At 37.2% G+C, this 52207-nt stretch overlaps 2 protein-coding genes and 1 long non-coding RNA gene across 3 annotated transcripts in view; all 3 read right to left on the reverse strand.

The window, feature by feature from the left end:
- Positions 1–13928: 13928 nt before the first annotated feature.
- LOC119767300 lies at positions 13929–14734 on the reverse strand. The gene is made up of 2 exons (XR_005277440.1): positions 14329–14734; positions 13929–14261 (listed from the first exon to the last, which is right to left on the reverse strand). It is a non-coding gene; the product is annotated as an uncharacterized LOC119767300 (long non-coding RNA).
- A 27943-nt stretch (positions 14735–42677) lies between these two features.
- LOC6040012 (glia maturation factor gamma) lies at positions 42678–49545 on the reverse strand. The gene is made up of 3 exons (XM_001849435.2): positions 49312–49545; positions 49071–49164; positions 42678–43974 (listed from the first exon to the last, which is right to left on the reverse strand). The coding sequence occupies exons 1-3, from the start codon at positions 49312–49314 to the stop codon at positions 43655–43657; spliced, it is 417 nt and encodes a 138-aa protein (XP_001849487.1). The 5' UTR covers positions 49315–49545; the 3' UTR covers positions 42678–43654.
- A 531-nt stretch (positions 49546–50076) lies between these two features.
- Positions 50077–52207, reverse strand: part of LOC6040013 (exocyst complex component 3) — a 2379-nt gene continuing 248 nt past the window's right edge. Inside the window, exons 1-2 of the mRNA XM_038256462.1 lie at positions 51389–52207; positions 50077–51331 (exon numbers count right to left, since the gene is read on the reverse strand). The exon at positions 51389–52207 is cut by the window's right edge and continues 248 nt beyond it. Of these exons, the coding sequence (XP_038112390.1) occupies positions 50078–51331; positions 51389–52207 (2073 nt within the window). The 3' untranslated portion in view covers position 50077. The remainder of the gene's footprint in view (positions 51332–51388) is intronic.

Here is a 52207-nt window from a genome sequence, read left to right on the forward strand (position 1 = left end):
AAAGCAAGAAAATAAATTAAACCACGTTGCGTAACATGTCCGCGCTTTGGCCACAAGACATGTTCCATCGGCTCCAGAAATGGTTTCTGTCACGCAAAGTTCGTCAACGTCTCGCAGAAGACATGAATGGACTTATAAAGAAAGAAAGACGCTAAACTTATGCTTATACAAACCTCTGGAGGTAAGGGTATCCTAAACCCAGCGGAAGACAACACGTGACAAACCAACAATCTCTATAAGAAGGTGGCCATTAGACAAGACGTTAATGAGACGTTTGTTGGCACTGGGTGAAAATGTGAAACATTAAGAGGGTGGTGGGGCAGGTCTCTGCGTTGACGGTGATCATTATGATGAGCCATTATTGTTTGTTGGGAAGTTGGTTCTCCGTGTGTTGGGAGGGTTTCGAGGTACGTAGTGTAGAAAACGACAAAAGAGCAGGTGGACCTGATTTGAATTGAAAATTACGATTTTTATTTATGTATTAAATTTAACACGCAAATCTTTAAATGATTCTTTAAAATGACAATGAGTATGTTTAAAAATAAATTTAAATACAGATTACAAGCTACAGAGATTGTCAACCTAGACATCAATCACTGCACTAGTTCTCCCAAGTTCGTCTAAAATATTACAAATAGATTCAGCTCCCACTCTTTCCCTGCAAGGCAGTGTGGGCAACAGTAAAAAATAATGCAAAAATTCCATGTTTTGTAACCGGAATAACTCTATATCACTCCCTTGCACTTTGCTGCCCGTTGTCACAAAGCCTTTCTCGGCTACCAGAGGCAGGCAAGGTGACACTGCCTGATGTTATTAGCCGGTGTGCTGGTGTACATTAAAAGTGGTCCGTATAGCTTTCGGATCTTGCAGCGCGACCTCGACATCCCACAAGTGCCTTACTTTGGACGCGCAGGAAGATGTGGGCAGCAGGCGGGCGCTCCAACCAAGGCAACTTGCGCCATTTTACCATATGGATATATCCATACATTTCGTTCGATGAATGGAGCAGCCGGAGCCCGCCAACACCTTCCAGCACACTTTGTCCGTGTCGAACAAGTTTCACCTTAATGTTATGATCTCAGCTGTGGTGGCGGCAACGATCCTAACGAGCAAAAATCTTATGAATGAGACACACCGCTGTGGATGAATGAGATCAGAAGGCTGGTGGAAACAAGTTCCTCCACGCGTTTTTTTGTTGTTGTTGCTGAATTGACGCGGAGGAAGAGACGACCTCTACGCGAAGCTTAAAGCCGGGCGAGAGATTTGTTTTCCAGCAAAGTGGAAATGACTTTTGAATTGATTTCTGAAAAAAAAAATCTTTAAAATATCTCGATTAGTCAGTGTGGGGGTGTTTCCTGCTTAACGAACATAAACCTAATATATTGAAGTCTATTTAGTTTGTCTAAACATACTTTTTTATTCGCTAACTTTCTTGGGTTCTAGGTTAGAACCGGGAGTCCGACAATCGTTACTTGGTCTGAGCAAGTGTTTAATTTCTTCAACTTGGCGCTGAACTCGGTGAAGATTCTCCACATTACCTCCGAGATGTGTAAATTGAAATTACACGACACCAATTATCTCGAAATCTCTATCATGTAAAATCTAAGTGTTATCGAAAGAATATTTCTGTGATGAAATGAAATCGTACTGTACTGAGCTTATGAAATTAAAAAAAAATATTTTGGATTGTTTTGAGTAGATTTCATTTCAAATTACATTGACATTTTTTTAAAAGCAAGATTTACTTTTTACAACATTTTTGAAGTAGGTAGAAGAGAAGGGAGGAGGGGACGACTGCTTTAAAAAAATGCAATGGCCAATTAAATTTTTAAAATTCGTTCGATTTTTGGCCATATTTTTGCGATTTTTTATGTTTTTCAATATTTAATTCCAACGTCCAAATTATTTACAACAAATCGGAAAAGTTGACTTGGTCCCTTCAATTTTTTAGAACTTTATTTTAGAAATTATGATAATAAATTTCATGTCTGCTATTGGTCTGCTATCGAAAAATTTAATAAAATAACCAGATGAAAAAATCTTAAGCCCCACAAGTATGCAATCAATTTTCAATGGTTTTTCGATGAAATAATTATTTATCAATTAAAAATTCGATTGCCCCCTTGTCTAAAGTTCTAGGATTTAAAAAATAATCGCAATGGCTTTTTGAAATTTTGAAGGAACATTTTTATAAGCTAATCCTTGTTTTATAAAAAAAAAAATCGACAAAAAATATACAAAAGATAGGCGATAACTTAAATTCTTTGAGCAATTGTTCTGCCCATAATTGAAAATTCGGCTATTATGCCAAATCAAGTATTCCGAGAAAAACGCGTTTTAGTGTTTGTCACAAAATCTCCGTCAAGGCAATTTCCCATAAGAGTGGCATATTAGCCGTTTAGTTTTTCGCATCGGCAGCCAAGTCTAAACATTATTTCAGTGAAATTCAAATTCCAGAAGGTGCGTTGGAACATCCCCTACCACCTGGTGCTAATATCTCGTTTTTGCCAAAAGTGGATATTAGCCGTTTTTTCAATGGTGGGCAGTGTTATTATTCAATTTATTTTGGATAATTTTTATGCAATTTTTCGATGTTTTCATTCATTGTTCATCTTGTTTTTTTTTCTTTTTGTTTTTTTTATTTGATCTGTATTTATTTTAAATATTTTTATTTAAATAAACTGTTATTTATTTATATTAATATTGAACAAATTCAAGTTTGCCAATATCTAATAATAAATAGAAAATCAAATAATTCAAATAAAATAAAATAATTGAGTTATTGGAAATTTCTTTTTATGTTGTTGTCTCCCCGCCTCATCTTTTTCTAATATTTTTTTAAATCATTGGTCATTTGGTCAAGGAAAAATGCTACTAGAAAAGCTTAAGGAAAAACTTTCTACAATCGATTGCAAACTATTTAGAACTCATAATACAATTTTTTATTGTTTATTATAATTTTAATTTTAATTAAAAAAAAACAGTGTAATTGATTGTGAGCTGTTCAAAATATGTTATTTGAAAATAGATTGTAAACTATCAAGAATGCATTTTAGGACATTTATTTTTGCATTTCCAATCAGACCGGATTTTTTTAAAATAATTATCACAGAAACACGTATAGCATATTTTTTTAACATAAATTCGTTGACATTTTTTTAGAACTTAACCTTTAAAAATGTATTAAGCATGTTGTGATACCTTATGTTACAACATTTTGAAAATTAGTTTTATAACAAAATTTTCACATCATGGATAGTAAAAAGTAAAAATGAGCTCATTTGTCAAAATTGGAAGGTTTAATATTACCACTTTTAAGATGTAAAATTACCTAAATTTAAACTGCACATTTTATAGAAAATTAAAAAAAAAATCTGACATAAAAGATGTACTCATTCCCAGATGTAATACTACCATTTATTTTAAACTGTGTGAATTAATTACCAGCAGAAGCTGCATTTTACATTTTTAAGGTTAGTTTTACCAATGTTCTACTGGAATCAATACTATTGCATCGTAATTGTGCTACCGAAAAAGCTTCATTTCGCAAGAATTTTAATTACTTTTTAATTTACCTTCCTACAGATTTGTGCGACGATCACATCGCCACAATCCAAAATTGATCTTTTCCCATAAAAAAGACAAATTTACGGCGTCATTATTATATCAACGGAATCATATCGCTATCCGATGAACACCTTTTCCACATAATCAACGGGCGCTCCAACCGCACTCACCCAAGCCTTCCACATAAATCACTTTTATTGTCCGGCTCACTGTGTGCTGCACTTAACCTCGCGGGGTGACTGCAATTCACCGAAGAAAAGGACAAGCCCCGAATCACCACGTTCATCATCGAGTGATTTATTCGCCACGCAATTATGCATTTTATGCAAATGTCAGCATTCCAGGGATGCATCAACCCCTTAAGTATCTCCCACACCCTCTTTCGAGGTGGAATTAAGTAATGTGAAATTGGTGATTATACCGCCGAGAATCTTCAGCTTAATTAGTTTAGCAAGGCACTCAACTATGATTATACCCCTTGACGCGCGTTATGGGAGGTGATTTTTCGCTACGATGAGTATACGATGTATCATGTAAAGACAGATCTAAACCAGCTGTTGGCGCTCTCCCACAACATCAGCCGGTGGACAAAACAGGCACAAAGATCATATGATTCGACTTAAAGCTGCACAAATTAACCCAGGAAGTCGTGAGATACCCCGAAGGCTTTGCTTTTTCTAAGATGCACAAAATGCATCATTTCATTACACAGCAAAAGGGGATGCAGAAAAAAAAACCCGAGCCTACGATTTTACTGCCAAGGGTGCCGAAATTGAAAACATGTGTTGGCCACATTCCTTAAAGACATCACTTTATGCACGCTGTCCTAGGTCGTAAGTTACTTCGTTGGCGTGTACGTACCAGAGTCGTTACGATACCATCGTGTAAATGCAAAAAGGAAGATTTTAGGGCATCACCACCATTAAGTACGACAAACGGGCAGAGAATTAAACGAACCATAGACAAATATACTTTAGAATCCAATATCCAAACGAGATTTCCAAATTTCCAGTGTCCAATTGCCTGTGACCAAAGGTACACCCCACGTACTCGAACTGCTCACTGTGTCTGTGTAGGCATGATCAACGCAGGGCGTCGAAATGATTTGTCATAAATTTCGACGGATCGTGTGTGCTACTTTGTAAATGAACGCGCGCCTTTTCGGCTTCGAATGCCCTCGGTGGTGGTGGAGTCCGGTGGTGGTGGGTCGTCGTTGTCAGCAGCAGCAGGGCAGTAAAAAAAAAACTACTGAAATGCCAGCTGGGCCTCACAGACTCCGGAGGACCGGCGGAAACGAGTAAATTGAGATGCCAGAAATTGGACGGGAAAAGAAGTGATGGAAAAATAACACAACTTATTCCTTCCCGTCAACATATTTTTTTTATTTTTTAAGATTGCATAATCTCCAGTTCGTTAAATAAACTTACAAACAACACTTAATTTTTTGAATTGCTGTTGCTTCGCATTTAGTGCAGTTTGTTGTTTTTTGAAGCCTTTTGCATGCATTTCTTTCGTAAAAAATTACTAATCAATATGACTTTAAACAGTTACCTGCAACTTATGTTGAAAAAGGTTATAAAACATAAAATCTGGAAAAAAATTAGCTATTCATTGAACCCACTAGCGTGCACAGGGTGGGGGCAACATGGGGCAACTGCCTCACCATCCTCAGAAATTTGTTCTAAATTTGGTCAGAGGGTGTCCATAAATGACGTAATTTTCATAATGTTTATATTATCGTCCCACCTTCCTCGATTAGCTGGGCACGCTAGTGATTAAACCTCTTTTTAAAGTTAAAGGTTGAACAATATTTTGTGGGACGAACAAAATGCATTTTTTGTGTCACATTACTAAACGTTTTTTTTAAATTATTCACCAAAATCAAATTTTTAGATGCAAACAAAATGATACAACATTTGTGATTTAGTGCTCTGGAATTGCTCTGGAAGACAAGGAAAATGGAAAATTCAAGCAAATCCTAGGTGACATCCACTGAGCCAAATCGGTAAGGGTTAGGGGTCGCTGTTGAGAGTTAAAATTTGTTTAGGAATTGCTGAAAAGAAAACAATATGGAGAAAGGCACAATTCTCGATTTTTCCTGGAAGGTAGTATTAATTGTGTGGAAGTTTTGTCAAGAGTGCGATTCTGATGTGGAATTTACAGCTCTATAATTTTGTTGAAGAGTACAAAGCGATCTTATTATCGATTAAAAAAACATTTTTGAATTTTTATTTTTGTCACTAGTTAATTTGTGCCAGTTTGAATCTCAAACATGGTCTTATATTTTATATATTAATAATTGTTCATTTTCGTGTGAAGATTTGGCCTAATTTTCAAGCAAAATTTAAGAAGAAAAATTATTTTAGTGCAGTTAGTCTGATATTTTTGGCAAAAGTAAATGTTACGAAAATCCGAAAATCTAAAACGGGATGGCACTGTATAGGGGAAATATACCCTTTCTAATCAAACACCTATCTTCGTCATATGGAAGGTTTGATACTCGATTAAAGCTCCAAAAATACTATTTAGGCTATAAACTAACCAGCAACATCGCCACCTCGAGTAAGCACGCAAATTTATGCCACTTACTGGCCAAAAAAGATCAAATTTAATGCACTTTTGAACATAATTTCTATTTTGCGAGACCATTTTTCATCATTTTGGTGGCACACACATCCACACGCAAGATGAGAGCTTAACTGCTTAACGAAAGTCAACATCAATATCTTTTCACTTGCGCTAACGTTTTCAAAAAGCTTAAGATATGAAATTGCTTCCAACTACCGGCAACATGTTCTTTGGCACATTAGTTAGTCACTCGCTTGAAAAATAATCCCGAAACATGTAAATAATTAACAAGCGCCTTAAAAAAAACAAACGCGCCAAGTCTTTTGACGTTTGATTTTTGACGACCCATTCCAATCGAAGGCTGAAAAAAACCGAGCGAGAAGCGAAGGCAAATAAAGAACAAAGGGTGGCCACCAGCACCACCAGCAGCGCTTGTTGGAGTGAGCCAGTGATGCCAGGAAATTTTCTCTATAAATGCAACTTTTCGTGAGTGTTTGCTTTTATCAATTTTGGCAGCACTAAGCAGACCCAAAAGAGCGCTGGAAGAAAAAAAGTACTAAGCTGAAAATAGGAAAATGGGCGTGGCCCAATGCATTCTCGACTGATTAAAATACGTTTGGGAAATATTTTTTTAAATGCTTTTAAAAGAAATTGAATAACTATTAGTAAAAGTGAAAATAAACAGAAATGTTCTCAAAAAGTTGCTCTATTCGTTGGTGTACTTGGTTTTAGTAAATTTCAAGAAACACTCCAGATTATCCAGCATCATTCAAACACGACCGCTTGTTATGCTTAAAATGGGAATATTTTCCCTATATTTTATTAGTAAATTACGTTAAACCTTTTGCAAAAAGATATCTTGTCAAAAAAGTCCAAATTTCACCGTGCCCAGGATCACCTTTACGACGAACCGCGCTAACCATCACCAACAGCTCACCCAAATTTTTGGGCGGTTCCGCATATAATGACTCTCCGGATTCCGTCACTTGTCTGCTGTTACTCGCTGCCATTCACCACCCTAATGAACTTAATCAATTTTCCATTATTCCGCACAACCAAGCGGCTAAGCTTCCCTCGTTTTTGTGCGCGCAAGCGCTTAAAAGGTTTTAGTTAGCGCTTCTTGGTGACGGCGCGACTTGGCAATTAAGATAAATTGTCTGAGCGGCACTTATTACCGAATATTAATCGCTTTAGTAACTTCTGCGGACTCACACCTCGCACAGAGAGAATTGATTGTGGTTGATCTAGTAAGTGAAGTATTTGAATTGATCTTCATACGAAGATCATGCAGTTGCTCAATGCTCATGGAGGCAAATCTTTCTACAAGTCTTCGTTCGATATACGCAAGCTAATTTCAGCGGCATTACCTCATACCTCGCCAAAACACTGACTGCCACGGATCTTACGGACCACATGGTGTCCGGTCTGCTCGCGCGTTCTCCTCTTACTTCTAGCCACGCTAATTTCACTCGCGATAGCGGTTCATGCCCATTTCCTCTGGTTTTTGGTGAACGAACACCGCACGTACGTTTCCTACATGCATTCTACCTTTGAAAGCATAAGCGGATCGGATCAATTTACGCGTCGAGCTGTTCGCGACGGTGTGTCGGCTAGAGATCGCGTGAAACCGACTCTTCGATATGGTGACGAGATGTTCACACCCACAAAACGCGAGTGATCGGCGGGAAGTGTCGTTCGTCATCAGCGTGCAACTCGATCGGGTAGTGATTTTACCTTTAGCTATATGAGCAATAGTCCCTTGACGAATGCTGCGCGACTAATCGACGTATGAATCACTGAGGAAATAGCTCTGCAACATTAACGCACTCAATCTGCAAGGGGGATAGCTCATTCCGTCAATGTTTTAACGACTTCCCCGGAACCTCGCGTCCTGCTACACATGGCAGCGAGCAAGGTGATTCATACCTGTTTTCGCGCGATTTTGGCGGCTTCTCAGCTTCTTGAAGTGGACGACGTCACTCTTCTTCGGACGATATTTGCTGGGTTGAATTTCAAGTTCTGAACGATCGAGTTCTACGAAACTGCAGTTTACTTTCAAACCCTCAAATGGAATGTTACTATAAGAATCCAAACCAATCTGCAAGGGAAAAATCAATTTCCCAGCTACCGACAAAACTCATCAGCGATTGTAATCAAGATCAAGATCATACCACCGCACATACCTGAGAGTTGTGTTAACGATGATGATGATGATGGTGCAGTATCATGAAAAGCTTTAGATTTAAAATGCCTATCATATCCAGGCAGTTAACACACTAGCTGCTCTCGTCAAATTGCATCACAAGAAGGTGTGGGATTAAATCTCGTGCAGTTTGCACACTTTGTTTGTGTGTGCACTAAAATTACAACGGCGCTGATTGATTGAATAAGAGCCATGCCGTCGGTCGTAAGGTGCATTCTTAGTCAGAGCAGTTTATTGTTGAGATTGGGTAGATTAGGCGGTATGTTTGTTTTACCCCCCCTGGTATAGAACCTGACTATGACTAAGGATCATTTTGATGGATGGTGATGAATGATGCAGTATGGCTGGATAAGTTATTAATTTGTTGACACATGATCTTTTGTGTTTGTTTTTGTAGAATATTACTGAAGAGGGAAGATACAAACTCAAACTTAAATGACATGTTAACTCAAAAGTTTTTTTACAAATTCCAATCCCTAAAACTAGTTCGATCTGTCACCCGTGATATCATTCGCTCAAGATATGCTAATCGACTCCTCGTCAGAGTTCATAAAAAAAAACTCGTTTTCTTTAAACCGCTTTTGTATAGTCCTTCCCAATGTAAAATACTATGCCGATGATGGCATATCGCACCAATGCAGTGATCTTTTTTAGGCGTTTTTTAAGTGCAAAGCAAGTCTGCAAACAAAACAGAGAAAAAGCTCATTTTTTGTACTTAACATAACGAGCGGTGAGCGCGCGTGGGTGATTATTTCACTCCTCAGGTGCGAATGCTAATAAATGGCTTGATTCCGAGATATCCGAAAAGTTGTCACTTTTGAATGTTCCTGTTTGGTTTTGCATGTTTTCGTGTTTTCGAAGAAATTTATTATGTCATACCAATTTTTTGATTGGAATACTCCTACGTGAAAATTAACAAAAAAAGAGAGTTGGTAGGTCATCAAAGTGACAGGCGTTTCCTAAAATTAGGTCACCAAAACTTTTATCAACTCTTGTTTTTATGTTTCAGCCAGCTCCTCAAAAACCACTGCCATCTTCAAGTAGACAACAAACAAACGGCCAATCCCGGTAAAATAAACAAATTGTCACTCACATAGACACGTTTTGAGGCGTGCAGCATGCGCGACATTGACCACGCGTCCGTTGGTTTTTGGCTGGCCTGGCCAGGTCACATGCCCTGTATGAGCTGACGGGGATGATGTCTTTTTGACCGCCGACGACCAAAGGCACGATTCTGTCAAGCTTAGCGGATTGTCGTTTGACGGACACGGGAAGTTTCCCTTTTGTTATTTGTATTTTTTTGTATTGGGGTTACAAAGTACAATGATATGATAAAAAAAAGAAATTCAGCTTGATTTAACACGATATTCAAAGAATATTACAAGAATATGACTAAATAACTATGTATAAATTTTTCATCACTGTTCAAAAAAACAAATATACAAGCTTCCATTTATACAGATTTTCAAATTATTTCAAGTTTAAAAATTACTTTTAAATTGCGTTTTTAAAATTATTTTATCAATTTTCTTTTAAAATTCATGAATCTTTTTCAGGGGCCAGCTGAAAATCACGCGAGCAATCGGCCGATTCTGACCATTTTTTTTATTTGGCTCAAACTTTGTGGGGATCTTTCCTGTACTGCCCATAATTGAAAATTCGGCTATTATGCCAAATCAAGTATTCCGAGAAAAACGCGTTTTAGTGTTTGTCATCAAATCTTCGTCAAGGCAATTTCCCATAAGAGTGGCATATTAGCCGTTTGGTTTTTCGCATCGGCAGCCAAATCTAAACACTATTTTAGTGAAATTCAAGTTTTAGAAGATGCGTTGGAACATCCTCTACCACCTGGTGCTAATATCTCGATTTTGCCAAAAGTGGATATTAGCCGTTTTTTCAATGGTGGGCAGTGTAATCAAAGAGACATTACAGACAGTTATTTTTTTTTATTTTTTCTATCTTTTGTTAAACCCTTAGTTTAAAGCAATTAGAGTTTCCAAATGAACTAATAAATAACTCACAGCTAAAAGGAAAGCAAAACTCTGTCATATACATAAATGAACTAATTGTATCATGACTATTTAATAAAATCGGAATTTTGTGTCAAGTCTCCATATCATTTAGGAAGCTGTTCATTAAAAATGGTACGTAGATATTCGAAAATTTATAACTTTTGAAGGATTTTTCTGATCGAATTGGTGTCTTCGGCAAAGTTGTAGATATTTTTCTGCCGATTTTTCAATTATCTTTTGTTCCAAAAAAAAGCAATTATCTCCAAATCCATATTATTTTTAATTTTGGGTAATTCTCTACCAACTCTCACGAAATCGGGAAAAGTTGCCCCGACCCCTCTTCGATTTGCGTGAAACTTTGTCCTAAGGGGTAACTTTTGTCCCTGATCACGAATCCGAGGTCCGTTTTTTGATATCTCGTGACGGAGGGACGGTACGACCCCTTCAATTTTTGAACATGCGAAAAAAGAGATGTTTTTCAATAATTTGCAGCCTGAAAATAAAAATTTTAGTCAAAAAATGGTATGACTTCAATTTTTAATTTAAAATTAAATTTGCAATCGAAAGTACTGTACAGATTTTTGATAAAGTGCACTGTTTTCAATATTTAGCCTCTTAAAATTGAATTTTAACTGAAAAATTCCCGTTTTTTTTATTTTTAAAAAGTGTCCATGATTCGAAAAGTTCAGAAAATTTCTAATAAAATTGCTTAAGAGACATTCAAGATTGGACTTCTGGTTGCTGAAATACAGCGAATAAAAGAAACAAGAAAATTGAAGTTTTTTAAGTCTCATCCAAACATTCCCACATTTTCTAATTGCCATGCCTATCTCAGCAACTAACGGTCTAATTTTCAATGTAGGAAAATAAATCATTGGTTAAATTTTATGATATTTCCGAACAAAATATTTTAAAAATTTTGGAATCAAGACTAACATTTCAAATGGACGAAATATTGAATGTCTGGCAAAAGTTGCGTCTTTCAATTACGAATCCGATAAAAATATTTTCAGACATAGGCTCTTTGGTCCCGAGACCTTCAAAACAGCATTTTTAGTTTCCATACTACCTTTTCAAATGTTAAGCTAGATTTTTGAAACTTCTTACTATTTTTCCCAAATAGCCAAACTAATCACCTTTCTTTTGCGTCTAGGACAGCTAAAATCGGATGAAATGGCGCGGAGTCTAATTATTTCGGCGCGGGTCTAATTATTTCGGCCAAGGATCCCCCAGAAAAATTTTGAGCTCGATCGGAGTCCTTCCTATATCATCGATGATCGTAAGGCACGGCGTCGTGATGTATTCAATTTATGAATTGATGCGTAATATGTCCAAATTGTTTTATAAAAAGCATTTTCTACATCATCGTTCATCGGAAGGCACGCTGACGTTTGGATCGTCGAGTTAACTGTTGTGCAAAATTGAATTTATTAGACTCTAAAATGCACGAGTGTTTTTGTACTTCGGCGACGGATCTATGTTATTAAAGTCCTTCCTATAGCATCGTAGCTCGGGAGGCATCGAATACCCAATTCCTTATCCTACAAATAGAAAAGAAGCATAAATCAAAATATGCATCTTTTGGTTCCCTAAAACATTTTTGGAAAATCAATATTTCTAAAATCCTAAAATAAGTATTTTGGGAATACAATTTTCTGCGCTAAAAAGGTAATTAAAAAATATATGTTTTTACAAAGTTACTTTTCCTTCTGAATAATTCTAACAAATACTTGTTGAAGACACCAAAATGATCTAAAAATTCAGATTTTCGAATAATTAAATACCATTTTTTTATGGATAGCCAAAATTGTTTGGAGACTTGTGCGGCAAATCAATAATGCAAAATTGCATCTTTTCCATAAGAAGCCCCCCGGAAAGAATAGGTAATCAAATTAAAAAATATAAATTGAATCCATTTCCGGGTTTCGTGGAGAATTGCTCTAGCGTTATTTTTAGCTTTTTAAATAATTCTACCGATTCATTTACATGCAAGATTTGTTATAGAAATAAACACCGAAAATTGACACCTTGCAATTCGATACAAAGTGCGACAATCGCCACACCGTCCAACTTCTGTAAATCCCAATTATTTGCCCGACAAATCTCGGACATCAAAGGGTTAGAGCCGCCACCAAACGAAGTTGTTGTCATCGTCTTCGTCGCCACCGAGTTCTCTCTGTGTGTGTCACCGCAATTGGCCATATCGCATTAGTGTCTTCGACGATTGCGCAAAATTGAGCGCAAGTCGGTGGGGCGCTAACGCATCAATTACCTTCATCTGCCGGTATTGCACGTTTAGAAAAAATGCGCGCGCGAGTTTGTACGCTCGCGTACAGGTTAGGTTCACCTTGAATAGCAACTCGTGTAATGTGCACAGGTGTCACTTGTGCACAACCAGCAGCATTTGGTGCGAGAGCAAATCCAACCAGATGTGATTTCGTGGCCATGGAAAGTGCTGATTTTCACACCGTAGTGCCACCACGAATTTTCGTTACATTTTTTCAGTTGGTTTGAATTTTGATTTATGAATTTCTAATAATAAACGCACTGACGAAACGCAGCCAAAAACACTATTTACACAACCATAAACCATTTGCCGTTCGAACCCAATTATGATGCTGCGCGCGGTGTTTTTCTTACAATTTTGAGCCAGTCGTTGTTGAGCCGGCCTTCCGTTTCGTCAAACCATAAAAATCACGGCGCGGCGCATAATCGGCCAAAACCGTGTGTTTATCTTGGAGCTGTTTGTTGTTTTACAACAGACGCATACAAATTGAGCCCGAGAAGCGCGCGGAGCACGATTAGCGGACGAGACAGGCCGCACCAACAAATGGGAAGAAATTTCCGCAACGGCGGTGTGTTGTCGAGTTGCAGACCTAAACTAGCTAGGTACATTAGAGAGACGAAGACGCCGTGCCGCAAACACTACACTGGGTGATGATGGCTGACATGCACACGAGCTGTCGTACGTATTTTCACTTTGAGTCTAACGCTTGTGAAATGTGACAATGTTTATCTAAAGTAATTTTAGAAGTAACCTTATGACCGATTTTAATATGATTCATAAAAAAAAAATGAAAATTTCGATTTTCTAATTTATCATAATGTGTTCGGCCAGGGGGCCGACTCAGAAAACTGCGGACGACCCACCGTTTCTTTTCAGGTTCCAGGATCCCATCGATGCAGCAGCGGACAACTCCAGCGGACGGTAAGTAGCAGCGGACCAGACTTCGGGTAAGTAAAAACTCCAGGGTTTCAGGTGCTCCGAGAGAGGCAACTTGCCTTCTCGGAGGTTGGATTAGAACACTCAGAAAAAAGTACTGGCAAAATCCATAAGAACGTCTTATGACCTTTCGACATCAGGATTTTATTCGGATGTCTTAAGATTTTCTTATGGCTGGGAGGGGAAATTTGACAAAGCCGTAAATTAAGATTTCCATTGAGTTATCTTATGACATTCATAGATGGAATTGTGTACAAAATATATGGCAATGCTCATGGAGATCATATTAACATACATTGTTATTTATACCCATTTTTTCTTATTTTTAATTGAATGAAAACAAAAGTTAATTTAATTTTTAAACATGTATATTTTTGAATGATCGTAATATAACCAAAACTTTATTTAATTTTTGCTTCGAGGAGATGTTTTCTCCGTTCTTATTCGTGGTCGCTCCACTGTTCCTCCGCTGCTCATCGTCCCGTTGGTTTCCGCTGCCTCCGGTTTAATCGTCTTTTGCTGGTGAGTCGGCATGTTCTGCCGGATGGCCAACATCTTCGGCATGACCGCGTCAATCAAACTTAAACCCCTTCGACCGCTGCTCGGAACTGTCCTCACCGATGCTATTCTCCGGATCCTTCTGGAGGATGCTGAGAAGGGCCGCCGGCGGAACCAACAGCCATGTTACCTAAAATACCAAAACAAAATATTCAACTTCGAACCAAAACCCACGAAACACCCGTCACAGAACTTACCTAAGTCTTGGAGATCGCGGTAAATAAGAAAATTTATTCGTCCGATCAGAAACTCGGCTGCAGCAGCTTTGTGAAGTAGTTACCGGAACGATTTACGGGGCGATTTGGAGTCGCGAGCATTCAAAATTGTCTGCTTGATCCGTCCTTTCGCCATCTTGAAATGTCTAAAAATTTCACACTAGCATCTTACGCGAAAACCATTGAAAAATTACAGATGAATTCCATAAGAATTTCTTATGAAGTCCATAGTCTATCAACAGTGGACCAAATACATAAGTAAAGTTTAGTTATAACCATATGAATTTATAGTGACGGTCATAAGATTGTCTATGAAAATCGCGAGAGGCTAGTGGATACTCAAATCAGGCAGCACATAAGATGTAGACTTATGAAAAACTTACATTCTTTTTCCTCAGTGAAGAGATCGTTTATTTAGAATTACACCGTGGAACACTAGAGACGTTAGGGTTCCAACATACTCCCCACCAAAAACGAATGTTTTTAAATTGCTCTCCTAATTTCTAAATTTGTTTTCTGGGTCACAAGCTAAACTAGAAAAATGGTTGAAGCAGCCATTTTGTGCTACGCACGTGTGCTTTGTTTCCACGGGAAGCAATCGCAGACAGACAAGCTTGCTGTCTAAAGGTTGACGCTGGGCAACCCCGGTTTGCCTACGCACAGCACAAACCCGACGTTCCGGCGCAATGGGTCCCACAGTGGAGGCTTGTTGCTCCGTGATTCACCTGCTCAAGAGTTCCTGGATCCGCGCACCGAGGCGGTAGGACTCGCATCTTGCAAGCGAACCGACAAAAACTTGACCCAAATGGCTTTGCGGAAGAACAATTACACGGACAAAACTTGGCTCTTCTCAACACTAAACACTGATGGCGACGGTGCCATTTTGTAGCTGGATTCCTTCTGCGATGGCGATAGTTACCGGTGAAAAACGATGGCGGTGGACCTCCGGCTTGACCATCCTGGTCACGGCACCAATGTTCGGCCAGGGGGCCGACTCAGAAAACTGCGGACGACCCACCGTTTCTTTTCAGGTTCCAGGATCCCATCGATGCAGCAGCGGACAACTCCAGCGGACGGTAAGTAGCAGCGGACCAGACTTCGGGTAAGTAAAAACTCCAGGGTTTCAGGTGCTCCGAGAGAGGCAACTTGCCTTCTCGGAGGTTGGATTAGAAGAGATCGTTTATTTAGAATTACACCGTGGAACACTAGAGACGTTAGGGTTCCAACATAATGTTATACAGTCCAGATTCGATTATCCGAAGGCCTTGTCGAAATTTCACTTCGGATAATCGAAACTTCGGATAATCGAATCACAATATTTTTTTTCTTATTGTCTTATTTTTGATTGTCGAGCTTAAGTATGATCCCTAAACTACTCTAAAGTGATTCAAAATTTTTAAATCCAAGACGGTGGCTAAAATAGCAGTGATGAAATATTGAAAAAATCTATTTCAAAATTTAATAGGCAATCAACTATTCAAATCTGACTAAATTTGGGTCGCAGAACTCAAATTTGATGTTAAAAGCAAGAAAATAAAATAATATGAAAAATAATTTTGGAAAATGTTCGCGCCCTTCCAAACGATTTTAGTTTTCTTGGATGAAAATTAAGGCGATTAGTAAGGCGTTTCAAAAAAAATCAATCTAGCCTAACCTTTGAAAAAGTCGTATGAGACGTTGCGGAAAATGACGAAAATGGAAAAAAAAACTTTTCTTTTTTGGGTACTAACATTTTTAAATGAAAGACAAAACTTCAAGTTCACACAGAAAAAAAGTTGATTTTTGGAATGTTGAAAATTTGGTAGGTTGAATATTACCTCTTTTTTTGAGTAATATTACATAACAAATGTGTAAAAATGTGAACCTGATGAATATTCATCAAAACTGATGAAAATTCATCATTTTCTGGGGTAAAATTAATCATTTTTTTGCCACAAAATCTGTCACCATTTCCTAATGAATATTACCATCATTTTTTTTTCTGTGCAGTTTGAATTTGGCACACTGTCATTAAATGACTCATTTCTGTAAATTATTTACCTAATCATTTTGCACCTTTTTTTAAGTGTAAATGCTTTGTTACATTTTGACAAAGAACTTTTTGTAGTTATTAAAAACAACAAATTTTGCAACTATGAAATTATTCACATTCTTTTTAAATATAAAGAATCAGATATAAAATTGAAGTTTGGTGAATTTTTAGATCGAAGCTCGCCAAGAAGCGGGGTTGGGTTTTAGAGGCTCAAGTGCTCATAACTTTGATAGAGTTGTTAGATCTTCAACAATTGTGAGTTTTTGATTATCCATCTACCAGAGATAATTTTAAAACATATAAAAATAAATAAAAATAAAACACCTAATTGGGAATTTCGATCTATAGAAATTTTGAATAATGTTATGGAGTTGAACTCCTGGATCATGATTTATTACTTTACATGGCATTCTTCTGGTAAAATTGAATTGACTTTGGCTGTACCAAGGTATGACCGAGCCACGTAGCCTATAATTACACGATGTCTAAGTTCACATTTCTAGAATCTATCGAAACTGGTTTGAACTTTTCAAAAAAAAATATTTCTCGGCGTGTTATTATTGAAGTGTCCCGATGAACCATTTCTGAAAAAGAGTATTGAAAGCACACACTGCCTGGGATACGTACGGTAAGGCTACAAAATCGAGTTTAGCAATCAAGAAATTGCATACCAAACATGACGTTTAAACGATATGGAAGATTATTCCATTTAATATTTTCAGTCAACGAATTGAATGGTAAAATGATTTCCACAGACGTACTTGAATTGTGCAACGAACGATACAAGCTCGTTTGGTGCAATAAAGCCCACCACCTCCTCCGTACTGGTGTCCATAATTCTAAACTTTAATAAATTCAAATTGAATTCAAATTGACTCGCAATCGCTGTCTCTCGCCTCGGATGCATAAATCCATTTCGGAGTTCCAATTTGGTTCAGCGTGCGTGCGTGGTCTAATGACAACTTTGTGGCACACTCTCACCCCCATTAACTGCGTCTGCAATTGGAAGACAAATTTCCACTTTGCCCTTGCCTCAACTCAACTCTGTACGCAGCATGAAACGGTCCACTCTAGTGAAGGCAACATTGATCTAAACAGACGCCTCCGCACTGCAACGGGCCAGCGTCAAATGTAAGTCACGCTGACTTTAAAATCCTTGAGCAACTAACCCATTTTCGACCCCCGCACTCGCATGCTGTCATCGATTGATGCGTTGTGGAAGTAATCGAATATGACCTAAACGGAGAAAAAGATCGCCCCAAAGTGGCAGCCGCTCGTAAAACGCATCAATCGTGCCCCACACTTGGCATTATTATGAGGTTAGCCGGAGGTCATCCTAATTTATAATTCTCAATGGAAGATTTATGGTCATCAATATACCAGGCAATTATTACAGAACTTTGATTCGAGTGAGCTCTGAACGACTAAATTACCCGCGGGACACACTCGCTTCATTAGCATTGTATGGGGCTCATATGAAGTCATGATGTGTCTCCGTGAGAGACCAGTCGACCACAATCCTCGAGAGCCACTCTTGAGCCACTTTAGCCACTTCAGTTCTTTCAGCAGCCAGCCAAGTCGCTGGACAATTTTGCACTCTGACGGGCGAAGTGGAAATTTATGCAGCCTCACATAATCAGCATAAAATGTCAAACACCCATTCGGAACTTGCAGGACAAGTTGCGATCGGTGTGGACTCGGGACACTTGGTTGATATGGACCCAAGAGAACCAAGAATGCGTGTGAATGGTTTTGAGTGCTGTAAAGAAACTTTGAAAACGTCGTCAAAGTTGAATATAAAGGTTAAATCTTTGCCATCTCTTGACGAATTTAATAACTGTCGAAATCACTAGCTTAGGGCCTTGAAAAAAAGTGGATTAGATGAAATTTTAATGGTTTAGTCCGGATTGACCAGTTAGCGGGAATCGATCCCAAACTGATTCCTTACGTTTTGAGATATTGGAGTTATAAATTTGATTGGAAAAAATGCCATTTAGAATGAATTAAAATAATTTTTGACATTTTGTCGGATAAAAGAAATTGACGTAATAATCACAAGATAAACAAAATCTATTTTTTTCATTTTTTTTTTATTTAATTATTTTCTAAATCAACTGGCAACTGACTCCATACACACAAAAATGTGTGATACAATCGTAGGATAACATGTCTTTGGATTTGAAAATCGAATCGAAACAAGAGATTTTCTAATCGATTTGGTATCTTCGGCAAAGTTTCAAGACTATTTGGAAAAAATAGGTACATCCATAAAAATTAAGCCATTTTTTAAATTACCTTATTATTACAAAAAATCTATTTTCCCTTTTTTCATTTTCTGATAGGTATATTTTAGTAGACAAAAAGTGCGAACTTTTAAGCTGTTGGGTATGACGGACGCTTTATTTTTTCTCCACTTTATGAGCTTTAAAAAAAAACTGATTTTGGCAAGTATCAGAAATTTTCCCGAAAAAAATCCAAGATTCATTTTTGGATGTCAAATTTAATTTGTAATCAAAAAGTACTCAGGTGATTTTTTGATTAAATGCATCGTTTTTGATTTTAAGCCATTTTTTGTTTAAATTCTAAAAAGAAAATGTCTTCTTTTGAATTTTCCCCAAAAAAACAAATTCAGTGGGCAAATCATTAATTATAGCGGAAAAAATTAAAAATGTTATTGAAAAAAACTTGTATTTTACTAAATTTCGTTAGAAGCATAACTGTAAGCTGGACGTGAAATTTGAAATTGCATGGAGAATTCTATGGATAAAACAATTATACAAAATGGCTTATTTTGACCCCAGGAATCGATGGACAATGTTTCTAATCTAATCTAATCTAATCGAACACAAGCGCAGCCAGTCCGAAGAAAGCATCCTGGAAGAACTTGTGGTAAGATTACGCCTCAAGTCCTTTCTTGTCAATATTAATGATTACAGTACATCCGAGTTACCCCGAAAATGTATAGCAAAAATTAAAGCGGCCAGGCCTACTGCGTTGCATTAACCGCAGAGACAGATTCTGTGAACGGATCACATTTCACAGAATCATCAGGGAGGAAGGATGCGTGGACATACCGTACCAAACGCTCCGAATCAGTTGTGGTGTGGTGTGTTAGTGTAAATTTGGCAGATAATAATATTTAGAGGCGGGGGGTTGGGAGGGGGAGGAAATGAGGATAGGAGAAAGGGAAGGTGGGAAAGGGATAATATGGATATATCATTTGATCAATAGAATATTATATAAAATAAGGGAAAAAAACTTCTATCAAATAATGATAGATAAAATGGATAGATCTCACAAACTCCTAGGTCCAACTCGATATAACCGGAAAGTGTTGTTCCACTACGCCTTGATTGTTGCTCTTGGAAAACAGGCTGTTATCTCCACAATCCTCCTCATCAGCTGGAAAAAGACTTCTAATCCACCGGAACCGAAAAACCGCCAGAAAAGTTTCACTGCAGCAGAAGTCCATCGTAAAAGCAACTGCACCGGAACAGCAGGAACCAGGAACCAATCCACATTGAAAGCGATCCACCAGAACTGAACTCCACTCGTAAATGAACTACACCGGAACTTTACTCCAACGGAAAACTTTAAAAAAAAAAAAAAAAAAAAATGGACAATGTTTCATCCAAATCAAAAAATACAATGAAGAGATGATTTGCGAAACGATATTGATCAAAAAAGCACATGCTTTGCCAAATCTGCTCGGATTTATCTAAAATTTTCACTGTTTACATAAATAAATTTTTAAAATAAAGTTTTTTTAGCACTGTTTTAGAAGTTTGTATCGAGAATTAAGGGGTTACATACATGAAGAAAATCGAAAAATTGCATATTCCAGAAAATGTATTAAATCCACTAAAAAGATGTTTTTAAATAACTCCTTAATGTTTTGTAAAGATATTTCATTATTAAACTGAGTACGATTTAAGCTCAAAATTTTGCCATGCGTAAAGCAAACTGTCAAACTTTGTGAGAGTTTTTTCTCGAAACACCGAGTCGATTGACGGCCACGATATCTCAAGACGGGATGGACCAAATCTGCTGAAATTTGAGTGAAGACTCTCAAGGCATATGCCGTGTGCAAGACGAAGACCGATTTTTAAATTTTGCTTATTTAAAAAATACAAAAATCAAAAACTGACGATTTTTTATAGAATAAAATATTTGTATCTTTTTTTTAAAATAAACTTTTTGAAAATCGGCTATCGTCATGCACACGGAATTGGTTTAACTAGTCTTCACCAAAATTTTGAGCCGATTTGGTCGAAGCAGTGTTGAGTAATCGTGGCACCCGTTTTTTGAAACTGCTAACTTCAAATAGCTATATCTCGACAACGATACAACCAACCAAACCAGAAATTGCATGCAATATGAACAAGTATTGAACCACCAAAACTCTTCATACAAAGTTTGGATAAGTAAAATCCGTTTGGCCCTGTCTATTTTTTTAATCTGGGAACCCCAAAGTTCCCCTCAAATTGAGCACATGCAGAAGTTAAATTAGAATAGTTTAAAATTGAAAACGAGCCATTTTTCATGGGCTTCCCAGTTTACAGAATCCCTTTATTTGATAGCTTCCGCTCCAAACTATGGCCAGATTGCCCCATTACCGTCACCCACAACACTCTGCACCTCGAGCCTGTTGAAACAACAACCTAAGGGGTGTTGTATATGCAAACAAATATGTCCCCGCTCACGCACCGCGCATTAAAAGTGACCACGCGTTGTCGTCATCGTCGACGGTGGTGGCGGCGCCTCCAAAAGGAACCTCGGCCAGCTCAGAAGTGATATAATTTGGCCAAAATTCGTTCAAGTTTATAGTCGCTGCCTCCGCTGGTGCTGGGTCCAACGCCAACGCTGCTGTAATTGGTACCGTGGCCTCCTCTGGCCGTCATTGACCAATCCGGTGCCACGCCACGCCGGAGATCCGATGGCCAAATGGATCGTTTGCCACTTTTGGGCCGAGATCGGGGCCCGAGACATAAGGCGCGCGCTCACAAAGAGATATTCTCTCTTATTTAATTATCGTGTAGGAAGAAGGGGCTTGTTTTGTTGTTTTTCCACTTGAACCCGAACTGGTCACCGCGCGCGCAGAAGTCACGTTGGCGGGTTTGCGGGACCAAACAGCAACACACACATCTTAGAAAATCGCACATGCGGATGTCGCCACCGTCGACGAGAGTCCCGCGAGGCCATATTTGGGCCCGTCCGCGCGGTGGCGTTCCGAAAGATTGTATAAATTAATTCCCGCGCACGGCTTCCTCTATAAGGAAAAGTCTTATTTGTACATTTTTCAACGAAACGAAGTCATCGCGATGCAATTTGTTGTGCGTTGTCTTGAATGTGAGCTGGTTTGGTGCGGTTTAGGGTTTTTTCCTGATATGACGATACTTTGTATAGGAAATGGGGCTTTAACAGCTGAGCCACGTAATTGACGAAGCCCATGTACGAAGGGTCGTTTCAGGTGCTTGGTTCTAGAGTTGTTTCGGGAATCTTTTTTAAAAACAAAATGCATTTTTATTGTTTGCCTATTTTGGATGTCTAATTGGGCTGCTTTGTTTACAGAAAACATAAGTTCACTTCCATGGGTCCTGTCTCGGAGGAGTCGCAGGTAGGCAGTTGGACTCACAATCCAAAGGTCGTCAGTTCGAATCCCGGGGTGGATGGAAGCTTAGGTGTAAAAAGAGGCCTTCGGACACCTAGTTTCGAGCACCATCGAGAACGCTGAGGAAATGCTGTAGAGCTAACAATTTGATTAGATTTTTTTTATTGAAATATTATTATTATTATTTTTTACTACTCTAGATCATTTACTTTTATGTATTCTTTTTTCTAAGAACTAGATTTTTTATAGCTCTTTGTTATATGACGTTCATCCAATTTTTTTTTTTTTCAATTTGTCGATAATAGTTTATGCAACATATTGCAAACAAAAGTTTTTTTCAGCACGATTCGTACTTTTTTTCGTACATTCAAGTGCTGAAAAATTAATTTTGCGCTCTTTGCTGATAACATTGTAGAGAAAGTAGATTTTCCATATCTTTTTATTTTATATTTTTTCTTGCGTTTTTTCAACCATCGAGTATTAAAGGGTTGATGTTGAAATTTTTTCTCTCATTTGATTCAGTTGTCAATAAATGAAACATACGTACAATTTTGCGTTCTTTGCTATTAAAATATTATCAAAATTTTAAACTAAAGACTAACATTTGAGAAATTAATTTTATTAGTCTTGAACTCTTGAATTGAATCTGATAATATTTTAATTGGGAAAATCTGAAAAATTCACATATCTTCTATATATATAAAAAATTTCGACGGTTTTGTTCGAACGCGAATCAGTTCAATACGGAGCGTCGGATCGAGGTGCTCTTTGTTGCGTTGGGTTCGTATAAGTCCAAGGAAGGTTCTTACGCCAAAAAGTGACAACTTTGGCCACTCTGGAACCGATTCCGGAAAATTTGCAGATTGTATGGGAAAAGTTGCGTAAAATCAAATTTTGATCATAGGAGGCTAAATAAGAAAAAATCAAAAAACGTCAACAAACGAAAAAAGGAAAAGACGAAGTTTTTCGGGTAAGGCTTGTGTTTCATATGTTTCATTACTTGCTATTGAAAATCGCTACAAAAGTTGCTGAGATATCGGCATTTGAACGTTTAGTAATTTAAGTAATAACTTATTTAATATTTCCTATTTATTTTTCTATTTGTACCTGCACGTTAGCCAATCTTCAAAGTTTCAAAGACAAATTCATATGTTATTTTGGGTAACCATGGGCACCAAAAAGAAAAAAAAACGAAAAAATTACAAAATTTTCAAAAAAAAAATTAAAGTGGATTTATCTCGAAAACAATGCCAAAAAAATCTGTATATTTTGATTTTAAATCCGATTATGCATCTAAAAATCCCTGGGCTTTGTCATAATGAGTATCATAGGTTTGATGCTTGTTTGGCAAGGAGTATGATTTGAACCGATGTGGAATTAAAATCGAAGTTTTCAGTATATTGCTGAAGCTTCCATTTTTACACACTGCATGCTACGAGAACCCACTTTGACGTAGTCTCAGGGCTTAATCGATGGCCGGTAAGCTGTCATCGAGACAAGGAGGTTCTCCGATAGTGGAAATATCACATTTGTACAATGAACCGCTACATATGTAATGTTTCCGTATCGTAATGTGAGTGTCAGGTTAGGATGGGGGATTTTGAAAATTTGTTTTTTGTAGAATTTAGAATTTTAACTATAAATATCAACTTTTTATACTTTGCATTTAGTTATTTAGGCACAAAATTAGTAATAGTGAATTTAGTAATTCTATCAAAAATAGGTGATTTTCATTCAAGTAGCATACAAACCATTCTGATTTGTCAAAATTTCCATAGAGTCTCGAACAATCAATAGTGAAATGATATCGGACTTAATTCGTTGATCTGTTGAACTAACGGTTGTCGGATTATGATTGTATCGACCATTGTTGCGAATCGAGGATCTACTGGAATTTTGACGATCAATTGGTCGTCTCTTTTTCAATTCACGACTTGTAAAATATGAACTGTTAATCTATTTTTTTTGTTTTTGTTTTTTATAAGAAGCCAGACAGGTTTTAAAAGAAACGTTCTAGATTTTTTGGCTATTAATTAAAATGTCGGGGATTTGAGATAAGAGTAGCTTTCGGATAGGTTACTTTAAATCTTGTATTCAATTCAAGTTAGGTATCTATCCGCAAATGAATATTTGGACTTATATGAATAATTGAACATTTTGGACTTATGAATAACACACAACTGTGCATTTATTCTAGAGTCAGATCCATACAGCGTCGGTGTTTATTTGGTCGAAGTGTACTCATTGGCAGATCTGGTTCTAGTTGTAATGTACGACAAGACTACTGACGGACGTGACAGGACGAGGGCCCAGTTTAGAGGTTTCGACATCAACAATGTGCGGCTGAATCACCTAAAAAAAATCCGATTATGCATTTAAAAATTAAGTTATTTTAAAAGATTTTTTTTGTAGTTTTCCAAAACCCCTAATTTAAAAAAAATCGAAAGTGTTGCAAAATAATGCGAAAAAAATCATCCTGCAAAAAATATAAAAAAACTAACATTTTCAGGATTTGTGTGTTTTGAGTTAAAATGTGAAATGTGAAAAATGGGTGTTTTTTACTATTTTTTTGTGAATGTTTCTGTTTCGAAGACACTAAATTCATCACAAATTTCTATGGAAAATTATATGGACGAATCAGTGACGAAAATTTTTGGTTGAGAATGGTAGTAATGATCTCATTTTATACATTCTAAAAATCGCATCGAACAAGATAAAAATGATAAAAGGATGTAATATAGAGAAAATTACAATTATAAAAAATTATTGATTTTTTTTGTATTGTTTTGTTTGATGTGAAAAAAATCGTTAATCGTTCACAGATTATACATTCATTCAGAACTAGAAAAATGTTGCCACACGCCTCGCGGCATGAGTAAGTGCGGATCAGAATGAACCACGTCAGAGGGAAAATTCCCCCACCCGGATTGAGAAGCGCGGATGAGGCGGATGAAGCGGAAAGTCTACCACCACCGTCGGAACTCTCCTGCAATTGCTATAAATATTTCATTTTTAGTACATCACCAGCAGTGACTTAATATTTCCCTTCGCGCGCGCGCGCGCGCTCACACCCGTCTTTGGTCTGCGATGTTTATAAGCGCGCACGATATGCTGTAATGTGTATAATTTTGAAAATTTATTTTAAGTAACCTAAATTTAGCGCACACCAAAATGTGTGACTATTTGCCTTCTGATGGTTTTGTTTATGCTTTTTATTCTTTGATTTTTTTTGTTGTATGTGCACGCAATAATGCTTTTCCACCCACCGCTCTTCTGCCGGTTTCGAGATGGTCTTCCTTTTAATTATACATAAAAATTTTGACGATTTGTTTTTCGGCTCGGGTTTTGGCGCTTCTGTTTTTAATCCGTTTGTTGACGCAGAGAGGAAGTAGTGTGAAATTGAGTAGCGCAGCATCTTTTTAAAATCATCGTCATTTTGGTGAAAATGATTTTTTTACAAGAAATAGTTTAAGGGTTATTGTGCAATTCCTCAAGTCCGTGAAATTACTCAATAATTAAAACCATATGGTCACCTCTTCTTCAAATACGCCTCAGGTGAGAAACTATCCCGATTGCAACCGCAGTCGAAACTGTTTCACAAAGTTTACCTATAGCTTTGACGCGATTCGAGATTCCATCCGCGGGGGCGTCCATGGGGCCATCGCACTAATGTCAAGCTACTTTTTATCCGTCCGAGAAATTGAGATTTCACAACCCCAATTCCGACGTCCCCGCGGGACTGTCAACCTGGGGAACGTGGGATGTATCCCGCGTTGGCTTAGATTTGGGAAATCATTCTTCATTTCTCGCGACATAACCTATCCCTAAGTAGAGCCAAAGGTGTGGCCACGCCATAGAGAAGGTGTCCCCCGGCACAGTCGGACCAGGAAGATGCTGACTCGGCCCGGCCACATGCACAGCACACGCGGTGTAAATGGTGTGTCACAAATCACACCGTAATGAATGTGTTTGAAAGCGAACCAAATTACGGAATATAAAATAAATTATTCAAAATAAACTTTGCGACGTGGCAGTCTAGGACGTGTGTGTGCCAGGTATGATGATGTCCACATGGTGTCGATGTCATGCTTTGTTGTCTTATGAGTCATTACGTTGTCATAGAAAAGCATTTTTTTTTTAATTCTTATCTTATTTTTATTTGGTCCGTTTTGGTGCTGTGACCAGATTAGGACCGAGGGACGGTTCGAAATAATGAAGCAATTTGTATTTTTTTCCTATTTTACATGATTTACTTCTACTTATAAAATTTTAAAGTAAAATTTAAATCCATAAAAAAATTAACTTAAGGCTCAAGAACATCGCTTTTTGCTCAATTTAATTAATGGATATCTGGAGGTTTTTTTTTTTTTTGAAAAGGTCCAATAAACCAAATTTTCAGTTTTTGCTTTTTGGGTGTTTTTAATACCCATGACTCAAAGCGATTTCAAAAACACTCAAAAAGCAAAAACTGGAAATTTGGTTTATTGGACCTTTTCAAAAAAACTCAACATATCATTTAAAAACGACATTATCTTCCAAATTTGTAACATTTATTCTATACAAACTCCTCTAAATTTCTTATAACAGTGTTTCCAGATTATCAAATGTGAGGTTCATTGTAAAATTCTTTCAAGTTCCTTTACAAAAATAGCAAATTGTATGTTCTTAAAGTAACATTTACCTACAAATTTGCAGCATTCAACCTTCATAAATTGTATTCTTTCTACTGAATTTGCTTTAAATATCTTGAAAAGTTCAAGAAATTATACTTAAGTCACGTGAAGGCTCTGAAAGGCATCATGCCCGGTCGGCCATTTGGTCGCCAAGTTTGTTTTAGAAAAACATTCAAATCTTGATTCAGTATGTATTAAACAAAAAAAGGTTTTCTTTATGTTGTTTGTAGAAGCATTTTGCGTAGGTATAGATATTAATTTTTAATTTCAATTTACTATTTCTGGAATGAATTCAAAACCATCATTGACAGTAATTGCCTCAAAATTCAAAGACACCATCTACGACCATAACGCATCTACGACCAAATCACTAAATATACTCATCAGAAAAATCCTTACAATGATTCTGAACTCCATAATTTAATCAAATAACATGTGGTTCTTGTTACATAAAGAAGTGTTGCCAGATCAGAAAAAAATTCAAATATGTGCAAAAATCAGGTTTCGAAATTTAATTCTGATTTAAATATGCATGTATAAAATAATTCCAATTTAGGCCTTTTTTAAATATATTTTTGAAAAAAAGATAAACATTTTTTACTGTTTTGGTTATAGTTAAAAATGCATATTGAAATGCTCTTAAAATAGATTTTATAAAAGTTAAAATTTGTGCTCGTACATAATCCACAAACTTTTTGTCGATTTACTTATTAATTTCTTAAAAGATCAAACTTTTAAACAGTGTTGTCAGATCGTCACTATCCTTTCATTATTTATTTTGCTCTAGAAATTATGCAAAAGCAGGTAGGTAAGTTTTTGTTTATCAATGTTTGGGATGAATTTTAAATATCTTGACGTGGAATATCTGACCGTGGAATTACAGATCATGTGTTATTTGGCAAAGTGGCAGACCGTTGTCTATTGTGACATGTTTTTGCTATAATTTTGCCTCATTGGTCTTAATTTAAGTAAAAATTGTTTTACAGCATACTGGATTATTCTGAGTTCTGTGAAAGCAGCGAAACCCCGTGGTTGATTTTTTTTCGTTTCTTTTGTTTCATTTTTGGTTCCGTTTTACATGCAGTTGGTGGTCATTGTGCTATTTGAAATTGATTTTCTTTGGTTCTGTGGAAGCGAAACCACGTGGCTTTTTTAGTTTTAATTAATTAATTGTTTTGTGATTTTTAAAGCCCTTCCTATATAAGCCCGTCCATATCATCGTTGATCGGAAGCCACGACGTCGTGTTAATTGTGTGATCATTTTTAGAATAATGTGTAACATTTTCACGGTGAAAAGTTATTCCTATATAATCTTTGACCGAAAGACACGTTGACGTTTTAGGATCGTCGAGTTTTTGGTAGAGTAAAATTTCCATCTATTAGATATTGAAACGAAACCGGGACCGTGGTGTAGGGGTAAGCGTGATTGCCTCACACCCAGTCGGCCTGGGTTCGATCCCAGACGGTCTCGGTGGCATTTTTCGAGACGAGATTTGTCTGATCACGCCTTCCGTCGGAAGGGAAGTAAATGTTGGCCCCGGACTAACCTAAAAGGTTAGGTCGTAAGCTCAGTCCAGGTGTAGGATTCGTCTCCCTGGGTCCTGCCTCGGTGGAGTCGCTGGTAGGCAGTTGGACTAACAATCCAAAGGTCGTCAGTTCGAATCCCGGGGTGGATGGAAGCTAAGGTGTAAAAAGAGGTTTGCAATTGCCTCAAAAATCAAGCCTTCGAACACCTAGTTTCGAGTAGGAATCTCGCAATCGAGAACGCCAAGGCAATGCTGTAGAGCGAACAATTTGATTTTGATTTGATTTGATATATTGAAACGATACGATACACGAGTGTTTTTGTATGATAACCAGAAATACCTTCCCATAGCATCGTAGCTCTGGAGGTATCGAAAAGCCAATACCTTGTCCTACTAACCCAAAGAATATTAATCCCGTGATGCTTGAAGGAGATGCTGTGGATTCAACGGTCTCATGTGGTGTCTACAAGTATTTAACGAAAAGTTGTGTGCTTGATTAATCTGCAACTTCAACTATCGGACTAACATTCCTCCCTTTTGTTGAACTGCAGGCTTCTTGGGAGGGCGCCGGTATTGACTAATAAAGAAGGGATCTTCAAAGGTTAAACAGTAAACAATAGTTGGCTCCCACTGAACCACACATTTAATCCCCGAAAATATCAAAAAAAAATCCCTGAGATAAAACAGCACGATGACGACCCACAAGGGTGGACGGAGACACGCTCCCATTTGGCGGATGCGTAAGCCGTTTTCGCCCACGAGCTCGCGTGACACGTGGCGTCTGTAGATTTGAGTCCTAAGATGTGCGTTGGCCGAACTTTCACTGACGTCTCCATTACGGCAGATATGGCTCGACAAAACCGATACATTGTACTGTCAAAATATCAATTCGACGGTAACATTTCAAAAGGCATCATGTACATTTTGACACTTTCTGGGTTATTGCATATTCTGAAAATACTCCTAATAAGCTACCTCTCCACCAAAAATGGGCAAAAGTTACTTCAGTAAAGTCTGTTTAATCATGATTTTAAATAAAGTAACATAAACAAAATCTCTGCCATCAGCCGTCCCTGTTTATATAGCCCTGTCAACCTGTCAAACAAAAGACTACATAAACCTCGTGACGAAAAAAAAGCAACATGAACAAAGCGCCATGTACATTCGGTGAAGAAAAACGAATCATAACAAAGCGTCCCCCTCAATGACAGCAGGGTGATATAGACGTTGGTGATTTCAAAAGAAGTTATGTTTGTTTTTCTCAAATAAAATTACGGAAATAATGTTTTATTGAATTTGGACGATCAAGTATCAATGAAAGCAACGTTTTTCATCGTTTGTTATTATTGGAACATCTTATTTTGCTTTTATATTAAAATGGGAATTGAAAATGGATGCTCAACATTCAAATGCGTTTTTCTCAAAACGCATGGTTTGTACATGATGCTTTTTGAAATGTTGGCGTCGAGTTAACAACTTTAATTTGTTGTTTTTTTAAATTTATTTTTTTTTTGATTCAGAAACATGTTTTAAAATTATCGTTGGAATTGGTCAGAAGAAAAATCGATCTTAAACATTTTAAATTATACAGAAATATGTAATTAAAATTACACTATAGCCAGGGAGGGTGTTTCAGCAAAAAAAAATCAGGTTTTGAAGCCTGAATTTTAATCATTAAATTAAAACTTTTTTCGCTCTATACAACTTTAAGAATGCAATGCAAATGTTTGAAAATCTAAATATATTCAAATATATACCAAGTGAACTGAATTTTACACAATACATTGTCATGGACAAAATTACAGTGTCCAAAAGTAACGATCAAATGTGAATGTCTGTTTTGGTTAACACAATATGTGATTTAAATATGAATGAAAATATCACCAGCTTTGACAAAAGTGTCTAAGAGACTTTCGCAAATATTGTTGAAATTGCCTTTTTCAGCAATTCGACTGACCGACTAGAGTTCTGCTAAGCCAAGCCCACCATATAGCACGCACATAAGCATCCTCTCCGAATAGAGCCTGAAATGTTTGCTCGAAAGCTGACCGAACTTGGGCAAACATTAGTGCGGCTGATGTTGATATAATAAACCGGTGTGGCAGATTCGGAGGCTGATGTCACCGCGTTGTGCACACGCTAAACTAAACTTATAGGTACGATGAGTTTGTGTGAAGTGATTTCTCAGGCATCATTCATTAATCTAGCCTCGCCGCCCAGTGGCGACGATCATGTCGACCGGCGGCGGCGGCGACGACAATGACGACTCCTACTCCTCCTTCTTCTCGCGACTTATCAATCACCGTCCGGAAGGAGTCACTTCTTTGGAGAGGATTACGATTAGTGCTGGTTAGTGTGATTGGAAAGTACGACTCTTAATTTAATTTTTGATGATTTCTGTTTCCCAACAAATCTATAAATTCTTATTTTTAAATTTTATCTTGAGTTTTGAAGAAACTTAAAAAATCAATTTGATGAACTAATTGAAAAATCGGGGGTCCTCTTTGTATAAAAGATGATACAATTTAGGACCACACTATTCTAAAATTCAACCGATCGCGTTCCTTGATCTCTGTTCTTCCACTTGTTTTCCGCGCGAGCCTTTGCCGATGTGAATAATACGCTACAATACGCTGAATTGTCCTCTCACGCAACGGAGTGTGTTGAAGTGGTGATGCCAGGTCCCTAAATGCTGTTTAGTTTTCTGTCTACTCTCAACTAGCCAGCTCTTGACTGAAACATCAGTCGTCATCTATCCGCATTTTCAAGCTTGAGAGCTCTGTCAAAAGTCTTCATCTTCTATATTCGCTGGCTAATAGTTTAAGGTTTGAGATAAGACCGGGTGACGATTTCAGTATAATTTATTCAAAAAATATAAATATGAATCCCGCGACAGACGCAAGAATATGGCTAATTTGACTTTAAAAGCACGCACCTCGAAGGTGGACCAAAAGCATCCGCTGAATGAGTGATGTTTGAAAATTCTCGAACGTGGATTATTGTCTCACTTGTGAGGTCATTAATCTGATTAAGAATTGAGATAGTGTCGTGTCCACCTTTTGACCCCATCGTCGAGAGGTGCGCCACGCTCGGGACCACACACGGCGATGGCTTTCGACGACTGTCGATTTGCATAATTTGTCCATTTCTCAAAAGTCAGGTGCTTTTTTAACGACAGTGTTCTATTCATCTTCTTGTTCACCGATTAACGGCTTATTCCGGCGGAATTTTGTCACGACTCGTCTAATTTGAATGCACCGTGCAGGCAGGTGGTTTAGTCTTAAATCAAAAACGCATTAGCCTAGTTGTAGGACTCTGCAGTGCCCACGTACTGTCTCAGATCAACGAGTCGTCATCACCTAGTTCACGTACAACGAATTAAACCTAGATCTACGGTCGGGTCGTGAACAATGCACTCGGTACTGTGTCATTTGAGGTAATTGTACATATCTCAGTGTAGTCACAGAGTAGCTGGTGTCTTTTCAACATCAAGTTTAAAAAAAAAAATGAAGTTATTTATCATGTATACAAGCATAATAACAGTTTCTACAACTTCATATTAAACCCACTTACTTTTGTTGTCCTTCTGTAGTGACAACATGGCCTTATTTTCACCGTCCAAAATAATAGTTTGGAAAAGATCATTTTGCAACTCATTTGAGTACCGTAAACCGGGGTGACATTGATAGGATTTCAATTTGTTTGCTCAAAATTATTGACATGTTCTGGGGTAGGCCACACATGCACTATCTAAGCAAAAAAATAATAGTGTTTGAAAAAGGTGTTTAAAAAATGTATTTAAAAAAAGTAAGAATTTTGCCTAAAAATCGGTAAAACTAGTTTTATTTATAAAATATTCGTTTCATATTGCATTTTAAACTGAATTCGAAGCAAGAATCAAAAGTTTTCACAATTTATATGAAATTTGATCTACTAAAGTGACTATACACTTTGAGATTTTTGTCTTCCTCACCTCACTGAGGCAAGGCTATGAAATCACTCGAAAAATGAACTTCTTAAATACACCTCCTAGATATACCTTCACGTGTACCTATCGACTCAGAATCAAATTCTGAACAAATGTATGTGGGGATGTGTGTAGACATAATTTTTTTTTCCACACGATTATCTCAGAACTGGCTGAACCGATTTTGGCCGGATCCGCCTTATTCTGTTCGTTTTGGGGTTCCCTAAGACCCTATTAAATTTTATTCTGTTTAATGAAGTACTTTTCAAGTTATGCCCAAGGGGTTTCCAGCATCGTGTCAGACTGGTCACTAATCCGGAATTACTTGGAATTTGAGCAAGTAATTCTGTAATTCCGGATTTACTGAGTAATTCCAGAGTAATCCTGGTAATTCCTAATAATCCCAGTAATCCTGGTAATTCCATGATTCTTGTTTGTGAAAACAAACTTCAGAAAATAATAAAATAATAAAAAATAACTGTTAAAATGATAATTTCGATAAACCTTTTATAATTCTATTTATTGCCAATTAATTTTCATGTATGAAACCAAAGTTACAGCTAGTACGGGATCATTCGGATTTTGAGTAAGTAATTCAGTAATTCCAGAATTACTCCGCAATTCTGCAGTAATTCCTGTAATTCTGGAATTACCTAGTAATTCCGTAGTAATTCGAGTAATTCCATAGTTACTCAGTAATTCGTGTATTTCCCATTAACTCAAGTAACTACTAGTAATTCTTTAAAGGTAAATCGGCAGAATGCATTTTGCTTTTCCTTGATGCTTTTATGGTTGTAAGAAGTACAGAGCGGATTCGAAATGTCCGCCAATTTGGATGCTCTCTAATTCAAATGTATTCGGATGAAAAACATTCAAACGTCAAAATCAGTTGTCAAACTGACGTTGATGTTTACCACATTATTCCAAGTAGGGCGTCCAATTTTCCCGAGTTTTGAGTTTATCGGAAAACGGAAAATATATTTTTATCCCGGGAAATTTTTGAAAACGTCGTAAAATCTATGTTTTCTTTATATTAGTTATGTTTTTAAAATCAAACTACTAGCTCAATACTATTAAAATCAATCTAAACAGGGATAGCACTTTTAGATAGTTTTGAAGATTTTTGTTCTTTGTTGTGCTTTGAATTTTAAATGCAATCAAACGCCAAAATCAGTTTTCAAAATGATGTTGATATTTACCCACTTGTTCGAGGATTTCCAAGCAGGACGTCTAATTTAGTTTCTCGGAAAACGGAAAAATATTTATTTATTCCCGGAAAGTTTTTAGTTTTTGAAAAAGTAATAAAATCTATGTTTTCTTTATATTTGTTATGTTTTTTCAGCTTTAAATTTATAGAATTAGCTCAATACTATTAATATCAATCCAAACAAGGATAGCAGTTTTTAGATAGCTTATCATTCCAACGCCCAAGGCTCCAAAAAAGTTGTAACGGTAACTTCAACTCGCTGGTTCTCGGGCATAACTCAACCAATCAAGATGATTCTTCTTTCTAGTGATTTGTAAGAATGTCTAGATGATCCTAAAATTGTGCAGAACTTAATTCGATTAAATCTGTAATTTTTGCGATCAAAAACATCGTTCCAACTTTTTTTTTTCGCATGTAAAAAAAAATCGCCAAAAATTCCGCGGCGGCAGTCGTTTTAAAAAAGGTAGAACGATGTTTTGATCGCAAATATTACAGATTTGAGCGAATTAATTTCTGCACAATTTTAGGATCATCTAGACATTCTTACAAATCACTAGAAACAAGAATCGTCCCGATTGGTTGAGTAATGCCCGAGAACCAGTGAGTTGAAGTTACCGTTCCTCCTTTTGGGAGGCTTGGGCGTCTGTAAGTTGGACATGCGTTGGGCGTTCCAGCATTAAACAATTTTTTGCTGTTCTCTGTTGTGCTTTGAATTTTATATGCACCACATTTCTAATTCAAATTAAATAAGTATCTTATAAATATTTATTTTTGAAGCTTGAAAATTGGTTTAAGATGTCTAAAAACAAAAATGACAACAAATAAAATGGTACCAATTTATGTAAAATTTTAGAAAAGTTTAAACTTATTAATTGTAATACTAATGTAATTTCCAGGCCAAATTATGATTTTTGTTTAATTTCGGAAATTCCCGTACAACAAATAAAAATCCCGGGAATTTTGTGCCAGAAATTTCCGGGATGGACGTACTATTGCCAAGCACGTGGTTTTGTGCATTTGACAGCTGTCATTCGATCCAATTCTCAATATGCTGGAAGCTAGGCAGTAATTCCAAGTTATTTTTATAAATTTGAGCAATTCTGCGTGGTTTCTGGAAATCCCAAGTAATTCTGGGAAATCAAAGTAATTCATGACATATTGCCAGTAATCCTGGTAATTCCATTTAGACTGGTCAGTAATCCTTGATGCTGGAAACCCCTTGGTTATGCCAAGAAAAAGTTTTTTTTGTAGCTACAAAAAAGGGTAATTTTTGCATAACCTCAAAGGCCGTATCTTTTTGCTTACGCGCGAGAGTCGCGCAGCATGCGTAGGGATTTTGATCTGACCACGCGGGGGATTGGCAGCCATACCCCCTTGCATGCGCATCGCCCGGTTGCCACATTGCTTAAGCAGTGTCTGCGTCTCTTCTGGAAAAAATCTGTATTAATTATGTTGCTGAATACATCATTTTGTCTCGACAAAGATTTACACGAACTTTTTACTGAAATATATAACTCATGGGGGGACTTTTTTCCTTTATTTTAGAGAGTTGGTAAAAAAAAGAATTGAAAATTGCTGTTCAAGTAAAATCAATAATTATTTAAAAAAAATGAAAAAACACTAACAAAAATTAAATAAAACTCTCAAATTAATTTGTAAAAACAACCTAAAATACAACATGAATGCGAGGAAGGCACCAACCACCTTAAGGTAGATTAAGTAACGTTTTTTGAATTACAGTCATCAGGAGTAACATTTTGGTCTGGGGGTGAGATTGGTCGTACAAAAATGCTGAAATTTGTAGTATGTAAACAAAATAAAATATATTTAAAATTGGAAGCCTGAATTACATTTTTTTTTCTAGGCGAAAAGTATTACAAATTTCTTTTAACATCATTACAGTTATGCCCTTGAGCAATTCTCTGAGGTTTCGGTCATTCGATTTTTTTTGTATTTTTTAATCCAGTTGAATCTTTTTTGGTGCCTTTTCAGAAATTTTCCATCTTTGACCGAGTTATACATTTTTGAATCAGTACTGATTTTTCAAAAAATCGAATTATTTATTGCAAAAATTTTCAACTTCATTTTTCGATGTAAAATCAAATTTGCAATCAAAATGTACTTTTGTGAAATTTTCCCCGTTTTCAAGTTAATTCAGTAATTTTTTTTTGAAAATATTAGCAGTTTTTCATTTTTTTTTTAAATTAGTGCACATGTTTGGCCGCCCGTGTGGATCAATCGGACCGCGCACTGGACTCACAATCCCGAGGTCGCCGGTTCGAATCCCGCGGCGGGTGCTCTAAAATTCTTTGTGGAAATATGGGTATTCGGCGCCGTCGCTCCGTGCCATACTTTCATACACTTAGGAGCCCAGGGCGGCGAAGTCCTTGTAGATAAAAAGGAAGACACTAGTGGTTGGTACTAGCAATGGTGGCCGACAGCTATAAAGTCAACTTAGTTTTTTTCGTTTTCGCACATGTTTGGCCACTATTGAAAAAAATATTTTTGAAGAGCTGACAAAATCTATATATATAAAAAATTTCGACGGTTTTGTTCGAACGCGAATCAGTTCAATACGGAGCGTCGGATCGAAGTGCTCTTTGTTGCGTTGGGTTCGTATAAGCCCAAGGAAGGTTTTTACGCTAATAAGTTGACACTTTGGCCACTCTGGTCCCGAATCCGGAACACCTGCCGATTGTACGGGAAACGGTTCAAAAAAAGAAATTATGATCATAGGAGGCGTCAAGATAAGTTCATAGAAAAATAAAATTCAAAATGTCAAAAAGGTGTAATGTTTCATGTAGTGAGTGAAAAGAAAAAAAGTTTTAAAAATAGCCGCAATGTTTAATTTAGTGATATAGTTGTGAGTATTGACAAATAAGTAAAAATATTAAAAGATTATCATTTATTATAGGTTTGAGAAGAAAAAATAAGAAAAATAAGTCAGGACAAATGCAATGCAAATAAGGAAGAAAATGGCTGAATACGACATAAAAATGATAAGGAAATGGAAACATTGTCTGGAACAAACAAAGGAAAAAATAGAAATGGAAAAAAGGTTACGAAAAAAACATGACGGGAAATTAAAATCGAAATAAACAAAAATGTAAAAAATGAAGAAGACATTTAAATTATGAAAAAAGGTAGGATAAAAAAAGTTTTAAATAAACACAAAAGTGCCGGCAGAACGAAAACTATTTCAGATTCTTTTTAACATTCCAACGCCCAAGGCTCCAAAAAAGTTGGAACGGTAACTTCAACTCAATGGTTCTCGGGCATAAGCCAACCAATTAAGATGATTCTTCTTTCCAGTGATTTGTTAGGATGTCTAGATGATTCTAGAACTTTGCAGAACTTAATTTGATCAAATCTGTATTTTTTGCAATCAAAAACATCGTTCCAACTTTTTTATCGCGTGTAAAAAAAAATCGTCAAAAATTACGCGGAGGCAGTCATTTTAAAAAAGGTGGAACGATGTTTTCGGTCGCAGAAATTACAGATTTGTTCAAATCAAGTTCTGCAAAATGTTAGGATCTTCTAGACAATTTTACAAGAATCGTCACGATTGGTTGAGTAGAAAATGCCCGAGCGTCCATGTAAGTTTGACATGCGTTGGGCGTTCCAGTGTTAAGAAGAATCAAATTGTTTTCTAATAATTGATTAAAGGCCAACAGATTCATTTTAAAACGAAGAAAATGGATTGAAAATGCAAATAAGCTTTTAGAAAGTAAATAAAGTAAAAATAAACAAAGACAGTTTCCTATTTTTGCAAAAGCTTAACATTTCGTAACGTTACAACGCAGACTTTTAAAAAAGGTGCGTAGAAACAACACGAAAAACTCAATGCTGTATCTTTGCTGAAAAATTTAAAAAAAATGATCTACTCACGTGCATTTGACAAGAAATTAATCATATTTTCAGGATATGACCAGCTTAAAAAAAATGGTTAATGACCACCGGAGATTTTTGGGGTTTCCAGAGGAGGTATCGAAGAGAATTTTAGCTGACGGAGGTAAATGATATAAATTTTTGGATTTTTGTAAAAGTAGGTTTAGAAGCATTTCACTTTGTGGAATCCAATCACAACATCTATTTTGCCAAGTGCAATTATTTTAATAAACTGCCAACCACACACACCAAAATTTGCTCAGAATTAGATTCTGAGTCGATATGCATACGTTAAGGTGGACCTACACAGAAAATAATATGTGAATTTACTCGACACGGAAAAATTAATCACATGTAAACTCAGTTGATGTAAACATGAGATTAGACGTAAACGGTTGAATCGCACGTAATAACATGTTTTTACGTAAAATTTGTTGCTAATTTACAACAAATTGTATTTAAATTAAAATGATTAACGACGTGCAAAAGTGTTACATCATAAATGATGTAATATTCGGAAATATTTTTTTTTGTGTTATAGGTCAAATAAAGATGTTAATTTTCGAGTGATTTAAAAAAACAACCACATTAAGGATAGAAAGGCAAAACTCACAATTAGCCCACTTTTCTCACAAAAGTGCAGACAGTAAGAGAATAAAGAACTTGCAGTTTTTGCTCTAGATTGAACCTGTAGGTTCGTAAATAATCAAAATTGAAAAAAAGTGAAAAATGAAAAAAAAAATGCAAAGAAAAGGAATTTAAAATGCAAAGCTGGTTTTTAAGTAGAAAAAAAAGAAGCTTAACGGTACACATCAACCAGAGCTTTTGCACCAAGATTTGTGTTACAGACATTTTAGTATCTTCAAAAATACGGGAACTATCGATATGAATTTTTATTCATCCCCTAAAGTACTGTCTTCAAAGTTATTTACAACAAAGTTTGACTATTGTTATAATCAGGTTGTTGCAGGATTGGGTCCGTAAGATTGACAATTTTGGAATAAGAAGATAACAACTTCCTTGGTTGCTGTGCACCCTTAAGAAAAAGAAATTCTATTTAAATGAAAAAATAAAATAAAAACAAAAAAGGAGCGATGAGTGAAATAAAAAGAAATTTTGAAATGAGTTAGGAAAAACAAGCGCCGTACACTGTTGAGAAATAATTTAAATAAGTTTTGAAAATTGAAATTTCAAAATGAAAACAGTTAGGTCAAAAAAAACAATTAACTTTGATATCAGAGCGCTTATGACTAGCACACATTAAAACACTTTTATAAAAGCAGCAATTTGCAGAACTAAAACTTTAACAACATTCAAAACTTTGTAAAATTAACATGAACATATGTCGGTTTTCACAAGCTTACGTTCAGCCAGAAAATAATCTCAACTCATTGGATATCACAACGTCTTGCATTTTTTCGTCCATCGAAACTTTAACAGGCAAAATTGAATTAAAAAAAAGAAAAGACAAACTTGCAAAAAAAAAAACAACAAATGCAAAAACATTCTTAATAAAAAGAAATCAAAAATTGTTCTTAGCAAAAAAAAAAGTTATAAATGTCAACACAAAATTTCGTACAAACGCAAACTATAGGAAAAAATCCGTACAAAAATCCAGTCGGACAAAAATACTCGAGAGATTCAAAAATCCTTATGGTAAGGATAAAACCCGTACAGTAACAGAGAAACAGAACAAAAAGAGTAACAGAAAAAAATAAATAGACAAACTACTGCTAACTTGAAACAAACCAAAAAAAGGGCAGGACGAAGTTTGCCGGGAAAAGCTTGTTCTCTATATTTTGCTTTCTTGAACTTTGTTGATACGACTCTTAGTTGCAGCGATATTGCCATGCAAATGTTTAAAAACAGGAAAATTGATGTTTTCTAAGTCTCACACAAACAACCCACCATTTTCTATTGTCGATATCTCAGCAACTAATGGTCCGATTTATTGTAAAGGCAGACAAAAATCAAAATACGAGCGCAATCTGTCAAAGCCTGTTGCGCCACAGGCTGATGTACACGCTTACGACAAATCACTCAATTTTTGTACGGCGCAACAGAATTTTTGCGGAACAGAAGAGATGCGCACTTCGGTTTGGTGGTGCGCGGATAATACAATGTCAATATATAAAACACTCGTGAAATTTTCCGATCTTTTCGAAAACAATATTTTCAAAAAAATTAAATCAGGACTAACATTTCAAAAGGGCTTAATATTGAATGTTTAACCCATTTGAAATATTGGGGGGAGGTGTCCACGTGCTTCCATCCCGCCAGTTCATATGTATAGCCTTAGTGTTGTGTTCACTGTATTTGATATTTTGTGAACCACACCGTATGCTGTACTCGACAGATATGGACTGGTTCCCGGCCGGGCTGATGGGTCTCGCAGCTGGCTAGTTGAACGTATTGTTAGAACATCAAATCATGATGTTTTATCCTTTTGTTTCCTTAGTAACAGTAGCATAGTTAGTTCAGCAAGGGAAGCAATAGTTTGATCCGTTCAGCTGTTGAAGCAATTTCTTTCGATTCAAACTTGTACTGAACATTGTTGGACTACCTAGACTACTGATCAAAGGAAACAAACACGAGGGTACAAAGGGATAAGCTCCCCCCGGATGGGGCTAAATTGTGGAACGCTCCCAGTGAGTTTTGCTGAGCTGCTTTGGACATTTCAGGTAATAGAATAGTAGTATAAAAATAGTTAAAGCTCGGCATTAATTCACTGGGAGGTCGTGTGCAAATTCCCGTGCTTGTGAAGTTCTGTTTCTGTGTCACTGTTGTGTTAGCTTGTAACATGTTCGACATGACACTACAAACCAGCAGTGATTAGTTATGCGGCATTCTCCAAGTACGGGAACACGACGAAAATTAGACGACCCGAAGAAATAGTGAAAGTGATAGTGAAATCAAATAAATAAAGTGTCTATAAAGAATCATGAAGTGAAAATATTATTATAATTATTTATATTTAAGGGTGCACAGCAACGAAGGAAGTTGTTGTCTTCTTATTCCAAAATTGTCAAACTTACGGACCCAATCCTGCAATAACGGGATTGTAAAATTAATCAAACTTTGTTGTAAATTACTTAGTGAACAGTACTTTAGGGGATGAATAAAAACTATTTCGATAGTACCCGTAGTTTTGAAGATACTAAAATGTCTGTAACAAAAATCTGGGTGCAAAAGCTCTGGTTGATGTGCACCGTTAATATGAAATTACACTTTACAGCTGAGGTGAAACTCACTATCAGAATCTAATGTTTTCTTGTGTTCTCTTTTGTTCTTTTCGTTTCAAACTGAATGAGCGAGCATCTGACTTGCTACGCAGCCGCAGGATAACACCAGCTGTGATCAATACCACACCGACTGACGAGGATTGCTACCAAGCTTGGTGTCCACGGCTATATGTCCAACCGAGAGACCTCCAAGGTCGCAGGGAAGTATTAATTAGTATCGCCTTTTTATGTTTGATCCTTTTGTTAATACAAATTCCTTTGCAGATACAAACCACATTAAAAGTATGCCTCGCGGCCTGCTTTGATCTTTTGCTTATTCTATCCGCTTTCTACCCCCAATGTGTCCTGCACGGAGAACCTGGGGTAGCTTATGGTTGACCTGGGGAGCCCGAGGAATTATGCCATAGGTGGCTCGTATAGTCTTACTCACCTTCCTCGCGGCAAGGTCTTCCGTAGGTCTACACCCGAACATGCGACGTGGGACTGCATGAATCTTCAGCTGCTGCCGGAAGGGTGTATTCCGAAATTACCGAATTACCGAATTTAACCCATTTGAAATATTAGTATTGATTTAAAATTTTTGAAAATATTTTTTTTCAAAAAGATCGGAAAATTTTACTTGTGTTTCATATTTTGACATTGTAAATCGGACCATTAGTTGCTGAGATATCGTCGTTAGAAAATCGTGGGTTGTTTGTGTGAGACTTAGAAAAGATCAATTTTCCTGTTTTTAAACATTTACATGGCAATATTTCAGCAAATAAGGGTCGTATCAACAAAGTTTAAAAAAGCAAAATAAAGAGAATTTTCTCAGTTCTTCAAAAATATGTTTTTTTTTTCAAAAGTGGGCAAACTAATTTATAAAAATGAATAACTGCGACTATTTTCAAAAAAGTTACCTAAAATTGCTATAACTTGAAAACGGTGCACTTTATCAAAATTTCACTGAAGTACTTTTTTATTGCAAATTTTCTTTTTACATCGAAAAATGAAGTTAAAAAAATCTGCGAACAATATATAGATTAAAAAAATTAACATCAAAAATTCAAAACTAGGTCAAAGATTTTTTGCAAATTCTGGGAATTTCTGAAAAGTTGACATTTGATGTCCAGCATAAAAAAAAATTGGCATTTGATGTCCAACATATCAGAAAATAAAAAAAGTGTTTTTTTTTGCAAATCAAGTTTTAGTGACAAAAAATGAAATTAAAAATCACCAAACAAAATTTTACCGTCTATCATTTTTTTCAGCGTAGTCTTTACAACTTTGCCGAATACACCAAACCGATCAAAACAATCCTTCAAAAGATACCGATTTATGAATTTTCATATGGGTCATTCCATCTGAAGCGGAACAGCATTTGAAATTACCCTCTCCGATCTTGCTCAAATTTGGCAGGGCTGTTGATACTATCAAAACATGCAAGAATCCTGAATTTTGTCCAAATCGGACCACCCCCTCAATTTTGGTACATCCTTGAAAAATGACTTTTTGGCGATTTTTGAGCAAAACCCCTATTTTCAAACGGCGATAGCTCAGGAACCACAAATCTAGAAGGTCGGTCTTAAGCTCAATGTTTTTTCTACCTGTATTGCGCAATTGAAATCTTAAAAAGGCCGTACCTCAAAACAGCCTTATTTATTTTTTAAAATTTGACTTCGTCATCGCATTCCCCTGCAAATTTTACATAAGAAGTTTATTGGACCTTTAAAAAAAAAACTCTAGATTTTAAGTTGGAATATACAAACTTTTTTTTATCGAGCAATGCAATGATCTGAAAGTAAAAAAAAATATTTGAATGGAGAAATTTGGATCGCCTGATTTATAAAAAAAAACATATTCATATTTCTAAATCATTCATTCTCTCATTCTCTTAAATTTTCAAGCTCAACTTCCACCCTGTATTTTGCGGACAACGGTGAATGCAGCAGGTAAATCGGTCGACAGGTCGTAGGTTCAAATCTGGGTTGCAACTGACGCCAGCTTAATCGTTTCATGTTCACAGTCATTGAGAAGTAAACTTGACATCTCAATCTGCCTTCGTAATCCAAGTTAATCCTGGCACCTTATGGTGATTTGTGAGCGTCTTTTGGCCATCTTTACTGCCTTTGTTTCTTTTATTGCGTTAAAGGTCGCCATTCTTTCTCAAAAAGGAAGAGTCAATGCAACAATAAAACACGTTTACTTTGTATCAGTGTGGAATACTCCAGCTTTTTTTTTATTGCGCTGTATATGATTGCTATTCTGGTTATCATTTTTTTTCTCTCAAGTAGAAAACAAAATCACTCAATTATAAATGTATTATATCTTGTACTCTCTCTTGTATAAGCATTCCTGGAATCGTCGCTTCGCGTTTCCTTTTTCGTGTTTTGGAATCGGATTAATATTTAATGGTACGATACCCCTCCAGCTTATGGCTCATGATCCTGCAAACTCCTTGCCTGCCGGTTGAATGTCTCAACTCGTCGTGGTGGTCATCACCACCCACCCACAACTATAGTTTAGCTTCTTTTATGGACCTGTTGCTCTCAAACGGCAAAATTGACGCAAGAATCGAGAGGCGGACTCGATTCAAGCTCTCGTAACGCGAATAGCAAGGTAAAACAATTACTTTAGAAAAGCAAAACAGTTTCTTTGGGTTTTTACAACTATTGTGTGTTTGCGTGGGAACGTGCGCAGTTCTTATGACCAATTGTAGGCTCTCCAAACTCGTCGAGGTGTGTTATTGCTTACTTTAGTATTTAGGTAGTAATGGTACTTTAGATATCGTTCGACGCTTACAATTCTAGTTTCGATTTAATCTTAAGCTCTAGTGTCTTTAAAAGGGATAATGCTGACAGTTTTTTTTTCGAATAAAAGATGTTAAAATAGGAAATGCACACATCACATTTTAGTTGGTCATGATGCGATCTTTCTACGTTTATTTTTTTTTTTCAGCAAAATAAAATCAAATATAGTTCAATCTTAATTCCAGTTTGTTGTAAATTCCCGAAAATAGGCTGCACTTTGTACAGCATAGTGACAAAGTTCTCTCTCGTCCAAATAAAAAAGCATTTCTAAACTTTCAGAAGCAAACACGGGCAAAAGCGCTAAAATTCTACAGTCTCTCTACTTGGCGAATCGTTTGGCTCTCTCTGAACATATGAAACGGCAATCAAATGCTTATCTCAACTTTTCCTTCAGCCAGTCCTCGGTCATTTCGTCCAGCTCGCGAATCTCGTAGTAGCGCGTCAGATCGGCCTCGCGTTGCAGCGCCATCCGCGTTTTGGCGTACAGCATGCACAGCTCCATCTGGGAGTCCCGTGGGGTGTAGAAAATGAAACACATTGGATAGGATACGCGCGCGTCGTCATGTAGCATCTTGTAGCTGTAGATGATGTAGCGCGGCTGGTGGCTCGGCAGCTGCTCTTGCAGGTCCTCCAGCGGGGTGTCCTCGAGCAATTCGTCTACCGTAACCAGCTGCTTTTCGCGGTCGATTTTCACTGAAAAAAAAATGTGATTTTAGAAAACTATGGTAACATTTGAAAAGGCCCAACATACTGATTCTCAGCTAAAGGCTGTATCAAAGCAACAATCTTTAGTATCTTAGCAGCAAATTCATAGAACTGTTTATTTTATTTTTTTCGATAGAAATATAGTTAGGCTGGTCAAGCTTGTTCATATTTTTTACAGGTAACAAAATCAAGTATAATAAATAACACAAATACAACATTTAGTGGCTGTAACTTGAAAACGGTGCACAATATCGAAACTTTTTGTAGAGGAGTGCTCTTTGATTGCAAATTTGATTTAACACTTATTTCACGTCGTATACGTCACGGGACGTTTTGGAAAATCATGATACTTAAAAATGCAAACATTCAAAATTAATTTTGACAAACTTGTGCCAAAGCTCCAATTTTTTTGTCGCCTTAATTTAAGACATGTTAAAAATGTTAAAAACATGTTCAAAAATCATAATTTCAAAAATGTGTTTTGTGTAATTTTTTTGTCGAATTGCATAAAAAAGGTATTTTTGGTTTAGAGTGTCAGTGAGCAGTGATGATAATCCCTACACCAGAATTCCTGAAAGTACAGCGACCGTCACTATACCTTATTAGTTCTCTTCTTTTATCTCGTGCTTGCCAGCAGGAGCATTCTCTTTCTATCACTCCTTCTGTTTTCCTCGTTCACGCACACTCGCCTAAGATTCTTTTGTTTTCCCTGAAAACCGCAATGAAAGAACGCGAGAGGGAGATTGATAAACGACCACGTATTACCTACGTCTCGCTAAACTGCGTTGGCAAATTTTATTTTATTGGAATCAGAGAGAAAACGAGAACGTCACAAGGGATTGTGTAAAAACACGATAGAGACTGGCAATTCTTGGTGCTGAGAATTGCGATTGAAAGTTGGAAGATGAAATTTCGGGCATGTTGAGTTTTGTCGCTGAGAACTGAAAGCTTGATATTTTTACCACACTGGTAGGTAACTATTTCTTTGAGAAGTTCTAAGCATTACCTACAAGTTTGCCCAAGACACCAAATCGATCAGAAAATCCTTTCTTAAGGCTCACAGGGTGACCACTCAAAACCCATTTTCAAATTCCCGACATTAAGCATAAGCATAAGCATAAGCATAGGTGCCCACCCGCAGTTGCTACTCCGTTATTGACCAGGACCTCCAGAAGTTACATCCACGAGCCGTGGAAGATGAGTGGGTGCTATCTTTCCTCGCTTCGCAACTTCTCAAAGGCCCCTATCATGCTGATCAATACCGGCGCCGGCCACGACCAGTGGTAGGGTCACGGGGAAGTGGATGGGAATGTTAGTCCGATACTTGAGTGATAGAGACCGCCCAATCGACTGCTTCTCCGACAAAGTATCACATGAGTTTTGAGGGGTTAGTAGATGGGTATGAGGTCAGGATTCACGAGTGGCAGTGATGTGACCATGAGCATTTTGTTTATCGGTTGAAATTTTTTAAATCTTAGGCAGCCGGCTGCGGAAAGATAGATAAGTGATTATTTAAAATAGTTTATTTTTATCGTACGCGTGCCAGCCGAGCAGTAGTGCTATGGGCTGGACTTATCAGTATATTTTTACTGTTTTTACCATTTAGATAACGCGAGCAAATTTCAAAAATAGTAAATAAATGACGCTTTACTCTTCATAAAATCGATAGTTTGATGTTGGAATAAATTTTTACGATCATTTACGACGAAAATTATCGCGAGAAAACAAAACTGCGCGTCCCCAGAAGCACTGCACTTATGAAGGCATTATTTAATTATTATGACCAATCACCCCATGCACACAAACAGCGACACAAAAGAGACGAAAATTATCACGAGAAAACAGGACTGCGCGTCCTCAGAAGCACTTCACTTATGAAGGCATTCAAACCCATTTTCAAATTCCCGACATTTTCCAGAAACTCAAATAATAGGCATTTCTTACCTAAGAAAGATTTTAAACAAATCAAACTATTGACCATTTTTGTTAAATCAAAAACTTAACTTATACATTTCTTGAGTTCTAAAAAAATACTTCAAAAATTTAAGCAATCGTTAGGGGAAATATACCCATTTTAAGCCTAATAAGCGGTCGTGTTTGAATGATGCTGGATAATCTGGAGTGTTCCATGAAATTTTCTAAAACCAAGTACACCAACGAGTAGAGCAACTTTTTGTGAACATTTCTGTTTATTTTCACTTTTATTAAAAGTTATGCTATTCCTTTTACAAGCATTTAAAAAAAATATTTCAAAAATGCATTCTAATCAGTCGAGTGCATTGGGCCACGCCCATTTCCCTTTTTTCAGCTTAGTTCTTTTTTTCTCCCAGCGCTCTTTTGGATCTGCTTAGTGCTGCCAAAATTGATGAAATTTTAAGCGAACACTCACGAAAAGTAGCATTTATAGAGAAAACTTCTTGGCAACACTGGCTCACTCCAACAGGAGCCGTGGTGGTGTTGGTGGCCACCCTTTGTTCTTTATTTGCCTTCGCTTCTCGGTCGATTTTCTTCAGCCTTCGATTGGAATGGGTATTCAAAATTCAAACGTCAAAAGACTTGGCGCGTTTGTTTTTTAGATGGCGCTTGCTAATTATTTACATGCTTCGGGATTATTTTTCAAGTGAGTGACTAACTAATGTGCAAAAGAACACGTTGCCGGTAGTTGGAAGCAATTTTATATTTTAAGCGCTTTGAAATCGTTAGCGCAAGTGAAAAGATATTGATGGCGACTTTCGTTAAGCAGTTAACCTCTGATCTTGCGTGTGGATGTGTGTGCCCCAAAATGATGAAAAATGGTCTGGCAAAATAGAAATTATGATCAAAAGTGCATTAAATTTGATCTTTTTGGCCAGTAAATGGCATAAATTTACGTGCTTACTCGAGGCGGTGCTGTTGCTGGTAAGTTTATAGCCTAAATAGTATTTTTGGAGCTTTAATCGAGCACCAAACTCTTCATAAGACGAAGATAGGTGTTTGATTAGAAAGGGTATATTTTCCCTATTTTGATTCAGAGTGGAAACATTAACAATGAGTATTTGAAAATTACTTCGTTTCAACTGGAAATGGCAAAAAGTTAATGATAACTGAATTTAAATTATACTCTTAATTTTATTTTATTTTAAATCAAAGAACTCTTAAAGCTTGATTACTGTTTTTATTTTTTCAGAGAATTTAGAAAAATATATAAAAATTGGTTTCTTAAACACGTTTTTACAAAGTTCGTTTTTAATTGTGTAAATTTTATATTGATTTTTTGAATCAATATTAGTTATCAGTATTTAACTGTTATTTTTTTTTTCAATTAAAAACTCAGTTTAATAAGTTTCTATGTTTTTTCACTTATTTTATGCGAATTGTCTGAAAAAACTAATTCTTTAAAAATATTTGCAATAACTTAGATCAAAATTTGTTAGACTTATTTTTTTTAATATATTTTTTTAAAGCGAAATTTCTTTTTTCGTTTTTTTTTTTCATTCTGATCGAACAACGATTTGATTTTATTCGATATCTAAGTTTTCCGATATCTGAAAATTAAGCTTGATCTATAGCAATTTACGCATACTCACAAAAAAGTTCAAGGGAAACAATTCAATTGCCAAATTCAAGTTATTTTTTTTTTCAAATATTCAATCAATGTGACAAAATAAAACAGAATCATTATTTATTATAATTAAAATTCATTTTTCATTAATTTGGTTGTTGTTTTAAGTTAGATGTTAACTCTTTTTTGATAAACAAAAATTAATAAAAAAAAATTGATTCATTAAAAAAATATTATGAATACCTGTGTTAGATGCATCCAATCTTAAATAGATTGAGATAGGAAGAATTGAATGAATTTAATTTCAACATTGTACAAAAGATTACAAAATTGTTCATGACAGAGAAAAATTATTTTCAAACGAGTATGCTCCCGACTTTTCTCGACTATTTGACAAAAAAAAATCGCAAATTCTTAACTTTTTCCCGATATTTGGCGGATTTTGGCGAATTCCCGACTTTCCCGATTTCCCGACTTGAGTGGCCACCCTGGCGGCTCATTTGAATTCCTAGTCGACTATTTTTGGCAATGTCTAATTTAGAAAAACAATGAAATCTTGATTCAGAATGCATCAATAAAAAAAATTATTTTCTACATGTTGTTTGTACATATCGTGAATAATTTTTCAATAATTTTCACTATTTCTGAGATCTATATCTAATATCATCAATGACAGTGTTATTGCTCCAAGAGTGAAAGACAACATCTACGACCTTAAGATACATATATTTGACTATTTTAATAGCCAGTTTGTTTCATGAATTCTTTGATCAGATATTTTTGACAGCAGTAGAAATTTTGAAAAGTTTAACAAGTTGGTTTAGGCCGTTGAAAATATTTTTCAAAGTTTATGTTTTTCAGCACGAGTTGTACATTATTCCAACGAGGCTCTGCCGAAAAACTACATTTGAAGAGGTTTTTTTAAGTGAAAGAAACTTAGCTGTAGGTTAGTCGTTGACTAACAAGTTCTTTACAAAAAATGTCGCCCTCCTTAAACAATTTGGCGCCCCCAGCAGGGCCCAAGAGAAACTGTGCTGCGCCTTCTTGAAAATGATAAAGCGCCCCTCAGGAAGCCCCAGGGCGCCCAAAATGCCATTTTTGCAAAATAATAAAAAGAGCCAAAGGAAGATCAGGGCAGAGCTGTAGGTTAGTCGAGGTTAGTCGTTGAAAAAAAAGGAAGAATCAGGCGTTTTATTTCGCTTCGCGGAATCTTACATTACTATCGCTTATAAATATTTGAGTATTTTTATTAAAAATATTGCCACAGAAATTTTGTATTGAAGGCTGAAAATGCTGTTTAAATTGGTGTACCTATTAGCTCAGAGACGCAAGCAAAAACGATCATGCCCACAAGTTAGCTAATCAACTTGAGAAACTCGATTATTCAAGCGTACAAAATTTAATTACACGCCTAGATACGAACTGATACAGCTTGCAGGCAAATGACTCATTACAAATCAATCCAACAGGATTGTGACTCATCTCGATAATCGCCTGATCCACTTGACATCCAGCAAAAAAAGTGTTTTAGGTATGTACTCACAAATCAGGGCCGTATTAGTGGCATTCCGCCGGAACCGAAACTTGCTAATTTCCTCCTTGGCCTCCGGGCTGATGTCACAGATCTGGGCCTCCGACTAAAACATGTCAAAACAAAATTTGCTTAGGATTTAAAGGGACACTTTCTTTCTTTGTGTTTCTTTTCCGCTGCACGGAAATGACCGTTTAGCGTCAATTATGGCCATCGATTCGGGGCGTCGCGGGGGTCTCTCTCTCTCTCTTACCATTGTTCCGGATGGATGGCAAAACACTGAAAATCGAAACGAAATGCAACCGGCTGATAAGAATTGCGTGAGCCTTCGTCTGTCTGCTGGCGTGATAAAAACTGAATGCCTCTGGAGGAATGAAACAAAAAAAAACAATTCAATAGCGAAAAAATGCCTCTTCTTTATGTTGACGACGGGCTGCTGCGGCTGGCAAACAGAAGATGACGACGTTGCTGGGTGGGGTGTGGTGAGTGTGTGTGGGGGTGGGTGTGTTATGTTGGCTGGAACTGTCAAAACAGAAGGGGAGGAACGAAAGCATAAAAGAAGGAAAACAAAAACTTTGTGAACGTGTTCCGACGGGTGGTGTGCACGGTTAAGAGAGTTTAGTCGTTTTGGAAAAAATCGATTTAAAAGTTGCAAATACCAAATTATTATTAATAAATTCAAATCAAATTCGGTTTTATTGGTGAATAATCAAGATACAATAAGTTCTTTTGAGGTACAAAACAGAGTTTTGGAGTTCCTTTCAGCTGTGTGTTACATCATAATCCATTTTGGAACAGTTATTGCTTGTAAATAAAGGTGTTACCAAGAGTAAGAAAAATTAAGAAAAAAAACTTACTAAACTTGCTAGGAAAAGGGGATAGAAATAGAAAAAGTTATTAAATTAATAAATTCAATTTTTTCTCACAATAAAAATAAATAAATTTAAGTTAAACAACTAAATAAGCTTTATTTTATATACTTTCCAGTAGATATAATAATAATAATACATAATCAACGTTTACTTGCTAGACCATATAATTTTATCCGAAAACACAATCTCCTTGAAGATACTGTCCTGCTTGTCGTGGCTCACCGTCGTCTTCTTGGACACGATCGCGTCGTGCACCTTTTCCTTGACCTCGTTGGCCTTAAAATCGCTCCTCAGGTAGAACAACCGCACCACGTGATCCTCCGTCAGCGACGGATAGCTCGACAGCAGCGTGTGCAGATCCAGCACCAACATTTCGGCGTCACACGAAAGCAACGAGGCCAGGTTGGAAATGACATCGATCGGGGAATCACTCGAGGAAACGTTCGGCGCCACCTTCTCGAAGAACACCTTTATTTGCTTGGTCTCTTTGACGATCTTTTTCGCTAGGATTTCACACTCCTGCCGAGGTTTGCTGAGGCGCTTCGACAGCATTGCCCGGATGTACCGCTTGGCGACCATGCGCTGGGCCTCGCCGATTACGTACTCAAAGTTTGTCGAGCGCAGGTGGTTGTAGTCCTGGAAGTAATCCTCGAGCGTGACGCAGATCGTATCGACTGAAACCGACGTGCCAACCCATTTAACCGTAAACAGATCGTTAAAGTGAACCTCCAGATCCAGAAACGCTTCCTCCAGCAGAAACAGACCAGCTTCATCCCGCAGCTTCTGGTAAGTGTCCAACAGTCGGCTAAACTCCTCGTAATGCTGAGGCTTCGACTTGGGCCAGTAAAGCTGCTTCATCTGCTGCGCCAGCTCGATCATCTGGGCACAATTGTTGACGATCGTAATGATATGCTGCGTAAAGAACGGCGCCTGGCTACGATCCCGGAAGTGCCTTTCCTTGTACTCGATGATCGCACCACGATAGTTGTGCCCGTACTTGATCACCTGCTGGATGCTCAAAATCAACGCGTTAAACGTCAAATCCGAGTGGATCGTGTTCGTAACTTGCAGATTCTGATCAATCATCTGGAATATGATAACCGGTGCCGAAGTGTGGTAATACTGGTCCGCCGAATCCGCCGGAACGCCATTGATCCAGTCCGCCTTTTCCGTTTCCAGCGTTTTCGTCATCCAGTCCTGGTAGTTCCTTTCCATCGTGCGCAGATAGGCCGTCTCCATCTCTTTGAGCACCTGCACGCTAACAAGCGGACCAACGTCGGCCAGATCGATCTGCAGATCCGGGTGCTGCATGAGCTCCCGCCCCGGGTAAGTGTTCATGATCCAGGACAGAATGGTCACAAACTCGTTGCCTTCGAGACCCATCTGGATGAGCTCTTCCAGCTGAAAAGAAGCGATATTCTCAAATAAATTTCATTCAAAACAACCTCAAAAACCTACATATTTCGACAGCGCATTGTGGTACATGCTGACGTACTCCTTCAGAATGTTAAAATGCGGCGGAAAGCACGGCACGCACAACGACTTGACCACGCGCAAATCCTCCAGCACAAACTGCCGCGTCAGCTCCAAATCCCGCACCAGCCACAACTTGTTATCCGCTCGTTCCTCCAGCTTCGATCCCTCAATCCGCTGCACCACGCTTTCATTCAGCACCTCCAGCGCCTTCTTGCGCCACTCCTTCGGCCTCCCCGGCGGAATAAACCCACTTTGCTTCTGCTGCTGCAGCGCAAACGCGTCCGCCTTCTCTTCGCGCTCAATTATCCGCAACGCCGTCACAATCACCGTCGGTTCCTTCCGCACAGTATTCAGTGTGCGCTGCAATATCAACCGAATCTTCTTCTCCAACGTCGCCGAAACCGTCTCGACCTTCTCAAAGTACCGCTTCAGCGTAATTTTATCATGCGCATTTTGCTTCGGTAATTTGTGCAGCTCAAACAGCAAATCATCCCGGGAATTTTCCAAATCCGACAGACACTGGTGCGCGTGCAGCAGCTTGTCCTCCTCGATCCACTGCATCGTCTTCGCCACACTTGACTGCACCGTAAAGATGTGCTTCAAATTCTCCATCGCCGTCATGTACTGCGAGTGTTTCGCATTCTCATCCCGAACCGCCTCGAGCGCGTCGTAAATGGCTGGAACGTTCGTCAGCTGGGCGATGGCCGCCTTGCTTTGCTCGTCCACCTCCTTGATGTCCTCGGTGGCCGCCAGCAGCTTCGTCACGCCCACCTTCACGTCGTCGGTTTGGTTCTGCATGCA

This window comes from Culex quinquefasciatus, chromosome 2 (assembly GCF_015732765.1).
Source record: "Culex quinquefasciatus strain JHB chromosome 2, VPISU_Cqui_1.0_pri_paternal, whole genome shotgun sequence".
Classification (NCBI taxonomy): domain Eukaryota; kingdom Metazoa; phylum Arthropoda; class Insecta; order Diptera; family Culicidae; genus Culex; species Culex quinquefasciatus.

Excerpts from the sequence above, each read along its gene's own strand:
- LOC6040012 (XM_001849435.2), bottom strand. Across the intron at positions 43,975-49,070 it reads CACTAATACGGCCCTGATTT|TGAAAATCGACCGCGAAAAG; the intron begins GTGAGTACATAC and ends TTTTTTTTTCAG.